Raw genomic sequence first — 53,416 nt, forward strand, 5'->3', positions numbered from 1 at the left:
AGCCAGAACGATCCAGGGGGGGACAGGACCGAGGGGCGGCTCCCGGGGAGACGCTGGAAGAGAGGGAGCAAAAGCCCGAAGGGACAGGCAGCCCTGCCCTCCCCCCTCCTCCTCCCTCTCCTGCCCCTCCTTCCCCTCCCCTCCACCCCCCCAGCACTGGGCCTCCCCGCCGCTGCGGTGCCCTGCAGCTCCGCGTCTGAGCGGCGGCGGCGCGCAGCCCGGCCCGGCCGGCCGAGTGGGTGGTGCAGGGCAGGGGTGGTATATCCTGTCTGACGGAGGGCGGGCCCGGCCAGTGCCTGGAGAGGGACGAGCCGGGGTGGAGGCGCCGGGAGCAGCTGCCGAGCCCTCGACGAGGACCCCTCACTCTATGGCCATAGGGCGCCGCTGAGAGTGGGAAGACGCGCTCCCCGCCGCCGCCGCCGGCTGCACCGACCCTGCTCGCCGCCACCTGCTGCAATCCCGGCCCCCCGCGCGCGCCTGCTCCCCGCCACCATGAACCACGCGCCGCTCAAGACCGCCCTGGCGTACGAATGCTTCCAGGACCAGGACAACTCCACCCTGGCGCTGCCGTCCGATCAGAAGATGAAGACGGGCACGTCGGGCCGGCAGCGCGTGCAGGAGCAAGTGATGATGACCGTCAAGCGCCAGAAGTCCAAGTCTTCCCAGTCATCCACCCTGAGCCACTCCAACCGAGGTACAGGTCCGCGGTCCGCCCGTGCGCCCCGGCCCAGCGCGCCCTGGCCGGGCGCGGGGCACCGGGCGCCGGGCACACGAGGGGGTGCTGGGGCGTCTGCGCCCCCCCCACGGGTATGTCCCAGCCGCTAAGCTCTAGGGCCACAGGGTGGACCCTTGAACTGGGCCGCAGAGCTCACTGCGGGGACACAGCCACGAGCATCTCCAGCCAAGGGCTGACGATCTCCCTTGAGTCGTTCCCAAAGCCCAGAGCCCTGGCCCTTGGACGGCGTTCTTGTCTCTGTCCTGCTCGGGGTACCTGTCCCTCAGTCTGTGTCCTTCCAAAGCCCCAGTGGTGGTCGAGGGTCATGTGCCACCTCCCCACGTCCATCCTTCCGTGCCTTTGGCCATCTCGTGAGCCTTCACCTGTGCCCCAGTGCCCTGGCCAGGCGCTGCCCAGTCCTGGTGGGGTTTGTGCGTGGGGCGGGGCAGTGGGCTCAGGAGAGGTGAGGGGGATCACATGAGTGGACACTCCCGGCCAATTTTGAAGGAGTCTGACACAAGGAAGCCGCATATCTGAGCCGAGTGCCATCCTGTGGCTAGGGTGACCCTGGACCACAGGGTTGGAGGGGGTCAGGGAAGGCCCTCTTTCCCCAAGAGGGAATGTAGAAACCCCTTCTCCCATTGGATTGTCCAGCTTCGGTGGAAAGGCTGTGCTTTGAAGAGCAAGGGGAATGAGTGTGGTGGGGTGGGAGACCTCAGCTGATTCCTCTTTGGCATAGTCCCACAGGTTCCAGGCCTGTCGCCCATACCAGCCTCTGGGAGTGACAAGGGCCTGGACTTGGGGAGGGTGGATGAAAGCTCAGGGCCTCTGGAGTTAGAGTCAGAGGGGGAGGTCCCTGGCAAGGGCATCAAGGTAGAATTTCTCCAACAAATACTTTAATACAAAGGACTCTGTAAAAATCAAACAATTCGAATTAGCAAATCTTCCATTTCCTTCTGTCCTTCCTTCCTCCCTTCCTTCCTTCCCTCCCTCCCTTCCTTCCTCTCTCCCTCCCTCCCTCCCTCGCTTTCTCTCTCTTTCCCTTTCTTCCTTCCTCCCTTCCTTCCCTCCCTCCTTCCTTTCCTTCCTTCCTTCCTTCCTTCCTTCCTTTCTTCCTTTCTTTCTTTCTTTCTTTCTTTCTTTCTTTCTTTCTTTCTTTCTTTCTTTCTTTCTTTCTTTCTTTTCCTTCCTTCCTTCCTTCCTTTCTCTCTCTCTCTTTCTTTCTTTCCTTCCTTCCTCTCTCTCTCTTCCTTTCTTTCCTGTTTACCAAAATACCTATTAGTCCAGCCTAAGCAAAACTTTGTTACTAAGTTAGGCCCCCTACAGACAGTGAAGGGCAGGAGGAGACCAAGAAGATGGACCCCGGGGGCAGCCCCCACCTGCTCACATACGCCCCCCTCTTATGCCCCCACCCCGGCCTCTGTCATCCCGCTGCCTCTGGTCCTGAGAATCATCTGGGTAAAACTGAGGGTGAGAAAATGGCTGGCGGAGGGCTTCCCCGCTCCATACTAAAAGCCACAGCTGCTGCGAGTGCCCTTTGGCCTTGCCTGGGCTCTGGCTCCTCTCCAGTGAGGTTTCTTTTCCCTTGCCTCACCTGCCTTTCCTTTAGTGCCCGCTTTGCTGCTAATAGGCATATACTTTTGAAAGTAGGCTTGGGAAAACACAATGCCCTCTGTACTAGCCATAGCCCCAGGAACGGCTCAGGGCCAGCCGCTCTCTTCCACCTGACACCCACCTGTCCCCTTCCTGCCCTCTCATGCCACCAGCCTCAGCTCCTGACTCACAGCACCAGAAAAATCTCGGTCTTGCTTTGGGCACCCAAACATCTCTTCCTCTCTCCACCAATGGGAATGTTGGGTGGAAGCCCATCTTGTGGAGTGCTTTTTATGGTCTGTCTTGGTGGGGAGCATCCATTCTGAGGTCCACCAGCGGTTTCAGTCAGGTATGGGTTGTCCCTGATGCCAAGCTGTCCAGAAACCGACCCTGTAGGTGTGTCTGCTCTACCCTCAGCCTCTGGGGAGGTTCCCAAAGGGGGCCAGTTTGCCCAGCGGCATCCTAGCTGGAAAAGGCGGTTGGGTCACCCTGAAGCTGGTGTTTCTGGTTTATCTGGCTTTGTTTTTGTCAGATTTCTCTGTCCTCCCCATTAGAAACAGCCAAGCATTCTCTAGTTGTTCCTTGGGAACTCAGTTCCCTCTTTCTCCCGTTGGTTTCCATCCTGCGTTTCCATCCTGGAAGGACAAGGAGGCAGCTAAGAAAGACCCTTGTCCCCTGTGACTCAATTGCTCCCTGAGTCTTCTCTAAGAGTGAAGAGTTTGTTTTTCTGGGGTCTTTAGTCTTCTTAGGGCTCCTGTCCAGAGCCTACCTATTTAGAAGTCCTCATTCTAAGGCCAGGTGCCTGGCAGCTGGGGCACTGCTCCTTGTACTCTATGGGGCACTGCCAGGAATTCATTACCCATGGTCTTGACAGTGGAACTTGCTTTTCTGCAGACTCCTGGCTGGTTTCTTTTCATCTCCTTTATTATTATTTTCTGTGCCAGTCCTGGGGCTTGAGCTCAGGGACTGAACACTGTCCCTGAGCTTTTTTGCTGAAGGCTAGCATTCTACCACTCAAGCTCTACTTCAAGCTTTTGTGTGTATGTGTATGGCCAATTGGAGATAAGAGTCATATGGACTTTCCTCCTCTGGCTGGCTTTGAATCGTGATGCTCAGCTCTCAGTCTCCTGATATGCTAGGATTATGGAAGTGAGCCACTGGTGCTGGGCTTAGGTTCTTTGAGGCATCAGTAAGGGGTGATTGAGTAACTGGGGGCTGAAGAAGGACTCCTTTAGAAGAAATGTGCCACCAAATGCCCCTCACTATTTGTTTTCTCCATAAAACACGGTAGACTAAACACCTCACCCTGGTTACTAAAGACCCCTCTGAAGGCTGCCCTGTACCTGCTACCCATTTGCAGGGTCTCTTTCCTGACTTTCCAGGGCATCCTGAGTGTGTCAGGGTGTCAGATGCTTTTTGTCCCAGATTGTGTAGGAAATAAGAGGAACCATGGGGGTGGGGGTAGCCAACATCAGCAAAGCATCTTCACTAGAGAAGCCTGATCTGCTGAGGTTGGGAGGGGGCGGCCAGGGGTTGATAATGAACGAGCTGCCTGGGAGGCTGCAGGGCTGGTGCACAGCTCATCCAGACAAGAAGGAAACGCATCCACCTTCCCCACTTGTAAACACACCTGGACTCTCTTCCTACAGCTTAGCTATGTTTCACTTGACCCAAACCCGAAGACACACCAGCCACACAGCTAGGCTACATGAAGAGTTTTTTGTTTGTTTGTTTAGCACTTCTTCCAGAGAAATTTAACCCTATTAGCCCTACCAGCACTGTTTGATTTGCTTTGTGAGGTTGGCTTAAACATTTTTTTTTTTTTTGCTGGCACCTGCTCTTGAACTCAGGACTTGGGTACTATCGCTTAGCTTTTTTGCTCAAGACTGACACTCTATCACTTGAGCTACAGCACCACTTCCAGCTTTTCAGTGGTTGATGGAAGATAAAAGTCTTTCAGATTTGTCTGCCTGAGCAGGTTTTGAATGGCAATGCTCAGATCTCAGCCTTCTGAGTAGCTAAGATGACAGGCGTGAGCCATTAGTACCCGGTTCATCTACAGTTTTAATTTTTTTATTTTTTGCCAATCTTGGGACTTGAACTCAGGGCTTGGGCACTGGTCAAAGCTAGCACTCTACCACTTGAGCCACAGCACCACTTCTGGCTTTTCTGTTCATGTGGTACTGAGGAATCAGACCCAAGGCTTCATGCATGCTAGGCAGGCGCTCTACCACTGAGCCACATTCCCAGCCCTATAGTTTTTCATTTCAGCCTCAGGTTGAAGTTCTCCTCCCCACTTCCTCCTTCGCACAAGTATCCTTCCCCCATGTAAAACGCAGAGCCTTCGTTTCCCTCTAGTCAGGGGTCTGGAGTATGGCTGGGGGAGGGGGGGAGGTCCACACTGGCCTCAGAGGGGTCCCTGGCTTGGCCTTTCATGGTCCCTGAGGCTTTTCAGGCTCCTAGAGGGCAGCCCTGTGCCAGCTTCATAATGAGCACTGTAAAGGAGCATGCCCTGGCAGCCCCATTCCCCCTTTGGTGGCTTTTGCTTTGTGTTTGGCCGTGTCTCCGTGTCTCCACATGCATCTCTGGCTGAGCAAGGTTTTACTCATTGGATTCCCCAAAAGGTTGCCCTTTCCTGACCACAGGCTGTGGACAGATTTCACTCTCAGGACCCTGCTGAGATGAGAGATAATAAAAAAAATATTTGTGCTTTAGCTTGTTCCAGTGGAAAAGCATACTCATTAAAGTTCAAATGAACTAATTCTTGTTTGTTTACCATGTAATCTTGGCTCGAAGCTGGGGTTTTAGCCAGAATATCTGTTGGCCTGTTACAACACATGCAAAAATGCCAAGGACTCGGGGTGTCTAGCTGCAAGGGCTGTTCGTTCTCCTGGATCTGGTACTTTGTGAAGCCCATTGGCAGAGTTTAAAAAAATACATAAATTCCTTCCTGCCACACCAAATAGTATGTGCCAACATGACAGTTGCTTCGGGTTTAAAAACCTAAGATGTAGCTGGGAGCTGGTGGCTTACTTCTGTAATCCTCGCTAGTCAGGAAGCTGAGATCTGAGGATCATGGTTCAAAGCCAGCCTGGGAAGAAAAATCTGTGAGATTTATCACAATAAACCACTCAGAAAAAGCCAGAGGTGGTACCATAGCCCAAGTGGTAGCATGCTAGCTTTAAGCAAAAAAAAGCTCAGGGATAGTGCCCAAGCCCTGAGTTCAAGCCCTGGAACCAGCACACACACACACACACACGCGCGCGCGCACGTGCACACACACACACACACACGAAATCCTGATATGTGCTTCTGTGATGTAATGTAGCTTCTAGAAGGTATATGAATTTTTGAACCCCCCCAAAATGAAAGGATATTTAGCCATCCTCACTTGTGCCAGCTTCATAGTGAGCACTGTAAAGGCATGTACCATACCCACACCCACACATGTACACACACACACATTCACACACACACACAGATATACAACATGTATGCACATGCATGCATGCACGTGTACACATTTACATAGTAATGCATGTTCACATGTACCTAGACACCTGTGGACATATACACCCATGTCTATATACTCTCACCTACATATACCTGTGCTCAATACACATGCACATGTACATCTGTGTACATGCACATGCATCCCACACGTGTACCACACTTTTGCCACACACATCTACACAGATATGCATGTGTGCACACGAACACACACTGCGCCACGTCACTTGTGCTGCGCCAGTGGCCCGGGCTGGCCTCTACTGCTGACGGCTCTGCGTTCTTGGGCGAGTCCTCACCTCTCTCTGGGTGTCTAGAGCTGTCAGAAGTTGGTTAGAGCATGCAAAAGGGCTTTGTGAGGGCAACACTATTTGGAAATAGGTTTTATAACTCCTTCTCTCATTGAACTTTACCCAAATCATCTGCCCGAATCTCCTGAAAAGAGATTTCTCCCCTCAAGGCATACCACTCAGCAAATCTCTCTTAAACATCTTCACATGCAGAAATAAACTTCTAATCCACTAGTCTCAAACGTGGCTACACTAGGATCACCTGGGAATGGCTTTTATTTTATCTTGTTTTGGGGTGGTCTTGGGGTTTGAACTTGGGGGTTTCACCCATGCTCAGCTGGCACTCTACTTCTTGAACCTCACCTCTAGACCTGTCTTTTTGATCATTTTAGAGATGGGGTCTATCTGACTTTTCTGCTTGGTCTAACTTGGAACCACAATCCTCCAGATCTCAGCATCCCTGGATAGCTAAGATACAGGTGTAAACCATCCACATTTGGCTCACCTAGGATTTTTTTATGCAAATGTCTAGGCTCAGTTCTCAGAGATTCTCAGTATGGAGAATGTCATGGGCAGTGGGACTTTAAAACTCCAGACAATTCTGCTGTGCAGTAAAGTACAGAACCCTGCTCCTAGTCTCCATCCCTATTCCATCTCCACTCCCAGCCCCAGCATGGGTACCACTACTATGCACACATCACTCCCTGCCTCCCCGTCACACACACAGGCAGCACAGACACACAGGATGCCTACAGTAGAAGTTGCCGGTGACAGGTTTTTACTCTCAGCCCATACCAGGTGCCTAGGTGCCATTTCTGCCTTCCTCCATGGTAGCTCACTGTGCTCTGTCCCTGTGCCAAGCCTGTCTCCACAGGAAGCTCCCAGGCTCGGCTCTCTCGAGGGCTTAGCCAGGCTCCAGTGGCTCATGCCTGTAATCCTAGCTGCTCAGGAGGATGAGAGCTGAGGATGGAGAGTCAAAGCTAGCCAAGGCAGGAAAGTCTGTGAGAGTCCAATTAATCACCAAATATCCAGACGTGGAGCTGTGATTCAAGTGGCAGAGAGCTAGCCTTGAGCAAAGAAAAACCCTCAGGGGAGGGAAGGGGTGATATTATCCAAAAGAAACTGTACTCATTACCTGACTTCTGTAACTGTGACCCTTTGTACATCACCTTTCTAATAACATTGTAAAAAATAAAATTTTAAACACGATATTGAAGGAACTGCAGGCTTGAATAGGGAGATCCGGGCTGTGCTTTCTGGAAGGAAGATTTGCAGATACACACCAGAGAGAGAGAGAGAGAGAGAGAGAGAGAGAGAGAGAGAGAGAGAAACAGACAGACAGACAGAGAGAAAGGGAGAGAGAGAGAGAGGTGTAGATACCATGCTTCAGGAGCACATGAGCCAGCCAGAAGTGTATCAGTCGAAGCCAGTGCTGACATGATTATACTGGAGGGTTTGGAGTGCTAGTAGCCAGGTCGAGTCATCTTTAGGAGCTGATTTGTGTGCAAGGTTTTGAATGCTGGGAGAGGGATTGGCTGAGAAGAAGAGAAAGAATGCTTGGGGTGCAGTGGGTGTGGCCTGTTTGAATGCTGTTGGGGGGGGGGAGAGGGTGAGTCAGACAGGCCGTGGTTTGCAAATTCCTGGCCACCTAACCGAGAAGCTGCTTCCATTTTTAAAGGTTTCATAGGTAAGAAAGGTTGAGTAGCCCCTATCACACAAGGCACAGAAGGTAAGTTGGACGCAGGCACAGTGAATGAATGATCTTCCTAGTGGTAGATTCCCTGACATGAATTCACGTGGACATAGATAAGATGAGACCAACTGTATGGACAGAGCAGCTCATAAAGCTTACAGTAATGTAGTAGTAACAAGGAAGAAGTAATAGGAGATCAGAGAGGTTTGCACTTGGGTCTTGGGGTTCACAGGTGACATAGCCTGAGCAGAAGCCCCCTGATGATACAGTCAGGCCGGCCAGCCTCACTGAGAAGCCACCCTCTTTTTGCCAGTGGGATATTAGAGAGAGCAAGAGGAATGCAGGAGCTTGACTGGAAGGATGGGGTGAAGTAAGGGCTAGGATTACCTTCTGCCCCTGACCTGGAAGGAAAATCCTCAAGGATGTGGCCGTGGGTGTCTGGAATTGCACAGCTCCTCTCCTGTCCTCGTTCTCACAGTGATCAGAGGCTTCTGTGGGTACAGGAAGGCCTGGTCCCACAGAATGCATGGACCTGGCCCATTTGGCATTCAATAGAGGTATTGAGCCTCTAGGCACCAGAGTACCTTCTGGTTGTTGAACTCAAGACTTAGAGCACATTGCTAGCCAGACACCGATGGCGCACTCCTGTAATCCTAGTACTCAGGAGGCTGAGATGTGAGGATCTCTATTCAAAGCCAGCCTGGGCAGCAAAGTCTGTGAGACTAACTCATTTCTAATCAGTAAAAATCCAGAAGTGGAGCCTTAGCACAAGTGGTAGAACTCCCACCTTGAGTCAAAAACTATGCAAGAGCACGAGGCCCTGAGTTGAAACTCCCATGTACCACTGCACAGGTGTACACATGCACATGTGTGCATGTGCATGCATGCATGCAGGTGTATACACACACACACACACACACACACATCAAAGGGTGAGGAGAGGGGAAAATGGCTTCTGTGCGGGAACAGTGATCTCACGGAGCTCACCTGCCTCCTATCCTTCTGGTTATCTGGCACACTGCTATGTGTGTCTCCAGATCTGAGATATCTCTGGACTCTCTATTTTGCCACCTTCTGCTCCAAGCGCAGACACTTTCTGCAAGAGAAGCAGTGCTAGCTGGTGAGATGGCAGCTTCGCTGTCACAGGAGTCAAGCAACCCCCTTTCATTGCAGGCAGGTCCTAGAGGACCTGGAAGGTTCCAACCAAGTGAGAGTTACAGCCCAACGCTGTCATCACCAGTCACTGCTGGGACATGGGGACTGGCATTGGGGATTCTATGGCTTCTAATGCACATGTGTCTGTACGTCCAGCCCTGCCCCTGTGGCAGCCCCTCCCTACCCATGGAGAAGAGAGTAAGAGGGCAGCTGGGCAGTGCAGGGCGTGGGGGGAGAGACGTGTCATGTTGATAGATTTCCTCTCACGAGGGGTGGAGGTTCAGTGGGATTCTCCGGGTGCCTCTCGAAGCAGGAGGCCTCCCTGGGGCTCTGTAGAACTCTTTTGTCTGTCACCACCCCAGATTTTCCATCTGGAAGCAGCTGGCTCACCCACACATGCCCTTTGGTGAGAATTGCCCGCTCACGAGAGGAGAGCCAAGCGGACTCTGGCCTGCCAAGCCTCAGAAGGGATGACGCGCGGGCTGGCCATTGGAGAAGCTGGCAAGACCTGGCTGTCGGCTCCCTGGAGTCCTGACTGTCGTGTATGCACCTGGCGATAGCCCCTTCCCTGGTGACGCAGCCCACGAAATGTTTCTAGTTGTCCATTTACAAAGCAGATTTTCTAGAGAAGGGTGTGTGGGTCTTGAGAGGAATCCCCAGGGGCTGGAAGCAAGTCAGAGGCTCAGTGGGCATAGCAGAGTCCCAGGACATGGCTTCTAAAAGACAGCCCCGGGCTCTGGCCTGGAGGTCAGACAGGCTCTCTGGGATGGGAAGGCCTCCAAGAGGACCCAAGGCCAACAACAAAGGAAGCAGTGTTAGCCTTAGAGTGCACCCTCCCTCCCTCAACTCTAGATCAGAAGTCGGGCTCTGCTGGGTGTCACTATAATCACACAACATTGGAATGATGGGACCGCATGGAGTTTTAAGGGTGCAGAGAAGCCAGCCCCTTCTTTTAAATAGAAGAGGAAGCTGAGGCCCAGAGAACATGCGACCTGCCCAAGTGCCGGACAAGGACTCATTTCAATACCTCTAAACACCAAGGGCAAGTTGTGACCACCATAGCCCAATAACCAGGTGGTCCTCCAAGATGGAGATTGGGAGCTGGGTCATCCAGCACTGGACAGAAGAGGTGGACCAAGCCAGGAGGCTGGCTTCATGCCAAAGCCAACCTTCTGCTGTTGCCACTACTCCAGCTCAGATCATCTAATCCCTGGGGAAAGGTTTGAAGTCTGGATGGGTGAAACACAAGGGGAGGGGCTAATGAAGCAGAGGGCAACAGCTGCCCAGCCCTCTTCCTAGACAGGATTTCAGATAGCGAAGTCTTCGCATGGCTTTAGACGAAAGACATGCACATAGCTCCTGCTGTTCCTTTCCACTGTGCCCACGGTGTGGACCACCCTTGCTGTAGACATCCAAGCTACAGAGCAATGGCTTGTCCTTCACCGAGTTCTCAGTATCACCAAGGGAAGGAGACACCAAGTGGCAAGTTCAGAGAGGGTAGGCTTGCAGGCTGGTGGCTTGTGCTCCTATTAGCTACTCAGGAGGTTGAGATCTGAGAATCACAGTTCAAAAAAGTCCACGAGAGTCTTGTCTCCAAATAACTAGCAAAAATCTGGAAGTGGAGGTGTGGCTCGAATGGTAGAACTGGTAGAATGCCATACTCGAGCATAAAAGCTAAGGGACAGAGCCGAGGGCCTGAGTTCAAGCCATAGAATTGGAGTGAGGAGAGAGGGTGGATGAGGGAATGTATGTAGAGGGGAGGCCATAAGGAAGTCTTTGAGAGGGCTGGTCAGAAAGGGCTTCCTGGAGGAGGTGGGGGTCTTCATCTTGGCTTGGGAAGATGCATGGGATTTGATGGTTGTGGCCAAGAAGGAAAAGCAGATTTGGCGAGAGGAATGGTGTGAGCAAAGTCATGAGCCTGTCCCTACTGGTCATGTGTCAAGGACTTGATACAGCTGGGAACAGATCAGCCTGGATGGAGTTGGGGCTGTGTCTTAGGGTCCCTGGCCATCCAGTGGAAGGGAGAGGAGGGGTACAAGCCCCACTGGGAACCCAGAATTCAGTTGTGCTTTCTTTAATTCAAAGCCACTTTGCTGCTAATAACCCTAATGACACTCTGTCCTCCTTCGGAGCCTGTCATTTGTGGGTCTCCAAGCACTGGGAAAACATTAATTAATCCTCAGCAAGCCTTTGAGGTTGATCACTCCCCCTTCACCAGCTGGAGGACCTTGGAGGTGAAGGAAGGGGTGGAGGAGTACCTGGTCACCTGGGGAGGCTGGGTGTAGTTTTGAGTCCAGAGTTCTGGCAGAATCCGACTCTAATCAGCCTGTGGTGCATTGAGACTCTAACATTGGAGCTGTGGACCCGGAATGTCGAGATCCGTCTTGCCTTCCCCGAGTGGGAAGCTGATCTTCATCGAACATGGAGTTGTAATTCCCTGGGCTGGAACTGCGATGCTACAAGGATCCCCAGGCCAACTCCTAACTTGTAGGTGCCAACTTAACCCAAGCAGCAGAGGGGGACCTATAGGCTTCCAGGAAGGGGTCAGCTGAAGGTCTCAGAACCATCCCTTGGCCATGGCTGTGGAGGATGTGGAGAAAGATGGAGATGGCCAGCAGATGGCCTGTCCTCCACCCTCATCTTCCAGGAGCTCTTGTTGGGCTTCTCCGTGGAGATGATGTGAGGTATACCCTCAGGAGGAGGGTAGCTGAAGACCATGCTTGATCTCTTTACCTTGCCTTCAGGTTCTATGTATGATGGCTTGGCTGACAATTACAACAACTATGGGACCACCAGCAGGAGCAGCTACTACTCCAAGTTCCAAGCAGGAAATGGTTCATGGGGATATCCGGTAAGTGACCATTTCCATTTACAAAAGACCTGGAATTTGGGTGGGTTTGGTCTGGGAGTCATGGTAGAGAACCATAATTGTAGGCAGGTAGTTAGGTAGGTAGATAGATAGATAGGTAGGTAGATAGATAGATAGATGATAGATAGGTAGGTAGATAGATAGATCAATAGATAGATAGATAGATAGATAGATAGATAGATCTTGCTTGGTTGAATCAGGATGAGCAGCTCTGATGTGATCTGTCTAGCTATTTTCTCATAGGAGGCTCTGTACACAGCCTTCCTTTCTTTTTTGGCTAATTGACTATTTCTGAATGTCTCAAGCAAGAGTGTTTTAGAAAAAGCATAAGAAAAGATCATTTTCTAAAGGTCTATTGGTTTGGTTTGCTCATGAGTTTGAAATTTGATTTCAAGTGGCCCAGTTCAGATGTTTTTAGGAAAATTCTGAAGGGCATTTCCTTCTCCGTGTGCTCTGGTATCCAGGAGGGACTGCAGGGGGGTCTCCCGTGGCCAGGAGATCGGGCTCCCTGCAGTGACTCTTGTGTTGGAATGGAGTACTAGTTTGGTTTGCAGGTCAAACATACTTAGGTTCACCTGAGTTGGGTTTTGCTACTCACTGATCATATAACTCTAGGCAAGTTACTTCAACCTCTGGGCCTCTAGCTCCTCCTAGGTAAATCAGATATAACAAAGCCTGTTTTAGCTTAATGTCAGGATTAAATGAACTAATGTGCATTTGAAAAAAACAGATTACAATAATTTTGGGGATTTTTACAAATGAATTTGGGTAGAGATTATTCTAAATCCTTTAATCCTGGCTCTGGCTCTGTCTTACTCTATGATCTCAGCTCTCTCCACCCATCTGTCCATTTACTGAGCAGATATTTACTGAGCTCAGCTCTGTACCAACCCCTGTGACAGGTGCTCTAGATACAATTATAGGAACCAATAGATTTTCTTCTTACTAAAAAAAAAAATCAGGGGTATTGGGCTATGTGGCACCCAGCGATTTTCCCAGATCCCAAGTTCTATTATTTTCATTTATTTTTTGCTAATTTCAACATAAACCTACATTGTTCCTAAGAGTTCTTTTCTGAGGCCCTCAGGATATTGTGTAAATGGACGCTGAAGCTCTGCTCTCTTGAGAATCCAGCCAGACTGAGCACAGCTATTGCTCCTGGTTGATGAGGCCTTTGGGGTCCTGGGTACAGGAAAGGGGCCAGTATGTAAATTTGGTGTTCTTTGGTCCTTGGCTTGAGTCTTTCTTTCCTCAGATCTTGTTGGGAGTAATTTTGGAGGAGTGTCTGTCTAGTGTGGTTGCAGGCTGGAGACTAAAGGGGAAAAAATAAACTAGGTTTGCACAAATTTACTTCCTCCTTCTCCCCCTAATTTTTTGTTTCAACTGACACACTCCATGCAGCACAGATACAGCTGATTAACTCCCAATAAGCTTCCAGGGCAAGCACGGATGTGAAAGGGCTTTGAAGTCAAGGGTGATAGGCCAGGAAGACTCAGAAAACATCTTAGTCATTTAAGGCAAAGGGATTTGGTAAAAGCTAAGGAAGGCAGGCCACTGGACTAGCAGTCTGAGTGACTAACTATGCTGACAATGCAGGAGTTAGGAGCGCTGAAAAGATTCTATCCTGGTCTACTACTTATTGCCTCTGTAACTTTAGATAAAACTTGTAACCATTCTGGGCATCTGTTCTTTGTTTTCGGGGTTTGTTTTTTTTTTGTCATCTATGAAATAGGAGTGATGATACTTGTGTGTTTATTCCACTCCTGGGGTGATATCAGTAACTGAATGTTACCAAATGGATTATATTACCATGGCATTTGGGAGGAGGTGTTTAAAAATCATAGACTTCACCTGGCTTGTGTTGAATGGGTTGCTTCTGTTTAATTAACTCCATCTCAGTTGTTTCTCTAGTCTTTAATACTCCCAAAGAGTCCCCACCCCTTCTGTGCCCATTTTCTGACAACCAGTGAAAATCCCTTTCCTTCCCAGCACCCTAAGGCCCAACCCTCCTCTCTCCTTTGCGGGCAGGACTGCAGACATGACTCATGACAGGGTAGCTGCTGAGGCACATTCCGTCTCCTCTCAGTTCAGGAGAGGCGATGGGAACAGGGAAGAGTTGAGCACACACGAGGATTTGGCAGTGGGAGGAGGTCTGAGGAGGGAGGAAGTAGATTAATTGAATATTGGAGCCAGACATATAATCAGCCAAACACTGGGCAAAAACCAAACAGAGTCCAGATGGAGGGAGAAGAAGAGCAGGAGAAATGGTAATAGAGATCTCAGGGGTAAGATAATCCAGTGCCTGTGGGATTTTCCCATGGATGGTTCAACTGCCATGGAATGTTGTACTTCCCACCCTCTGATGAAACCAATATGGCGGTGGAAGGCAGGGAGCGTGGGGAGGAGGGTGTGGTTCGTCGGCACAAGCGTCGTCAGCAGGTTTGCAGGAGCTTCTGAGAGCTGATGAAGGACTATTTCCTGAAGATACTTTATATTCACTCAGTCAGCCAACTGGTATTAAGCAATTTTTCTGGAGCATGGCAGTGAACAAGGCGCGCTGCAGATGTTGTGGAAAAGACTCTGACTTTGCCCTCCATGAACTTCTATTCAAACTGAGAGAAGCCCAGGTCAATAGACAATAGAGCACAGATGGTAACTGCTGTACTGGTAGTTTCTGTCCTACACCAACACTGTCCCTGCTCAAAATGTTTCTAGAACCTATAAAAATGTTAAGATAAAACTATCTTTAGTGTGTTTTAGGAGCTGTGTAAGAACCGGTCTTGTGTGTGTATGTGTGTGTGTGTGTGTGTGTGTGTGTGTGTGTGTGTGTGCCAGTCCTGGGGCTTGAACTCAGCTGTCCCTCAGGATTTTTGCTCAAGGCTAGGGCTCTGCCACTTGAGCCACAGCTCCACTTCCAGCTTTTTGGGGTGATTGATTTAAGATAAGAGTCTCACAAACTTTCCTGCCATGGTTGGCTTCCAACTACGCTCCTCAGATCTCAGCCTCCTGGGTAGCTAGGATTATAAGCATGAGCTACCAGTCGCACTTCTTTATTGCCATGTCCTGTATATATGACCTACTGTGAATACCTTACTGCTCAGATGTGGGCTTCAATTCCAAATATCAAATCATCCCCAAATAACCAAGCTTTGTCACCAGTAAGTATATCTTTTATTTAAACACAGAAAGGATCTGCAGGCAATTCTAAAATTACCTACAGAATCTAAATTTTTCAAACAACATTTTAAAAATAGTAGTGTTATCTTCTGTTTTTATCTTAATTCAATGTCAAGAGCCCTTTAATTAAAAAAAAAGCTTTTGTTAGCTTATATTATACGTTTAGAAAATCAAATATAAAGTCTTGTAATGAAATAAAGCTTGCAAGTTAGTTGGGCATATGAAAAGTACCCAGGGACTTAATGAAAAGATCGATCCGAAAAAGACCAGAGAATCCCATTCTCTGATGTCTACTGGCCTCTTCAGCCTCTTCGTCCTTCAGAGGAAGTCAGTGTTGCAGCCTCAGAGTCCTGCAGACCTCAGGGAGAGAAGGGAGCCAATGAGATGAGACAAAGGGTAAGAGAAGGCCCGCCCCCACGGCCTGACTGGACAGACTTATAGACGAATATATTAGAATCCTAGTGGGTTTACATTTTACACTTGAGGCAACTCTAGCCCAGAGAGTATAAGCCATTTCTAGAAGTACCTACCACTAGTTAATGGCCTAGCCACCTAAATCCTTGACTTACTAATTCCTAACCTGGTGTTACCCAGATAGATCTACTTATGTGATGGCATTTTATAGGTTTCCAAGTCCATGTTTTAACAGTACAACTGTGTTCTAAGAACTTGTAAGAAACCCAGAAGTTCAAATCCTTTCATTCCTTCCCTCTCTTTCCCTACCCACTCTGAAGCTCCAATCAAGCTCTAATGGGAAAAACATGGGAGATGACATGAGCTGGGATCTCGTGGCTATAGTACTTAATAGGGGGAGGGGTCCAAGACAAAATACAACAAAATAGAATATTTTGAATATAATTATGGTGGAAATTTATTTGTTGCTTATCTGAAATTAAAATACAACTATATATCCTATGTTTTTATTTGCTAAGTCTGGCCATCCAAGGTCATTGATATAATTAAAACCAATCTCCTATAAGCACTTCTCACCTAGGTTAGGGACCCAAGCAGAATTACTATATGCTGCAACCATTTTTAGGGAGAAATTAAAACCTTTTGGTCCCTCTTAGTTGTCTTTGTAATGGGTCACATGAATACCTTTTAGCCCTACTATTCCAAAGCTGAAAATTGGATTTTATCACTGGGACTGTCCCAGGTTTGGTTGAGGAAAGGAGGGTAAGTTTGATTTCCAGAGAGTGCATCTGGATTAGGATAGAAGTCCCCTTTTCTATGAACTCCAGTGCTAAAGCTTTTCCTACTTTCAAAGCAAGAAGCATATCTTGGGCACTGAGTTCTTCTGGGAGCCACATCAACAAAATGTTCTAAGCTTGTGGATTGGACTAGACTAGCTTCTCTAAGATCTTGTCCATAGAGAACAGAAGTCCTATGGGCATCATCAAACTGAAGATCTAGAACAAGACATACCATGGTAGCTGCCATATTGAATCACTCAGCCGTGCTTAGAGAAATCTAGCTTGGCGCTCCTGAGAGTGAGATTAATCGCCCAGAAATAGTAAGGGAGAGCCTTTGTCCTGGATTTTTCTCTCAACCCCTGGTCAAATTGATTTTGACATTATTTAACAATCCCATTATGACAATAAGCTAGAACCTCCTCACCTTGAAGAAACTGGGCCTGCCCACCCTAGACCCAAAGCAATCTCTATAAACATCTGCTATAGATGAGGACTGGTTGCATCATGCTTCAGCAGGGGACAGCAAGTCCAAGCACAGTACTCTCCAGGTTGGCAAAGTTAGCCTCAATGAGAGTTACTCTGTTGATGCACAGTCTACAAGGTTCTCATAAGGGAAGAAGAGCCTTGGGCCAAGCCCTCAAGAGGGTCTGTCATAGAGAAACATGGCAGGACCTTTGCCCACAGCTAATGGAGGCTGTGCCCAGAGACCGACTGATAGGGAAGTATGAGCCCTGGGTTGTGGCCAGGAATTTTAGATCTGAATCCCAACTTGGCTCTCCCCTTTAACTAATTATGTTCTTAATCTGGCTTTGCCATCTCTGGAATGGGACTCAAAGGGCAATTGAGATAACCTCAAAGTGTAATGCTTGTGCCATGTCACCTCAGCGTCAGAACCTGGAGTGGCATTTATTGCTCTACACAATGGTTTTCTCAATAATTGGACAAAGCAGTTAGGCCAGATCTTAGCCAAGACGCGTTTCTGATTCCCTGTGGCTGGATAGCTGGCTGAGAGTAGCTACAGGCCCTGAAGCCAGACCTTGATGGCCTCTCTCAGGTCAGAGGCAGTGTCAGCTGCTCTGGCCCAGATCCTTCTTTCAAGACTTCCAGGTGGATGAAGCCTTCCACACTTCCTCCCTGCTTTCATCTGAACATCTCCTGGCACCAGGAAACCAGCAGTTAATTAACCCTTGCAACAGGAAAGAGACATGGTAGGACTTCATTTACTTTAGCTTTATAGAGGATAAAACTGAGGCACAGCATGTAGCTCTACTGAGTAAGCAGCTTCAGTTGGAAGTCACAGTTTACCTCAACCCTGCCACCCACTTCTCAGCCCCGAGTGCCAGTCTCCATGTGTACAAGACGGGTCCTTCGGCACTATCTCCTGGCCTCTGTCTTTTCTTGAAAAGTCCAGGTGAGGATAGAAAGAGAGTAGACCACAGGCTCTCCCTCCCAAACAGACGTAATCCTCCTGCTCTCTGAGAGAGCGATTGATGTGTTTGCCAACGCAGTGTCCCAGGTGCCAGCTGGTGACTCACTCCCACCCAGCCCTGGGAGATAGGAGGGTCCCACAAGGGCCCCAGGCTTTCACCCAACAAGAAGAGGCAATGATCCTACTTGCCAGGGGACAGAGTGTGCCTCAGAGAGAGGATGGAGGCAAAGTAAGTGCGAGCTGATGGGCAGCTTCCAGGGGCACCCCTCCCTTCAGAAGTTACCAGCCGAGCGTGTGGCATGTTTTCACAGACAAATCGCTGCCATGGGAACCCTCCCTGCGAGGAAACAGGGGAGCAGAAGCACCACAGAGATCCAGGTCTAGGGATCCCATAGTCATGAACCCTCTTTTCTAAGCAGCTACGAGGCTAACCTTATCTCAGGGGAGAGTGGTTTGAAGATGTGGGAACAGATCCCACACGCAGCCACAAAAGCAAGGGGAAAAGGGTCTAGTGAATAAATACAAATGGTGTTCCCAAAAGTTGAGCTCCAGGAACGGGACAGGTTTCTGGAGGAGCGAAGCATTGCACAATGAAAGGGAAGAGAACACAGATGCCCTGGCTAGAAGGGTGGAGGACAGAAGAAGAGGCTCGGGCCTGAGCCTGTGTCCCGAGAGTTTTCTTCTGACTGTTCGCAAAGAACAGGAATCACTCCAGCTGCTTTACAAGATGCTGGCTCTAGAGGTTTCAAATCCTCTCTGATCTCGTGCATCTCAGTACTAAGGCCTGTCCATCTTTCTGTCCCAGTGAAAGAGCAGTAGAACCTCAGGTCGAGGTTCTGGAGGTGTTGTTCCTGGTAGGGGAAGAAGAGGAAAAGCCAGGGCAGTATGTAAGAACATCCAGGAAGAGATATCCCTGCCAAGGGACACAGAGAAGCAGCTGTGTAATGTATGGGAAACACAGGTGTGGCCAGCCCAGGACACAAGCCTTTCTCAGAAGGTCCTCAGGAAGGAATGTCACCCTTCTTTTGGAACAAGAGAAGCCAGTTTTAGCTTGGCCAATCAGCATCTCTTCACCCATTTTTCCCATGCCCTGTGTACAGAGCTTGGAGCCCTGGCCTGGCTAGAGAGCCGATGCTTACTCAGAGCTCAGTTCCTTCTATCCTAACCAGGCATTGAGAGGCAGATAATTCCCTGGCCACAGAAAATGGCCCAGTGTCTTCTTCTGAGAAAGAAGCTGCCAGAAGAGTCGGCCTTTTAATGGTCCGTATTCCTAACATTTTCTAAATACAGCCTCTGAAACTTCAGAGAGATTTGAAGAATTGGAATAATTGTAAACTTCTTTATCTTGAATTTAGTAGAGTACTATTTGGATCTGTGTGTGTGTGTGTGTGTGTGTGTGTGTGTGTGTGTGTGTGTGTGTGTGTGGTGGGAGGGGGTGTATGAACAAGTCTTTAAAATCCTTACACTATAGTTAAGAACAACGAACAGACGAAATGACAGCATAAGAGAGGATATAAATTAAACGCTAACTTTTTCAGTACACTGCTGACTTAAACTTCTGCAGGCCTCAGTGTCCTCGCCTGTAAATGAAGGTGGAGGCAGCTGATCCCCCAGCCCTCTTCCCTACCGGTTTGGAGACGAGTCCTCAGATTTTGGATTATAAGCAGCAACTAGGGGCTTGTGAGGTGCTGCCCGCTCTGCTTTCTTGGTGAGCTCTGAAGAGAGCAAGCCCCTGTGATGGGCCAATCCCCTGGATTAGGGTGCATTTTGGATCCACAGAGTGTTCATAGTCTCACTTCCCTCCAGTCTCTGAGATCAGTAGAAAGCAGGAAATTCTGCAGGGAAGCTGAACGTTGGCAATATGCAGGAGCTCACAGGTAGATCTGAGGCAAGTGAGTGAAGAGCCCAGTGGACTCTGGGGAGGGTGGTGGGTGGGTAACGAGGAGGAAGGAGCCAGGGAGGACAAGAGGAGAAACCTGTTAACTCATCTCCAGCCAGGAAACAGGGGGCCATGAGGAGAGGCCACGGAAAGGAGGCTCTGGGAAGATCTCCTGGTACCTCTTGGGCTGACTTAAGAATTTTCCTTTTGTCACAGGGCCCAGCAAGACAAATGTAGCACCATTTCCCAGGTGGGTGGAAGAGCCGTCCCCACCCTTTGCAAGGGTGAGGCTCAGCTTTCTCCCCCAGGGCCCTGGCAAGTCTCTGCGAGGCCTGCCTGCCTACCTGCCCGCCCCAGGAGCAAGAGCGCAAACTCAGCTGAAAAACAAAATCTAACCGGGCAGGTGGGGAAGAAGGGGTGCTTACAGACACAGGTGGGGAGAGAAGAGGCTATAGGGCTCCTCCCCTCTTGTCTCCACACTTGTGCACCAGGGCATGGCCTGGAAGGGGACAATGACAGGGCTGAGCTAGGCTGGGAAAGAGGCTGTGACTTCAGTAAGGCCTGACTCAAAGCTGCACAGGCAGACAGGTGAAGAAGCAGGATTGGATCGGGTCCCCTTCCTCTTTGGCTGGTTTTCCTGCCCACAGGGCCCCGTTGTGGGTGGTAGCACTTCTAAAACCACATGACTATCACAATTCCTTCAAAATCATCCTATCAACTATTAGTTACTTGTGTTTGAAGGAAATTGTATCAAATTCCAGTTCATTAACTTCTAAAGGCAACCTGCCTCTAACTCAAGTAATGCAAAACCGTGTCCTTTGCCACAAAGGAAGGCCGATAATGAAGATGAATGTCATTTAATTCTAGAGAAAACTTTGGCCTGTTTTACTCAGAAAGGGAGGCTGATGAGTGATAGAGAAATATATTGTCTCACGCCTTGGCTTTCACTTTGTGGTAATGAAAATGGAAAAGTCTGTGTGCTTCAATGTTGTTTCGTACTGTATCTTTGCCCTAATGTACCACACAGCTACCAATGGTGCATGGCTGGCACTCGAGGAGATGCTACGTCAGAAGCTCATTGCTCAGGGTGATTTTTCTATGCCTGGCCCAGCAGATCAGGTGGAAAGCTGAAAGCCAAGAAGAAAAGCATTGAAGAGGAGCCCCTGCCCCCTGCTGAGGCCACCTCTCCCATGTCTGCCTGAATGGGATGGTTAATAGAGCCTGTAAAAATAATGCTTCTGTCCAAGAAGCTATAGCTCTTGGTGCTGCTCAGGACTTCTCAATCCAGCTGTGGGACAGATTGCCCTTTAGGACCAACTTGGGGAAGCCCAAGAAAGCCCCAACTAATTCCATCTTCACCTATGGTTCTGATCAGCTTTCAGGAGGTCCCACAATGCCAGAGGCAGTATTCAGAGACAGCCAGAATCCCATCACTCTCTCCTGGTCACCCTTAGAGCACTATGTCCCCACCATCAGAATCCAAAGAAGCTCAGCAAGACTTGAATGTTTCCCAGACCTTACAGAGCTCAGTCTCTTCACCAACGTTCCCATGAATGCCTGTGTCCTCAGCCCAGTTTATGTGTGCCCAGCAGTAAGGGATGGATGAAGACACCGTCACTTCCCCACCTTTGTTCTGATGGTCCTGGCCAGGACAGACCCATTATTGTGATCACAAAGTCCCCTTGCACCAGTGTCCCGTAGGCCAGAAGGTCTCGCAGCTCTCATTTTTGGGCGGTAGAATTATATCACCCAGCTGACCATCTATAGTTTTACCTCTTGTCCTCTTCCTCCTCATTCTTTCTTTGTACAGTGTTGGGAATAGAACCTAGGACCTCACACGTGCTAGTCAAGTGCTCTCACACTGAGCTATATCCCCAATCCTTCATTCTTACAAGTCTGCAAGAATTTCACACAATCAGTTAAAACAGGACAGACAAGGGTCTGGTGTCCCTGGGAGAGAGTCTTCTAGGAGTCAGGCCAGCCACTGGCCAGAGGAGCTGGAAGAGTTCCTGCACAGAGCCACCTAGTATGAATGCTTTCTGCCATGTAGATTTCATTCATGTTCATTACCAGACTCTGGTGATAGGCTGTCTGGAAGACAGAGATGACAGAGACTAGACTTAGTTCAGGGTCTGCCACATCTCAGACAAGTGGTTTTGAATGAGCTTCAGGTTGTATGAGCTTATTATACTTGTAGAGAAATAACACTGTGGCTTTCTGCCCTGATGCCTCATTGATTAGGTGGGAGAGTGGGCGGTGCTATGAGACTCCACCAAGATGGTGTGTGAAGAAGCCCTCTTCACCCACAGCACCTTTGCTAAGGTGTTCTGAGGCATGCTCAGGGGACTTCTTAAGTCTTTTCCCACCTGAGAAAAGGAAGTGTATTTTTCCCATAAGAGCAAGTGGGAATGTATATGGCTCTTTGTATGTGTGTATAACACATGCATATGTATGTGTACATACACGCATCATGCAGCTTTGACCTCCACTTCTTGGACCGGGACACTCCTGGTGCAGTATACAGGGTGCTTCTGGGTACAATCCACCTTCCCCTCATATCCTAGAACAGGGCAGGATCGGATCGTGTGGCCCAAGGAGATTGTCCTGACCTCAGTGTGCTCTCCTGAGGAGCAGGCCCATTGTCTAAGACTCCAGGCGTTATTTCAAGTTGGAATGGCCCCCTTGCCTTCCCTCCTTGGCACAAACCATCGCAGATTCAAAACCCAGTTGAGACCATGGAATGTGCTGCAAAGCAACTGTGCTTCTGACCTGTCTGAGCTCATGAGAGAGAGATGGCGGAGGGCTGTGTGTTCTGCCTGTGAGAGTTGTGTATGATGAGATGAGTGCCTGCCAGGATTTCCCTTCTAGAAGGCCACAGATATCTGCATAGAAAACCTCAGATGTTCTAAGGAGTGGCCGGAGCTGAGGAAAACCCATTTCTCCAGTGCAAAGTGGGTGGGTCACAGAGAAGCCTTATAGAGAATCTGCTTTCTTTCTCGCACAGGTTAGTGATTGGGCAGGGAGCAGGGTACAGGGAGGCAGAGCTGGTGCTGGAGCTGGCTGTGACTCCTGAGCATCCGCTCTCAGCTGCATGCCGCCCGTTGGACACTAGGAACTGCCATGCCTGGCCTTCTGCATGCCTGCAGGGAGGACGTGGAGCCCGGTGCTCACAAGGCCGCCATGCCTCCTTTTTTCCAGATTCACAGCCTCCCTGGAGAGAGCCACAAGCATCTCCTTTAAGACTCACAGGCTGCAACCTCAACTTTTATAGGGTCATTTTGACATAGGCTTTCAGTTACCTTGAGACTTTGGAAGATCCAGTTATCCATAAACATTTGTTCATCCAACTGACAGATGTGTGCTTCAAGTTTTCACCCTTCAAAGGTCATAGGGACACTTTCTATTATTAACCAGGTCTCTAGAAAATCTAAACTCATCAGGCACCAAAACCTTTTATTTTCTGCATTTAAAAATGTCGGGTGACAAAGCATGCCCCACCCCAGGGCTGGACGGTCTCCGTTTGCCTCATGCATCCATACTTTCGGTAGACAGAGTTGGGTGTCAATCAGTCACTGCCCTTCAATGCACAGGTGCTCACCAGTGGCTTCTGGGGTTGTCCCTGAGGGGGACACTGAGGGTTCTAGGGAACTAGTGACCAAATTCTCCCTGCCTTGAAGGATTTCACAGGAAGACCCACCCACCCCAGCCTCCTCCCAGGGTAGGCTGGGTCGTTCTTTTCTCAGGATTGCTGAGCAGTGAGGCTGTTCTACAGCAATGTGCCAGGAGAAGAAGACACCCTGGCCCAGGGTGGGTCCCCTACTTTGTGAGAATGAGCCGTGCCCAGAGGGATCCGAGACTGACGCTTTTCTCCTGAAGTGCCATCTTTGGTGACTCAGGCCCAGTGGTTCCCAGGCTGACTGAGATTGCCAAGTAAGCAGCACCCTGGCCCTTTGGGACAGCCCTCCATGCCTTGGGTTCTGTGTGCTCCTTCCGGACACCTCACTGCCCAGGACTGCTTGCTTCCGCCCAGTCTTCCAGTCCTGGCTAAAATGAAACAAGCAAGATGGAAGAGGGCCACTTAGTGCCTGTTGCCCAAGGCCCTCTATGGACCAAGTCGGGCAGTGGTGGGGATTACAGGAAAATGCCACTGGGAGCCTGTCCTTTAGGGGCTTCTGACCAACCTTCTTTCTCAGGGGAGCCCTCTTAAGGCCCCAAGAGACACAAGGATCCCATGGTTTTCATGAGAAAGGTATAGGGAGATAGCCTGGCTGAAAATGGCCCTATTGGGCACTGAATGGGGTGTGTGACTCCCAGGGCAGAGCAGGGCGTGTCTCTCAGGAGAGCCGGTTTGGCCAGCCCCACCTTGCTGGCAGAAGCGCAGTTTCAAAATGGGCTAATAGCTAGGGACACTGATACCCTTTTCATCTTGGCCTGCCCAGTACATAGCCAGTTCCCAAGGAGCCAGGCAGCTTCGCTCTGGTTAACCTGAGCCGAAAGAGAGCTCTCTAGGCTTGGCCAACCAGCAGCTATTAGCCAGGTTGGGATAGAGGAGGCATCTTGGACCATCATAGGCTGAGCCCAAGCTGCGGTTCACCCTGTCCAGAGTCCTCCGGCCTTCCCAACAGCTCAGTTCATCTATAGTGGCTTCCTATGGCCCAGAGGCCATAAGAACACTTGTGCCATCAGCACTCGGAAATCTCTATCCCCAGTACAAATTCTCATGACCAGGCAGAGCTCCCATTTCTCTGAGCACTTGCTGAGAGTGCAACCCAGTGCTAGGTACCATACAAGGCATCTCTTCCCGGAGGAGCTTGGAGGGATGGCAGAACTGTACATTGGTAACTAGAAAACTAACATGACCACAGGTGAGTGCATGTGCAGGTGAAGGATTCCAGCTCTGGGCTCTTGGAGGTTCTTGGGGAGAATTGCAGCAGAGGCCTCAGGGAGATGATGGATTTAAGCAGAGGTCAAAGATGAACACAGGCTTTGAAAGTAGGTGATGGAAGTGTTGGAATATGGCTGGTATTGGGACAATGTAGGAGCCTGTGTTGGGAGGAGAACAGAGGTCTGGATGGATGTGCTGGGGCAGGTTGTCATGCTTGCCTGGTAGGATGAGAGACACTAAGCTCTCCAGCAAGAACAGAGCTTGTGGAAGCTTTGCCTGAGTAAGGTGGAAGTAATAGTCTTATAAGGCTGGGACCAGAGCCCGGGGGGGGCTGGATGAGTTTGGGGGGGTGAGGGGGGGGCTGGTGCTAGCTGCTGAAGTTACTTCATAGGTAAACTGAGGAAAGCTAGAACCACAGTCTGGGCAGTGACAGTGGAAAGGGAAAAGGCAGAAAGGATGCTTGGATAGAAAGACAAGTGACACTATCTCTTCCTAAATGGCTAGTTACTGTCTCATGCAGTTTTCTACTTTAGAGGCCGCTTCAGACGACCTAACTCTCTAGACAGTGACTGTATTCAGGCCTCCAGGGCCTTGGAGCTATGGATGCTATTGTTTTGTTTTTGGTCCAGTCTTACTCCAGGGCTCAGTTTCCTTGTCTATTCAGAGGGTTGGGCCTCAGAGAGCTTCTGACTTAACAAGGTAACAGGAAGAAAGAGGACAATCAAGTGTGGGTTGAAATACCACACTTCTCCAAGAAGGAAGGGGAGAAGGGAAGCAAGGCAGGTGAATCACAAGGACCACAAGGTCTTGACTTGGGATGTAGAGTAGGGGCTGGCTAAGGGAGGCTTCCAGCCAGAGCAGCCTTCCCTGGTCTGCTTGGCACTGTGGTCCCCAGGATTGGTCATCCAAGAGGGAAAGCATACTTTAATGTGTGCACCTGAGCTCCAACTTGGCCATCCAGCCCAGTCTGCTGTCTGGTTAAAGGCTCTGCTCTGCTTCCAGAAATTCAGTGTTGAGTCTGAAATGTTCTAATCCATGAACCATCACACCTGCCATTGGAGTTTCTCAAGGAAACATGGGATACCCAGACAAGGAATGTGGTGTGTGTATGGGGGGGTCCTTTGTATTCAAAAAAAGAGGAGGGCTCAAAGAAGAGGAAGCTGCCAACAGATTCCTGAGAGAGGGGGTGGCTAGAGACCAGCGTTGGCAACAAAGCCTTAGGCACATGTGCCCGCGCATTCTCTTCTGACTGCAGCTGTTCACGCAGGACTGGGAGACAGTGTTTGGAAATGGGGGTGGGGGCACCCTTGCTAGTCACAGTAGTCTAGAGGCCAAGGCCACTCATGGTCACACGCAATGAAGAAGAGCCCTTCTTTCTTGCCAGTGTCACCATCCCAGCACACAGCCTGCCTGCCTTCTGCAAGCACTATCTGATCAGATCAGGTTCCTCTATTTTTTCCAAAAGGTATCTTCTGTGCCTAGCACAGGGCATAAATAAAAGGTGGGCTTCCTTCCTGGGCTCTGCTGGTTTCCTGGATCTATCCCCCCCCACACACACTTCTTTAGATACGGCATGGGTCATGTAAAACCCTCAGCCAGCTCCTAAAGGTAGCCAACCTGTCCACAGTCTGACATCAAAGAGATGAACACATCCCTATTGAACAAACACACATGTGGTATACTGTCCTAAATACTTTACAAACCTTAATCCACTAACTTCTCCCAATGAACTTATACATTTGGGGACAATTATAATACCAGTTATACAGATGGAAAAAAAACTGAGGCACATTGGGCTTAAGTCACTTATCCAATGCCATACTGAAAAGGCAATTGGCATCACCAAAATGCCTGGCTCTGGGTCCATGCTGATTGCTGGGTATTCTTCTACTCTGTAAGTTCAAGCCCAGTGAGCTTCAGGACTGTGTCTGGGTTCCTAAGCTACAGGTAACATTTCTACCTTATAGGTAGCAGCCACAGCCACCTGTTCATTGGGGGCTCCTACCAGCCTGTCTCAGCTGAGTCTCCAAGAGGATCCAGAACCCCTCCTAGCACTAGAGAGGACAGGATCTGACCCAAATTGTGCTTCTTGCCTTTTAAAGTGACAATGGCAGGCCGTGTTGACTGAAGAGAATCATCCTGCCGTCAATCAAACTCAGCAGCATAGCCCACCAATACCAAAATTGAAGAGGCTGGGGGTGGGGTTTCCAGGAATGGGTGATGACACCGGGGTGTGGCTGATGTGGGGGGGGCTGGCAAATGCAGTCTCACGGGGGCATCTGTGCAGATAAGCCAGCACCCATTCCCTGGGGCAGCCCACCTCGCCGGGGCTTGCCAAGGCTGTTTGCTGTGCTTTTCCCCCAGCATAGGGAACAGAGCCCAGAATCCCTGTCAGGCTTAATCAGAAGGATCGCCTCTTCTCTGGGTTTGGGCCAAGAGAGCATCTGCACTTCCCATGAGGTGCCTGAGATGACGTCCAGGTGTGTCACTTACTGAGAACAAGGGTGCTCCTTGTCTTCCTTCTACGGCTTAGCCTGGTTTTGGAGAGTGCCCAGCTTTCCTTCCCAAAATGCCACCTGCCACCTTCCTTCCCAAGATGAGAATATTGAATGTGGCCACTGGCCGTAGTCATGGAGACCCCATTGCACATTTTGCTATAACCTGTCCAAGTACCTACCCATGACATGTCCAAACGCCCAGACAGCTGTCCAACTCCTTTGTCTCTGCCAAGTCCTTGTCCACTCGTGCTCTCCCGATCCCCTTGGACCAGCTCTTTTTGGAGAAGGTTGGTTTGACCTGGTCTGGGGAAGAAAGCTGCACTCACTGGAATGCACAGCAGGGAGTCTGTGGTTTCTGGACTTTGGATGCCACTTCAAACTGGTAGTTTCACACCCATCCGTTCTGAGAACACAAACCACGGGTGGCTCCTGTTCTCAATGACTCCCGGCAGAGTTGAAAAGGGACCCAGACAAAGACCAGCCAGTCTCTACTTCTGTGCGGCTAGATCCAGTGTAGAGGAGACTTGCACAAATCCCACTCTTACTCTCTTGCTTGTCCTGTGCTGACATGTTTTCCATCCTTTTCAGTGTCTAGAGAGAACCCTATGATAATTTGGACTGCATCTAGTCTATATTATTGTGACCATGTTGAGCTATGTACAACGGAGCCATGTAAGAGGCTATAAAAATTGTCTTCTATTGAAGAACATTGTACTCCTCTAAAATTAATGGTTTTTCATTCTATTTCTCTTCTCTGTATTAATCACATCTTCCTAAGCTCCTTTGAATGTGTTAGATATTGTTCCAGCTTAAGCTTCTGTCTGTCTCTCACTGTCTCTCTGTCTCTGTCTCTGTCTGCATCTGTTTGTCTCTGTCTCTCTGTCTCTATCTTTTTGTCTGTCTCCCTCTCTCCCCAGAGTGATAGGCTCTGGGCTGGACTTGGCCCTGGCTCATCCCAGCCAAAGTGAGTCCCAAGTCTGCACCTGTATGAAGACATTTTTATCAGGCTCCATGTTGATCCTCTAGTCTAAGAACAAGTCCCAGCAGGCCAGACCCACCAGCTTGTAAGTTCCCAGGAAAGTCATCCTCGACAACTCTGTCCCAGAGCTAATTCCCACCAAGTTCCAGCTTTGCTCTCCCAAGGGAGGCTCTGTACTAGACACACGCAGAGCTTTACGGGCACCTCATCATTCCCAATGTATTCCTATTGGATTGAGCCTATGCCCAAATTTGTATACTGGTCAGCCCAACAGCAAAAGCCCAGAGGTCTCCTTGTACCTTGATCTGCAGCTCAAGGGCCACTTCTATGTGCCAGGGGGGCTCCTAGCTGGCAGTTCCTCATATCAGAGGCTTAGAGGCAATAATATCATCCATCTGTGGCCTATGAAGGCTTTCCCCTAGGAGGGCCTTCTTGTCCTGGCTTAGAGAAGGCAAAACAAAGAGTATTAAAAAAAAAAAAGTAGAAAATAGTCAGGTAGAAATTTCTTTTTTCTTTTTCTTTTTTTCCTCTTCTCTCTGTCTCTCTGTCTCTGTCTCTCTGTTTCTCTGTCTCTCTTTGTGTGTGTATGTGTGTGTGCCAGCAGTACAACTTGAACTCAAGGCCTGGGTGCTGGCCCTTAGATGGCCCAAGGTGACAAGGCAAGATCTTAAGACACAAGGTCAAGTCCTAGTTCTGCCCTGGCCTCACTGAATGACTCTGAGAAAGCGTCTCTCCTTTCTGGCCTGCCCCTCCTCTTCCGGACTGTGCCTGTGTGCCCAGATCAGTGGTGTCAAACATACCTGGCCGTGTCCTGGAGATCCACACATAGTTTCACAATACTATGGTCTGCATTGTACTCTGTGGTTTCTGCTTGCCGATAGCTTCTTCTAGTCTACATTTTTTTTTAACAATGATAACCACAACCTGCCCATAAAGTGGTTTCATAATCCATAATGGCTCACGACCTGCAGTTGGAGAAGAAGTGCCACGGATGATAGCTCTGTAAGTATCCTGGGATGCTCAGGATGCTGTGGCGGGGCTGTTCTTACAGCCAGCTGGGTCCGGGATCCCCGGTCACAGACTTGACTGAGATGTTCTTTCCTTCCCCATCTAGATCTACAACGGAACCCTCAAAAGGGAGCCTGACAACAGGCGCTTCAGCTCCTACAGCCAGACGGAGAACTGGAGCCGGCAATATCCCCGGGGAAGCTGCGCTACCACCGGTGCGGGCAGCGACATCTGCTTCATGCAGAAAATCAAGGCCAGCCGCAGCGAGCCTGACCTCTACTGCGACCCGAGGGGCACCTTGCGTAAGGGCACACTGGGCAGTAAGGGCCACAAAACCACCCAGAACCGCTATAGCTTTTACAGTACCTGCAGTGGTCAGAAGGCTGTCAAGAAGTGCCCTGTGCGCCCGCCCTCTTGTACCTCCAAGCAGGACCCGGTGTATGGGCCACCCATCTCCTGCAACAAGGACCTGTCCTTCGGCCACTCGAGGGCCAGCTCTAAGTGAGTGTCACTGGGCCATGCTGGAGTTGGGAGGGACTAGGCAGGGTGGGGGTGGGGGCAGGCAATCCAGTAGCCTGGCTACTTTGCCAAGAGCCCCGGGAAGATTAGAGAAGTAAAGCCTCTGACTTCCTAGCTTTATTGGCCCCCTGATCATGGGCAGGGGAGCCTCAGGGCATTTTCAGCATGAATGGGAAACAGAGCCCACACATTTGAGTATTGTGGTTTTAAAGGTCACAAGTTCGGTGTGAGGCCAATGGTCATGACAATGTGTCACTGTGTCCAGTAACACCTTCATCACCTGGGAATGTGTCAGAAATGCTTGTTCTTAAGCCCCACCCAGACCATCTGACTCAGTAACACCTGGGGCTGGAGCCGGGGAGGGGGGACAGCAGTGTGTGCTCCCACAAGCCCTCGAGGGGATTTTGATTCACCCTCCATTCTAAGAAGCTCTGATCTTAGGGAAGTGGCATTTGGAAAGAGCAAAGGAATGTGCCCTGAGACCAGAAGGGGTAATAGGTGATGGGAAAGGAAAATCCAAAGGACAAACAGGACAGATGGACAGACATGAGAACGGAGGGTCATGGTCTTGTGCTAAGAAATGAACATACCTCTTTCCTTTCCTTTCTTTTTTTTCTTTTCTTTCCCCCATCACCGCCTCCCCTCTCTGTGTGCCAATACTGGGGCTTGAATTCAGGCCTGAGTGCTATAACTGAACTTTTCTGCTCAAAGCTAGCACTCTATTACTTGAGCCACAATTCCAGATAAGAGTCTCACAGACTTTTCTGCTGGGAATGGCTTTGAACTGTGATCCCCAGATCTCAGCCTCTTACGTAGCTGGGCTTACAGGCGTGAGCTGCCTTTTGACCCAGGCTGCTGGGTCCCTGCTGGGGTGAATGAAGGAGACCCAGTGTGGTGTCTTGTGCAGACTCAGACCCAAGGTGGCTTGGATCCCTGTCAGGATCCGTGTCAGGAGTGACACTGCATCTGCCCTTCAGCACTCGCGCTCTGTACTTCCAACCAACTGTACTTCCCAACCTAATGGTCACTATTCATTTCTTTGACAAATATTTACTGTGTGTAATGGCCTGGAACAGGACAGCCCAGCCTTCTGGGGAGTGGGGGTGGGGGGGCAACATGATGAACAACTTTCCTCCTTGCCTTAGGAGCTTTGCATTCTTCATCTCTAACAACCACCATCCCTTCCCGGCAGTCACTAGTATTCCTGAGGAGGAAACAAGGCACGGAGGTGTTAGCTAGCTTGCCCAAGGCCACACAGCTGACTCTATCACCCTTTCACACACCTCTACTCCGCAGTTCTGAAGATAAGCAGTATCTCCAATGAAAAGTGAACCTCTCCTACTTGAAGTCTGTAATGTCTATGGAGGACAATTGTGAACAGATCTAAGGAATTCCCCACCCCACCCCCACCCCCTTTCTCTCACTTCGGCTAAGACCTTAAATGAAGGGTCCGGAAGAGATGGAGAGGTGATGAGTGACAGACATTCAGAAGTGACGTCTAACTGGTGGAGGGAGGGTGACGTCTCTCCAAACCAGACTTGGGTGCTGCCATCCTATTGCCAGAAAGCTCTGCTCCTGGGATGATTTTTTTCTAGAAGTGAAGTAGGTTACCCACCAGAAACTGTGACAGTTGAGTGCCGTTACCCACCAGAAACTGTGACAGTTGAGTGCCAACTATAGCAACATACCCGTCTAGTATGAATGAGGAGAAGACTGTCTCTACAAGGGCTAAAGGGCCTCTGTGGGGTCTGGCTGGGCATCACTGCAATCTGCCTTTGCCCTTGAGGACACCTTCAGGGGGGAAAGCTGCTGGTGACTACACCCCTAGAAGGCTTCACAGAATGGAGCTCCAACAGGCCTGGGGTGGGCATTCAGGCCTGCCTGATACCTAAAGCCTCACTATAGAATACCCTTGACAGGGACTGGGGAAGCCGCAAGAGGTCACACTGGAGCTAGACCACTCAGTTAAAACAGGAAATGTCAGCTGAGTGGTGGTGGCTCATGCCTGTCATCTTAGCTACTCAGGAGACTGAGATCTAAGAATTCCTGCAGCCTGGACAACGAAGGCTGTGAGATTCTTATCTCCAATTAACCAGAAAAAAAAAAAGCCATAGCCCAAAAAATAAAAAACTAACTAATGTCTCATTAATCCTGTGATGTCTGTCAGTCTAAGCAGTTTGAACTTGAATTTGAAGTATGGAAAATGCTCGTGGTTTCTGAGCTGGAGAACACACAGAGGACAGGGTTTTAGGACCATTTCCCTAGTTATAACATGTTGGATGGAGGAGCTTGGAGAAGAGTCAGCCGTGAGGGTTTCTTGCCACCATCCCCAGGAAAGTGATCCTGACCCAGTGATCAGTGATCAGTGATCCTGATCCTGTGGTGTGCACAGGACAGGAAGTAAGTGTGTACGAAGGGCAGCTGAACTTAGGGACAGATGGATTGATGGATGGATGAATGGAATGGAATGGATAGGCTCACAACCATTCTCTTCCATTTTCCCAATAGCAGGCATGAACGTGAGAGACGGCAGGATAGGCAGAGCACTTCCTCTTAGAAATAGGGAAGAGCTATGGCTCAGTGCAGAGCTACTTCACCTGCTTGGAGCTTTTAACCTAGAGTGAGAGCATGGTCACAGCCAGTGTTTCCTTGAGTGGAAAGTGCAGCGGGGAGCCTATGCATTATCTGGGGGAGCTGCTCACAGGGCATTCTCCAGGTGGGCCTGGCTACCTCGTTCTGGTACTCTGTAGGGCAGATGAGGCTGTAGTAGGTTGGGTGTACAGGGAAGAACTCTGAGCATGCTCACCAGGGTTCCCAGCTCCCTCCGTAACACCCCAGTGCTGTCCCCATCCCTTTCAGGATTTGCAGTGAGGACATCGAGTGCAGTGGGCTGACCATCCCCAAGGCCGTGCAGTACCTTACCTCCCAGGATGAGAAGTACCAGGCCATTGGAGCCTATTACATCCAGCATACCTGCTTCCAGGATGAATCTGCCAAACAGCAGGTAACTGACTGCTTGCCTTCCTCCCCGGTAGACCTGAACCAGGCCTGGGTGCATCTACCTGGCTCTTGAACTTAAAGATGGGTGGGGGCATTTGCAGCTGGCTCCTTCTCCCCCTGAGAAGCTGCCAGGGGTGAGGATTATGCCTGGAATTTTCCAAGGTCAGAATTGCATCTTCACTCCCATTGGCAGAGCCAATGGGAGTGAACATTGGGCAGGTACAAGTCACCGTGAAAGGAAGATAGAAGCCACACATTGAGTGTCGAGGTTTTAAAGGTCACAAGTTCTAACCAGAGAAGGTTAGAGAAGCCAGCTGCTGTGAAAACATGTCACTGTGTCCAGCAACACCTGGGAATGTGTTGCTTGGCCCCATCTGGTCACAGAGGACACATCACTCAGTGACCACCATGAGTTCAGATATTCCTTTTGCTCAAATTCCATGAAAGAATATGATGATTCCCAAATCTCAACTCCTTCCCTCTCATACCTCTCTCCCTCTTTTCTCTCACTAACCCCTACCCCCCACCTTATGATAGAAAACAGGGTCTAGTGATGCCCACACACATGGCTAGATGGGCACATCCCAGGCTAGCTCAGCAGTCCACCCCAAGGATGCTGTGCCAGAAATGGGTGTGCTACAAACCATGTGTAGTTTGCATTTAAGTCTCTACCATGCATCTCCCTTATGATTGTGCTCAACCTTGTGATTGTGAAGTATATTCATGTGTGTTTCTCATCTCCACCACACTCAAGGTGAGGAAAATGGAACTCAGGACAGAGGAGCAATTTGTGAAGCTCCTAGCGACAATGGGAGGGGCTAGGGTCTGAATTCAGGTCTCTTGCCTTCCTGTCTAAATTGGTTAACACTACCTCTTGCTGCTTATTTGCTTTGGATTCTGCATTGAAGGAGAATTTTCTTTTGGGGGATCTGAGAAAAATATACTTTGAGCAGAAAGTAACTGGCTCAGCCTTCCCAACCCCAACCAAGCAATATGGCGGCTCTTCCGGCAGGTATATCAGCTGGGAGGCATCTGCAAGCTGGTGGATCTCCTCCGCAGCCCCAACCAGAATGTGCAGCAGGCTGCCGCCGGGGCCCTGCGCAACCTGGTGTTCAGGAGTACCACCAATAAGCTGGAGACCCGGAGGCAGAACGGGATCCGTGAGGCCGTCAACCTCCTAAGGAGAACCGGGAGTACTGAGATCCAGAAACAACTAACCGGTAGGGCATCCAGCATGGACAGTCTGGGAGAGGGTGGTGTCACACCGCAGGCTCTGGCCTCCAGTCAGGGTATGGATCATGCTTGGGGCCAAGACCCAGGCACAGCCATGCAACTTGTCCCAGAGGAGTACCCTAAAAGTCCCATGACACCGACCTTGGCCACATCTGGTATCCTGGCGGTGTGACCTTGAGTGACGTGCATACCCACAGAATGACTTTTTTCTTTTTTGGCAGTACTGGAGTTTGAACTGGGCTCTAACTAGGCAGGTACTGTCCCTCTTGAGCCCTTTCTGCTTTTAGTTTTCAGGTAGGGTCTGAATTGGCCTGAGACCTAGATCCTCCAATATCTATGTCTTTCATGACGTTAGTATGGTGGCAAACACCCATCACCATGCCCAGCTTATCGGCGGAGATGGGGAATCTAATTTTTTATCTGGCCTGGCTTGGAACTGCCATCTTCCCAATCTCTGCCTCTTGAGTTGCTGAAGTTACAGGCATGAGCCACCATCCCAGCAAAGCTCATTGTCTTTTTAGGTTAGAGAGCAAGGGGAGGAAAGCGGGTATGTAGGCAGGATCCTCCCACAACAGGGCCTGGGATTTGGAGGTGAGGGAGAGCAAGTCTGGCAAGGCAGGGTTAACAGGTGGTAAGAACTTACACATGAAGCACCAGGCAGAGGGCACCATGAAGACCTCCAATTGGACTGCAAAGGTAAATCCGTGTAGAGGAACAACTGAAAGAAATTCTAGGGTGATTTTCAGATGGAAAAGAGAAAACATTAGAATATTCTGAATAGTATTCACTTAGACTTAAAACCACAGATCAATCAACTATCCTTTGGTCACCTTCAGTATACATAGTGTGCTGCTACTTGGGCTTAAACTCAGGCCTTATGCTCTTGCTTGACTGTTTCACTCAAAGCTTATGCTCTACCACTTGAGCCATACCTCCACCTCCAGCTCTCTGCTCTTCCATTGGAGATAAGAGTGTCTCTGATTTCTCTTCCTGGGATGGCTCTGAATTGTGATCCTCAGATCTCAGCCTCTTGAGTAGCTAAGCTTACCAGGGTGAGCCACCAGCACCCAGCTCCTATGTAGAACTTTTACCTAGATAGACCAGCAACTCTGAGATGTTCCTGACCCTCAAAGGGCCTGTAGTCCATTGGAGGTACAAAGGGTAGGCTCGTAAGTCAGACTTAGGTTTGGTAGAACAAGCCTATCTGGAAGGAGCCATTTGCTAGAGCCTCGGCTGGGAGTGGCACCCAGGCCCCCAGGTTTTCTGGGGCTGCATATGGTGAAGTGAACACTTTTCCTTGTAGGGCTGCTCTGGAACCTGTCTTCTACTGATGAGCTGAAGGAAGAGCTGGTGTCCGATGCCCTGCCTGTTCTGACCGACCGGGTCATCATTCCCTTCTCTGGCTGGTGTGATGGCAACAGCAACATGTCCCGCGAAATGGTGGATCCTGAGGTCTTCTTCAATGCCACAGGCTGCCTGAGGTGAGAGCAGAGGGCACACGGGCCTTTCCACCGCAGCCTGAGCGCGGCTCCGGGCAGCCCTCTCTCCGCCACCATTCAGCCAGGACAAAGAATTTAACATCCTGTTGGCTCTGGTCCCCATGGGTCGGCTCCAAGACAAAGTCCAGGCATTGGCAGCATCCATGAATGGAGCGAAGACTTCCTTTGGTGGGAGATAAAGTGGGTGTGGTTAGGAATCTAAGAGTAAAAATACCCAGATCTGAATATCCAGACTGATTCAACTATATCCCTTCCTCTAGCCCCGGGGGCCCGGGGGGAGGAGGGGAGTATTTCTTGTACTATCTTGAAGAATGTTCTTTTAGACAAAAACCTACTGATTGGCTCTTCATGAGTCACCTCCCAACTGTGGTACTAAAACCCTGTGCCATGTTCACTGGCAAGAAGATGGCCCGCTTTGCCCAAAGTTGCCTGAGTTCCACACCAGGGTGTGGCAAGCCCCTGTGGGGCTGGTGGGGAGGGGATTTGGCTGTGTTTGTTCTTGGAGCCGAGGTTTACAAGCTGCAGGGTGGATACTGTGTGGAGTGAGAAATGGGAGAGCAAGATTCCCCCTAGGGTCTCCCTTTGCTATAATGGGGTTTGTGTTCCCCAACTCCTGAGAACCTTCCAGAGTGGGGCCTAGTTGGCATGTGCTTCTGTCTCAACTTGTGCTTTCCCCAGCCAGCCTCCAGGACCCTCCAGGGAGCAGAGAGGCAGGGGAGATGAAAAGCCAGGGTAATTAAGGATCCTATGGAACTACAGGATTGCTAAGGGCAACACTAGACACACACAGACAGCATGTATGCATGTGTGCCAGCCCCCCCCACACACACACCACGTACAGCAGAAAGGCCAGATTGCTTCACAGCCATGAGGAATGTAGGTGCATCTGGTCCCCAGCAAAGCCTGTCTGAGCTCCATTCCATTCTTCCTAACCTCCTCCTCCCCTGCACACAGCAAGTAGGCACTTCCAGCCTCTGTCCCTACAAGTGGCCACTAGAGGGCTGGAGGTTAGACTGCCAGTTGCAATGGAGCCATTGAGAATCAAAAAGGTCACCAAGTTTGAGGATTTAAGTAAGCAGAAAGAAAAAGGGGAATAGCTAAGTTCACAAGAGACCGCATTAACCAGCACTAAGCAGAACTGATTAAGTCATTTTTCCTTCCTCCCCCCTTCCCTCCTTCCCTTCCTCCTTCCCTTCTTTCCCTCTTCCCCCTTCTCTTCTTCCCTCCTTCCTTCTTCCCTCTCTCCTTCATTTCCTTCCTTTTATCATTCTTTCCTCTTCCTACCACAACTTCCAATATTAGCCCATCCTGACTGTCTGCTCTTCTCTGCTCCTCCTCACCCCCATGAATTTCCCACAACACTCCCTCCCCTTTCTCCTGTGCTCTCTCTCCATCGTGTCCACATCCTCACGCCCTCCTGGTTCTTTCCTGCAGGAACCTGAGCTCTGCTGATGCAGGCCGCCAGACCATGCGGAACTACTCAGGGCTCATCGACTCCCTCGTGGCCTATGTCCAGAACTGTGTGGCAGCCAGCCGCTGTGATGACAAGGTAAGGGTACAGCCCCTTGGTGGCACCTCCTCTCGTAGCCCTAGCCCAGTCCCCTGTGTCCAGAGCTGTGAAGCCCAGGGTCATGACTGGAATCATGAGGTCAGATGCTTGGACTCCTGGTCCTGACATTTCTCTCTCCCAGTCCCCATGAGTCAAGGCTGCCCTTTCTCAGTGTCTTTGAGGCCTGGCTCAGTGACAGGACAGGAACACAGAGTTTGGGCCACTGGAGGCGACATCGAGAGGCAGGATGGCAGAGCTCTGGGACTGCAGTTAGCAGTGGTACTGAACTCTGCCTTGCAGCCTTCAAGAGCCTTCAATGTTTCCCCCAGGAGTATTTGTGTCCTTTCCATGATGATATCTTTCTGCCACTGCTTCAAAAAAAAGACACCCACAGGCCACTTTCCTGACCTCTCTGGACATTTAAGCCCCTGAGACAGAAAAGACAAATCACAAAGAGATGATGGACCCAAAGGCTGAGCTGTTTCCTCTACAGGAGAACAGTGAGAGTCTCAGGAGATAGTGTGGGCTGCTGGTCGCCAGGGGACAGGAGAACAGTGTGACTGCACCTGGGTTCTGAGAGAGTTTATCTCCTTTCCCTAAAGTGACAATAGGGCCTCAGAGGACAGCTTGTCACTTGTCTGTCCAGCCCCATTCCCTCCGAGCTAGGTGTTTTTCTGCTCTGTATACAATGTCCTCTACCCCTCAGTAGCCCCAAGTCTAACTGCTCCCCCATGTCCCACAGCCCTGGCCGACAGACTCCCTCAGACCCTCGTTGTTATAGTGTATTGTTCAGAGAAAATGATAAGAAAGAAATTCGTACTTGCTCAGTAGATGTGTTTGCTGATTGACTGGAGATCAGAGTCTCTCAAAGTTATCTGCCTGGGCTGACATCAACCTGCAGTCCTCAGATCTCAGCCTTCTGAATAGCTAGGATTTCAGGTGTGAGCCACCAGCGCCCAGCCGAGATGCAACTTTTTTTAAAAGAAAATCATTTCAGTCCCTGGTTGGTTGAACCCAAGGAAACAGAGGGCCAGCTGTATCTTCTTCCCAGGAGTACGGTGAAGTCACATTTGTACCCAAGGCCCAGAAAGGCCAGGTGAGTCATTCAGGTTTAAACCGCCAGGAAGTGAGAGAGGCAGGCTTCAAGTCTTTCCACATTGAGGATGTGCAGGTGTCTGTGCACGTCTCTCCCAAGGCTGCTCTGCTTGGTCAGGGTGGGTGATGGGCCCGGGAGCCTCACAGGGCTAAGCAGTGGCTCAGGTGCTTTCTATTTGCCCCCAGTCTGTGGAGAACTGCATGTGTATCCTGCACAACCTCTCTTACCGCCTGGATGCCGAGGTCCCCACCCGCTACCGCCAGCTTGAGTACACCGCCCGCAATGCCTACACCGAGAAGTCCTCCACTGGCTGCTTTAGCAACAGGGGCGACAAGATGATGGTAAGCACTGTCCGTTGGCCCCACCAAGCACCCACCGGGTCCACTGTCCTACTTACCCTTTCCTCTGGGCTCCGAAAGCAGCCCTGGGGGACAGGCCTCTGCCAAAGTAGCCTGTGGGGCCTGCCACACCCTGTCCATCTTGCCTGCAGAGGAGATCTGAGTCCCTGGGGCTGTAGGAACCCAAACCATCCTAGGGCAGCTCTAGGTACCTATCTAGAGCAAAAAGCTCTAGGTAGGATAGACTACAGCCTCAGTCTGTCCTACTATAGCATAAATAAAGTGTGTCCCATATTCTTTCTCCCTGACCATGGGCTGTGAGGAGTGCAGAACTCAGATTCCTCTTCCTCCTTGGTTCCTAGCCTCTCTCAAGCCTCCTGAGAGGTGCCGTGGAAGGAGGGAAAGCCAGGCTTCCTCCACCAAGCATGGTTATAGAAGCCAGGCAGGTCCCTAGGCCAGCTTGTAGACTCCAAGCCAGATCAAGCTCACCACAGCTGGATGCACAACCTGATACTGGGGGCTGGGCAGGACGCGTGGGTGGTGTCCCCTTCCCAGGGTCCCCCTTGACATGCTCCCTGTCCTCAGAACAACAACTATGACTGCCCCCTTCCTGAGGAAGAGACCAACCCCAAGGGCAGCAGCTGGCTCTACCACTCAGATGCCATCCGCACCTACCTGAACCTCATGGGCAAAAGCAAGAAAGATGCCACCCTGGAAGCCTGCGCGGGTGCCCTGCAGAACCTGACGGCCAGCAAGGGACTGGTGAGGAGGCCCCTCTCCACTGCCCCTCTGCAACCCACCCTCCAGGGTCTGCTTCGTACTTTTTTTTTCACCAGCCTGTCCTGTCTCTGGCCGAGTCTATCAGACACAAACAGGCTTCCAGCCTCAGGCTTTAGACACGAGCGTGTGAGGGCCCTGCCCTCTGGGAATGCCTGCCCGCTGTCCTGTGGTGCTGGCTTCCTGCACTCTGCCTGCAGTGGGAGATAGGAAGGCGCGGTGTGTTTGGCAGCAGTCCCCATCAGTCTGAACTGAGAAATGTGAGAAGAGAGTCTGGTGAGTCGCACCAGAGGAAGATGAGACAGAATCAGTGTTAAGTTTGGGGACCAAACACAATGCGGCTGTTCCCTACCATTCTCAGGTCAAAGGGGACATGGACAACAGCAGAAGAAGGTAAAGGAAACTGGGGTCTCTGAACACCCCCAAACCAGCCCAGACAGGTTACGACAGCATACCTTTGTTGTTCTGAGCCCCTCCAGAGGCTCCAATTATGTCGCCAGATCCTCCATGATCCATCTTTGTTCTTGGGCAAGCTGTGAACACACAGGGAGTGAATTCTACAGAGGTAGGGGTAGTTGGAAGAAGATGGGCAGACCCTTTGTTCATAGTCCAATGCCCTTGACCCTGTGTACAGATTCTGCTGAGGAAGGTAGAGTAGGGGGAAGAAGTGGACACTGTTAGTCTAGAGGCCGATTCTGCACCACACAAACACCTGCTCTTCCTCCTCAAGGGCAGAGGGAAGGGTCAGGAAGGGGACAGATGAGCAGGTGAATTCTATAGTCACTCAAGTATGAGCTGCTTGGGGTTCTGCCCATGCTTCCAACATGAAAGAGAAAACAAATTCACAATTTCTTTGTGTTTTTCTTTTTTTTTCTGACTTACCTGCCTCTCTGCCTGCCACAGTGCCCAGGAAGCTAGCTCACAGGGTAACTTGTCCCTGGGCCTTCTCTTGCAGATGTCCAGTGGCATGAGCCAGCTGATTGGACTGAAGGAAAAAGGCCTGCCACAAATTGCCCGCCTTCTGCAATCTGGCAACTCTGATGTGGTGCGATCTGGGGCCTCCCTCCTGAGCAACATGTCCCGCCATCCTGTGCTGCACAGAGCGATGGGTAAGGATGCCTGCCCTCCTCATCAGAGAGGAGGCTTTCCAGTTACAGAGCCTGCTACAAGATCACCCAGGGAAATGCTTTCCCCAGTATCCTCAGGGGATGCTGGCCCAGGAGAGATGGGGAGATGGGAGGGGAGTGTGTGTGTACAGAGGTCCATTTCATCTGGAGCTTGCAAGGAGTCCTGACAGACTGCCTGGTTTGGGGCAGCCCAGAACTCCGGCCTCAGTAGGAACCCCCTCAGCCTCTTCTTCCTTAGCTGCCCTGACTCCCCACTCCTTCCTCTCCAGGGAACCAGGTGTTCCCAGAGGTGACCAGGCTCCTCACCACCCACACCGGCAACACCAGCAACTCGGAAGACATTTTGTCCTCCGCCTGCTACACCGTGAGGAACTTGATGGCCTCCCAGCCCCAGATGGCTAAGCAGTACTTCTCCAGCAACATGCTCAACAATGTTGTCAACCTGTGCCGCAGCAGGTGGGCAGGGAAGGGGCTCCCTCCAGCCTTGCTCACGCCAGAACCCTGAGTGGGCTGGGTGGGAGGAATCGTCCAGGGCAGAGAGTGCTGAGGGGCTGTGCTGTGCAGCCTCCCGGCCCCAGGGCTGCAAAGCAGGGATGGAGGCAGTACACTTTGCAGCTGGTAGACATGCCCTGGATACTCAGGGGGCCAACTGGAGACCTAGGGTAGCTTCCCCAACTCTGGGGGTAGTTCTCCGCTGCTCCATTGCAGCTCTTTCATGTCTCAGGACACGAACTGGGAGGTTGGCGTGGTGGGCCTGGCCCTCGGGATACTCCTAGGTGCCCAGCAGTGTGGGGTGGTGCCCACTGCACAATGCTGGGGCTCCTCATGGGCCCCGTGGCCTCTGTGTCACTCAGGCCGGAAGGGCTGGGTGGGATGGAGGGAGGAGGACGGCTCTTCTCACTCACTTCTCTCCTGTGCAGTGCCTCACCCAAGGCGGCAGAGGCTGCGCGGCTCCTCCTGTCAGATATGTGGTCCAGCAAGGAGCTGCAGGGTGTTCTCAGACAGGTAAGAGCCCACACCAGGAGCTCTCTCTCGACTTGATCTCTATGGAAGTCCCAGGACTAAGAGAGGGGACTGGTGTGTCTCAGGCAGGTGATCTCTGTAACCTTGGGTCTCACCTTTGGGCCACTCTCACCCAGCTCAAGGAGGCTGTTTCCTTGTACTCTTCACTGTTTTACCCAGTCTTTTGGGTCTCTCTGGGCAGTCACCACTTGACAAGAGGGAGGAAAGATGGGTGGACCCTTAGAGCAAGAACAGCTCATCACCAGCAACCACCAGCTTAGAAACACCGGCCTGTCTACTCTGCTGAGACCTCTTGTTGGGATTTAAAACAAAGACAGGGATCAGCAGAGGGAAGAATAACCTGTGCTCTCTCATCTGATTTTAGTGGTGTTTTGTGTGAAGAGTAACAAGTCTTAGCTTAAATTCTCAGGCCTTGGATCAGATTCCTGCAACTGCAAATAGGAAACTCAAATGTGCTCGTGAAAATCCAAACATATCTTCCTAGCTTATGGATATCAACGGTCCTATGGTTGGGTGCACAATCAGGCCCGTGGTAGCTTCTACACACACATAGGTAGTGGTCAGGGCACACCAGGGTCCAGAGGCAGCCGCAGCAGCCTGAGTCTGACCCTACAGCGACCCCCACTGTCTTGTTGTAGGATGTGATTTCTGTTTCGTGTTTCTCCCCTTGCAGCAAGGCTTTGACAGGAATATGCTAGGAAGCCTGGCCGGAGCCAACAACTTTAGGAACTTTACCTCCCGGTTCTAAGAAAAGATGGTTAAAGCAAGTTTGGCTTGCAGGTAAGAATCATCAAGACACTCTAGCACAGGGGTGTCTTGGGCTACTCAACGCAGTGGCCCTGGTCTCATTAGGGACATGGAAGCGTCCTTTGGCCTGGCAGACAACCTGGCTCTGACCCACACAAGGATTGGGAGGACAACTGTGTAGAGCCCTGGCAGAGGGGGCTGGGCTGTCCCACCACAGGGCATTAGTGATAAAGAATGTCGTCCAGGGCAGAGGCCTGGGTGCTGGTGGCTTACTCCTATAATCCTAGCTACTCAGAAGGCTGACATTTGAGGATCTCATTTCGAAGTCAGCCTGGGCAGGAAAGCCCATGAGACACTTATCTCCAATTTAAAAAAAAAAAAATAGGGGCTGGGAAGGTGGCTCAGTGATAGAGCACTTGCCTTACATGCATGAGGCCCTGTGTTCGATTCCTCAGCACCACATAAGCAAAAAGAAAAAGCCGGAAGTGGCGCTGTGGCTCCAGTGGCAGAGCGCTAGCCTTGAGCTGAAGAGCTGAGGGACAGCGCCCAGGCCCAGAGTTCAGGCCCCACGACCAGACCGCCCACCCCCCAAAAAAAACTAGAAGTGGAGCTGTGGTTCAATGCTAGCATAAAGGCTCTTGGACAGCACCTAGGCCCTGAGTTCAAGCCCCAGTATCAGCGAGAAAAAAAAAGAAAAATACAAAAGCAACAACAAAAAGAAAATGGGCAGAGGATCTGGGCAATACTGCTAGGTACAACTATGTTGTCCGCTACACAATTGAGGTAGTACCATTTACGTGGATTACTCTGTTTATGTAATATGTGTCATTCTGGATTTGGTCACTCACAATGTACTTTTTTATACTTTTTTTTGTTGTTGTTAAGTCATAGAGCCTATGACTGGGCCTGGGCGCTGTCCCTCAGCTCTTCAGCTCAAGGCTAGTGCTCTGAGCCACAGCACCATTTCCGGCTTCTTCTGCTTATGTGGTGCTGAGGAATCAAACCCAGGGCCTTATGCATGTAAGGCAAGCATGATCTACCACTAAGCCACCTTCCCAGCCCCCTTTTTCATACTCTTTATGGTCCATTTTCCAGGCTCTGTAGGTGCCTAGTGTGGACGAGCTTGAACCAATACTATGCCAAAGGTTTGCAAGCCTTGGCATTCATTAGAATCACCTGAGATGCCTGCTAAAAATGCTCACCCTGCTCCCAGCCAGGCATTCTGACTCAGCAGCGCAGCAGTGGAGTTCAGGGAAATACATCTGAAGCAAGCATCAGTGTTTCTGAGGAGAAAAACAGAAGTCAATAAACATACAGAGGCTCGCTGGAGGCAGCTCTGGTGTTCTAGAGTCCTCTGCAAGTTGTTAGGGATGAGAACGGGGCCTCCCACTACTAGGAGACCCTGGGGAGAGAGTGGGCTGTCACTGGTCCAGAAGAAGCTACTAAAACTGCAGCTACCGCTCCTGGAAGATGAGCTTGAGCAACTTGGGAGCCGGAAGGAGAGATTCGATTCAGCAGTTTTGTTTTGTTTTGCTTTGGTACAGGTACTGGGGCTTGAACTCAGGGCCTTGAGCTCTCACTTGGCTTTTTTTGCTTAAGGCTTGAGCTCTACCACTTGAGCCACACCTCCCTTTCCAGGTTAATTGGAGATAGGAGCCTCTGTGCTTTTTCTGTCCAGGCTGACTGTGAACTATGATCCTCAGATCTCAGCCTCCTAAGTTGCTAGGATTCCAGGCATGAGCCATTGGAGTCCAGCCTAGTTTCAGCACACTCTTAATTAGTGTGGCTGATGCTTTGTGCATAGTGGTGGTAGAGGTCTGGGACAGGGGTGTTAAGACAAAGCTGGCCACCTTTTTAACCCATCCTGAGTAACCATCAATCATGTTAAGGATGACCCTGACTCCAGTCTCAGGCCAGAGCATGTCTTAGCACAGGTATGAGTAAGATAGGAGTGGTAATACACATAGAAAACATCTCACTACAGCTTAACAGTTGTTTTTTTCTTCCCTTTTCCCCCCAGAAAGATAGAACCCAGCTGAGAAGACTCGGGCCTTGATGATGGGTTATTCTCTCCAGCCTGTGCAGTATTTGAAAAAGTTCAAATGCAACCAAGAGCGAACCTGAAAACTGTTGATGATGGAAATATTTTTAGATTCTTTTTTTTCCTTGGGGGAACTGGCAAAAGAGGGGGGTTGGGGAGGTTGGGAGGGGACTTTCTTGAGTTAAAGGGGCTTAATCTGATGTCAATACTTCCTTCTCTAAGATACTATATATATATATGTGTATAATGTAAGTGTGCAAGTGCACTTGTGTGTGTGCATGTGTGTGCGTGAGTCTAACAGCATAAACCATGAACTATAAAAGCTGGGTGTGCTGTTCCATTGTAGCTCATGGGGCAGAGCAAAGGACTTTACACGTCTCTCCCTTAAGACAAGGGCCACAGGTATTTTCTAATTAGCTGGAAATACATTGTGTCGGGGCTGGCTGTGCCATCCCCCATCTACGGGGGGGGGGGGAGGGAGAGGGGGAGGAGTGCAGGGAAGATAGCCATGGCAGGGGCTAATGTCCCCCCTTTGAGGTCCCTTAGCAGTCAGGGAGGTTGGCTGGGGTGTTATGGCTCAGTGTATCTTGTGGGAACATCTCTTGCATCTGACAATGCTGCCCTTCCCACAGTGCTACGAGGTCTGGGTTGGGCAGGGTGTGGACTGTGGAGACAGCAGGGGAGTCTCTGTGCTCAGCTATGTGAGGGCAGAGAGATGGGCTGACTTTCTCTTGAGCTGTGCCATGCACAGCAGAGTCAACCTGCAGAGCCCTTCCTTCAGGGAACCTGCAAACATCCGGCTGCAGGAAACGAAGGTAAAAACGGTGCTTGAAGTCCAAGCGCTGTCCATGGAGCTGAACAGTGGAGTGAAGAACAGGCTGAGGCTGGAAATCTTCCTACTGCCGTTTCCAGTGAACCTGGGGAGGGACGTTGGAAGTTACCCAGCTGCTTCCTGCCAAGTCTGCAGTCAGGAAAGGAAGGGTCTGGGGTCCCTCCCCAGTTAAGGCACCAATTAGCCCAGATCTCAGCCAGGAGCTACCCAGATTCCTTCTCCTGAACTTCAGCCATCCTTTCCCCATTCTGCTTTTGCAAAATCTGTAAGAGCTGGAATAACAGATCCATCAGGGCCATCCTCCAAGACCCCAGACTGTGCATCTCAAATGAGCAGCAGCAGCAGGCTTCTGGGAACCCAGTAAGAAGGCCTCTCAGTGCTAACAGCCCTTCAGATGTGGTGGACAGAGCAGCTCTGGGCTTCTTTATTCAGCCTGGCGTGGGTGGTGTTAGGTAGATATTGACTGCCTGGCCATGCCCTTCTCTAGAGAGACACAGGATGCCTTCCTCCCCTCTGCACGACACCCAGCTCACCCTACTTTACCTGCCAGCTGTAGAATTAAAGCTTCTGGACTCGGGAGGGCGTATTGAGAGATGCAGCCATCATGGAAGACGCTGTCCTCTGAGAGGTGCCCCAATCCCCCTCACCAGATATGTGCTGGTACTGTGGGTCGTAACAGCTGCCCCAGATTTAGCTCGTCGTGGAAGGTCTACTCCTGGCTTGCCTCACCCTCTCGTGGGCCTACATGGGAGCCTGTCCCATCAAGATGTCTTGGGCATAGGACATCACCAGGATCTGTAGCAATCCATTTCTTAAGATATGCTTGCAGAGTTGCACTCACTGCCAGCCAGTGCTATAAGCACTTAAGATACACCAAGAAAGCAGCCCACACTCTGTCTTCACATAGCTTACCTTCTCCTGCGAGGAAGGACATTCAGACCTTAGGATGGACATTCAGACCTTAGTCTAAGAGAAGGTACAGAATAGTCAAAGCAAGAAAGTAACAAACCAACACGAATGGAACTGTTATAAGCCCAGGGCACTGCCTCCCCACCCCGCCCCAAGCATAGTCCTCACTTCCCACACCCCCTCTGTCCTCCACACAGGATGAAGAGCTGGTCTGGGGAAAGGGGTACCCTTTGTTTTGAGAGTGAGGCAGCTGCTCAAATGAGGCCAGCATGGACAGTTAGGTCAGGCCTGATTGTAGGAGCCATTCTCGTGCCTTCTCATGCTGGCCAGCTGGGCTGGTCACCCAGGCTTTTGACCCTTGGGAATGATGCCAGGATTTCCTGTGCCTAAGACAAATCAGCCAGTGGCCACCAGCACTCTCTCCAATGGGGCCAGTCGGCCACCCAAGGCTACCCTTCTCCTAGGAACCCAGGAGGCACAGATGCCTTTCTCTGGTTACCTCAGTGCCCTGCGAGGATGGCTGTGGCTGGGGGCTACCTAGGGAGCTTCTCTCCAGCCCACCACCACCCTTGCTTCATGTTTGTATAAGAACCTGTGCTGGCCAGGCCCAGTTTCCCTGTATGATATACCATGTCATGTACTTGCTAGTGTGTGTGTGTGTGTGTGTGTGTGTGTGTGTGTGTGTGTGTGTGATGGAAATAGAGAAAATCAATAAATTGCTAGCAATTCTTTGAAATCTTTCAAGCCGTGGATTATTGTTTTCAAGCAGAGATTATTATTCTTGCCAAGATCCCCTCCCACGAACCCTATGCTCAGGCAAGAATGGAGAAAGTCGCATGAGAACAGAGGACATGAACTCGTCATAGCTACTTTCCCTTCCTCCTTAGCCACGTGAGCCTCACCACACCTCTGAGATGCTGGCATTGCTGTCCTGTTCTAACAAATAAGTGTAGCATAGGGTGGAGGCAAATACGCCAAATGCCACCCAGCTTGTAAATGGAAAAGCCACCCAACACGCCTTGCAGGTCACGGAGCTTCAAAGGTGATGCCCAAGGACCTGGACTCTGCCCACCAGGCTCTGTCTGTGGCAGAGGCAGAAGGCTCAAAAATGCCAAGCATGTGGAGGACTGCGGCCTTAAGAGACCCATGCGGGGGTGACACGTGCATGGAGAGCCTCCCGGGACACGCGGCAAATTCCAGGGGTGGCGTGGGAGCAACTGCTGTGCCATGTGTGGGGGCCAGGGCCCCTGGGTGGAGAAGCAGCTGTGCTTAAGGAAGCACTGGGGAGAGTGTTGTCCAGACTGGAGGCTGGAGACTGGAGGCCTCTACCAGCCCATGCCCTGGTCTCCTGCGACATTGTGACATTTAGCAAAGGCCAGAGAAGCCAGGGAAGAAGACCTGCACCACAGCTCAGGAGGGCTAGCTGTGCCTCAGACCTATAGATACACCAGGGCTGAGACTTCTGGAAATTGGTGTGTGTGTGTGTGTGTGTGTGTGTGTGTGTGTGTGTGTCAGTCCCGGGGCTTGAACTCAGGGCTTGAGCACTTGTCTCTGTGCTTTTTTTTTTGCTCATAGCTGGCACTCTACTACTTGAGCCATAGTCCCACTTCCAGCTTTTTGCTCATTAATTGCAGACTTTCTTGTTCCAGCTGGCTTCAAACCACAAAGCTCAGATCTTAGTCTTCTTCCTGAATAGCCAGGATTACGGGCATGACCCACCAGTGCCCAGCCCTGAAAGGAAATGTTTTGAGACTTGAAAACTATGTTTAAGTTGCAAAATGTGAGCTCAAATTACAAATTCAAAATCAACACAAGCTTTCATCAAAGTACAGCTCACAAGCATATAGCCAGTGACTCACACCTGTAATCATAGCTATTTAGGTGATTAAGACCTTCCAGGTCACAGTTTGAAGAAAGGCTAAACAGAAAAGTTTGAGAGTCTAGTGTCTACTTCCAACTAACCACCAAAAAACTGGGCTGGAGGTGCCGATCAGGTAGTAGAGCACCAATGTAAACAAACCCAGAGAGGATAAGGACCCTGAGTTTACACCCTGTTAACAGCAAATATAAATATGTATATATATTTATATATATATATATATATATGGAGAGAGAGGGAAAAAGACACATGTGCATATGGAGCTGAGAAAGAGACACAGAGAAAGAGAGAGAGAGGCCAAGAAATACACGATTTAAAATGTGTGCAGTTCTGACTCATTTCAGCTTGAACAGTACCCAGAGCAAGAAGCAGGATATGACCACCACCCAAGCCCTTCTCAAGACCCCACAAGGACATTCTGAACCCACCATTCTGAACATATTTTTATAGTTCTGCCCATTTTGACTTCACATAAAGGGAGCCAATAGCAAGCCATTTCTCTGGAGGGGACTGGTTCTTTTTTTTTTTTTTGTCAGTCATGGGCCTGAACTCTGGGCCTGAGCGCTGTCCCTTTGACTCCAGGCTAATGCTCTACCACTTGAGCCACAGAGTCACTTCCAACCTTTTCTGAGCAGTTTATTGGAGATAAGAGTCTCATGGACTTCGAACCATGATCCTCAGATCTCAGCCTCCTGAGAAGCTCAGATTATAGGCATGAGCCACTGGTGCCCAGCTGAGACTCTTATCTCCAACTAACAAGCAAAAAACTTGAAGGGGAACTCAGCTAAAGTGGTAGAGAACCAACCCTCAGTGAAAAAGCCAACTGTTAGTGCAAAGCCTGAGTTTAAGCTCCAGTATCAGTGCACATGTGTGTGTGCACACACACACATACACACACAGAGAAGAAAATAGATCTTAGGTGGAATATATGTTCCTTTAATGTGTAGGAATGTCAAAGGGCTACAAAGACCTGGCTCCTGGCCAGGAGGGTGGCAAGTCCCTCTAAGATGGGCCAGTAGACACGGGAGGGGATGGGTCCAGGAGATCCAGGCTGTGGCAAGGAAAAGGCCTCATAAACCTTGAGGCAGGGTCTCCCAACACCCATGAGTCTGAGCCCCCATGGGATCTGAGCCTGGAAGTCATTTCTTCCCATTCTCTTTGCAACTTCACTGACCTAGAACTCAACCCCCACATTGAGCCTAGGTATCAGATATTAGAACTCAGTTGATCAGATACTAGAGCTGTGGTTGGAGAAGAGTGGCCAGTTGTTCAGAATAGCAAGGGCCTTAGGTCCTGAGTGCCCACAATAACTCCTTTCAAGCTCAAAGCTTAGGATGTTTGTATCCTGCTGTGACCTGTACTCCCCTTTAACCAGGCAGCACAGGGAATTCCAATTTACAGATGAGAAAACTAAGACACAAAGAGAGAAAGCATCTTGACTAATGCCTCACAGTAAGTTCATAGCAGAACCAAGCCTGGGTGCAGAGCCCCTGTGTCCCTGCCAAAGAGCTAGAATAGACAGCAATGACAGCTGCAGAGCAGACACTTTGCATGCCCAGGTATCTAGTGAATCCGCTGCCTTTCACATCAGAGGATGTGTGGTATGAAATATGGTTATTGTGGGGACATGCCGACAAAAAAAAAAGGTTCTGATTCACAGAATATTGGCCCTGCACAGGGTTTTCTTACCCACTTTGCTACCCCGTAATGGCAGGCGCTGAGTGGGTGAAGGGTATTTAACTGGAGTTTTTCCGGATAGACGTAATGAGGTAAGCGTAAAGGAGTTAAGGTCTATGGAAGGAATGACGATAGCTAGACCATGACACTGACTAGGAAAGTGAGAACGGGAGGAGGCTGAAGATTAAAATGAAGATTGTAGAAAGTACGGACAATAGGAATGAGCTGTCCGAAGGTAACGGTCACACAGAGCGCTGCGTGAAATGATGGCTTGGAGTTGTTGGCATGGACACAACAAAGTTGGCCAACCACAGGAATGAATGGCTAAGGGAAGATAAAGGACCGATCTCCAGAAGAAGAGATCAAGGAATGGAGACCCTAGACTTGAGCAGGATGTTAGAACCACCAAGACTGTCACAGACAGAACTAGTGATACTGAAATACTGCGACCTGGGGCTGGGAAGGTGGCTCAGTGGTAGCATGCTTGCCTTGCATGCCTGAGGCCCTGGGTTTGATTCCTCAGCACCACATAAGCAGAAGCCGGAAATGGCGCTGTGGCTCAAGTGGCAAAGCGCTAGCCTTGAGCTGAAGAGCTGAGGGACAGTGCCCAGGCCCAGAGTTCAGGCCCCACGACCGGATCCTCTCCCCGAAAAAAAAGTCTTATGAAATACTGTGACCACTGGATTAGGTCCATTGTCTCTATCGTCTTAAAGAATGAGTCCATAAACACCAAGGGAAGAAATGAGCTAGCAAACATTTATTGGGAAGAGAGGAAGATAAGCAGAAGTCCCACTAGACAGGAGGAGTCCCAAGGGAGGGGATACATTGGGCAGGGACAGGGGTTCATAAGGTGTCTCTAGGAAAAAGCTATGTGACTCTCCAGATCACCGGACAGCCTGTGGCCAATATCAGTCCCCAGACCCAACCAGAGGCTCCACGCGGCCTGCAAGAGCTCTCCGTGTATTGTTAGCCGCTCTAACTGGATGTCTGTCCTGGCACACACCCCTGGGGTCCAACCAGATTGTGTTCTGTGCAAGGATTCCCGGGGGCAATAGGCCCTGGGGTCCAATCACATTGTATTCTGTGCAAGTATTCCCGGGGGCAATAGGCCCTGTCGTGATGCCATGAGACCCACATTCATGACGGCTCAAGGCCCTGCGATGAGATGTCTAGGGGCCACCCATGGGCAGGGTTGCAGAACCTCTATGAGAAGAAGTCTTTGCCCTGATTGCCCAACCAGGCTCTTCGCTCTCACTAGTATTGAGAAAAGGACAGCGGACTGGAGCTGAGGCCCTCATCGAGATGAGGGAAGTGTCTGGAGGGTTTATCAGTGACCACTGAAGGGACAGCAGGGCCGTAGTGTGACCGTGTGTGACATTTGTTTGGCTAAACCAGGGTAAGTCTCCATGACAGTACCAGACTTCCTTCCCGCCTGTACTCAGCTTTACAAGTAGCCTGTCCACGCACAAACAGCAGCTCCTCCATCTCTAATATGCAGATGGCCCACGAGCAAACTGAGCATCGATGCTGTCTCCTTTTCCTGAGCTCACCAGGTCCCCTAGAAGCACCACAAACCCCAGGCCTTGGCCCTATCTGGTCCTCACTCCCTGGCCTGACAGAGGAACCAACAGCATAGCATCCTGAAGTTCCCCACACCCTCCTCTGCTCAGCCTTCACCACCACACTGTGCCCCTACCGGCGGGAAGCCAGGGCTGAAGAAGCTGTGAGTCAGGCTGTCAGAACAAGCTTTGCCAGTTCCACCTTCTATCTAACCAGAATGTCAGCAAAAGCCAGGACAGCGTTTGGTTAGGAATCCCCGTCACCACACAATCTCCAGGCAGGCAAGCCACATGGAGCTGCTCACCTAAGCCACCAAGCACGCCGCTTGTCGGTCCTCCTGTCCTCCCTCAGGGACCTTCCTTTCCAGTGGCCTCCAGCTCACAGGAAGTTTCTTTCCCTCCAGGATTAGGCAGCAGTGCTTGAGCATACAGAGTATTTGAGACTTGAAATAAAAGCAGAGCCCCAGCTGGATGTAGAGGCTCAAGCCTACAACCCTAGCTATGTGGGAGGTAGAAATCAAGGGATCATAGTTCATGGTCAGCTTGGGGATAAAGGTTCTAGAGACTCCATCTCACACCTGGAGCACACACCTGTGGTCCCAGCTACAGGAGAAGCACAATGGCTTAGCACCGTGGTGCACACCTGTCATTCCCAGCAAAATGGGAAAACACAAATGTAAGAATCATAGTCCAAACTGGCCAAGGAATAATGCAAGACCTTATCTTGAAAATACCCAAGGCAGAAGGGGGCTGGGGTGTGGCTCAAGTGGGAGATCACCTGCCTTGCAAGTGTAAGGCCCTGAGTTTAATCACCAGTATTGCCTTTAAAAAATTAATAAGGAAGCCCCCAGTGCACAAAGAACTAGAGATCGGTAAGGACAACCTGCCTCATAATCCTGACTAAGGCAACCTGTCTTCCCAGCCCAGCCTTGCCAGCACCAGACTAGCTTCTCACTTGGAAAATGGCACAGAAGTCTCAGCAACCAAAGGATGTCACATAAGAATCACAGGGATTGTGGGAGGGGGGACAGGTGGGAATTGGAGTAGTATATTCCAACCTCAGTTATTTCCATGGAGTGTTCATAGGAGACCATGGGGTTTCATTATAGGAAACGTTGGTCTAAATAAAGTTAGCCAGTTTTCTCTACCCATAATTCTCAGAAACTTCCATTCTCAGGAGGCAGAGAAAGGAAGAGAAAATGATGGCAAGAAAAGGCCCACAGCTCTCCTGAACTTATGTCACTGCAAAACACTGCCTAGCAAAACACGCATGTGCAGCAAGCCATCTGAGTGACAGGACTTGGATGGAAGACTCTGGAGTCCAGGGCTGAGTATCTTCTGGAACGTGGCAACAGTAAAGCAGATGTTCACTGCCAGGAAAAGCCTATTTTCTACCGACCTTGTGAAGTGGATGAGGCCTTGCAGGGGAAATTCTGACACTCTGTAGAAGTAGGGTGCAGGTGTAGGCTGGAGCAGGCTCTCTCCTTGTTTATAGAACTTGAAATGTTCTTTCCTCTGTCTCTGGACAGGCTGGTACCAGCTGACACCAGTTCCTAGTCTCTCTTTTGAAGGATTGGAAGGTCATGAGGACAAGGAGAATGCAGCACAGTCGTCCAGTGGATTCCTGGAGATCCTGTTACAAGGCGGATTCTGAGTTCCGTGTGTCTGCATGCTTCGTGCTCCCAGGCAACACTGCCCTGCTTCCGCTCCGAGTGGCAAGGTTAAAGCTGATCTGGGAAGGCTTCCCAGATGGGAAGACCTACGAGAGAAGAGCCATGCCAGGTGCTGGTGGCTCACATTTGTAATCCTAGCTATTCAGGAAGCTGAGATCTGAGGATCGAGGTTCAAAGCCAGCCCAGGCAGGAATGTCCATGAGACTCTTACCTCCAATTCACTACCAGAAAACCGGAAGTGGTGCTGTGGCTCAAATGGTAGAGCACTAGCCTTGAGTTAAAGAGCTCAGGAAAAATGCCCAGGCCCAGAGTTCAAGCCCCACGACTGACAAAAAGAAAAGAAAAGAGAGGAGCCACTTGGAAGGAAAAGAGAAAAAAGAAGAGCTAGACTGCAGAATGATAGAAAGTGGGCAGGGTATGAGTGAGATGGATTTGCAGGGACGGGGAAATAACGAAGCCTGAGCATTGGGGAGCCTAGATGTCTTCTAAGAGACACTAGGGACTGAACTCAGGGCCTCACACTTGCGCCTCCAGCCCCTTGAAGCCTTGGTTATTTTCAAGGGAGTCTTGTTTTGTGCTCAGGCTGCTGGGATCTGTGCTGCTCCTACTTGTGCTTTTCTATGTTGCTGGGCATGACAATCACACACAGCACTGTACCCAACTGTTGTGTTTTTTATCCCTGTAGCTGGCATGTGCCCACTCTACTCTGCCAAGTCAGAGATTGGTTGAGATGGGGTCTAATGAATTTATTTTTGCTTAATCTGGCCTCAAACAAGATCCCCCAACCTCTGCCTCCCAAGTAGCAAGAATTATAAACTTGAGCCATCATCCCCAGAGGGAGTCCTGGATTTTAAAGTTAGGAATTGGAAGATGTATGGGAAAGGACCTGAAGATAGGCACTGAAGCCTGACACCTGGCAAACCTCATTGGAGTAGACAGTGGACCGCTCAGAACAGCCAGGATACTACAGCCAGAAAGAGCTCTAATCCCTCAGGAGAGAGTATGGTACCAAGCATGGTGATAAATTCCTGTGATCCTAGCACTTGGGAGGTAAGCAAAGGATTTCAA

At 50.4% G+C, this 53,416-nt stretch overlaps 1 protein-coding gene across 1 annotated transcript; it reads left to right on the plus strand.

Annotated features, from left to right (window-relative positions):
- Positions 1-237: 237 nt before the first annotated feature.
- On the plus strand, positions 238-44,076 carry Pkp1 (plakophilin 1). The gene is made up of 14 exons (XM_013017399.1): positions 238-694; positions 11,698-11,804; positions 28,977-29,371; positions 32,249-32,393; positions 33,402-33,609; positions 34,926-35,103; positions 36,556-36,670; positions 37,952-38,107; positions 38,690-38,866; positions 39,837-39,990; positions 40,278-40,464; positions 40,929-41,013; positions 41,705-41,811; positions 43,799-44,076. The coding sequence occupies exons 1-13, from the start codon at positions 493-495 to the stop codon at positions 41,777-41,779; spliced, it is 2,184 nt and encodes a 727-aa protein (XP_012872853.1). The 5' UTR covers positions 238-492; the 3' UTR covers positions 41,780-41,811; positions 43,799-44,076.
- The last annotated feature ends 9,340 nt before the right edge of the window (positions 44,077-53,416 follow it).

The sequence above is a fragment of the Dipodomys ordii genome, unplaced genomic scaffold (assembly GCF_000151885.1).
Source record: "Dipodomys ordii isolate 6190 unplaced genomic scaffold, Dord_2.0 Scaffold35, whole genome shotgun sequence".
Lineage (NCBI taxonomy): Eukaryota > Metazoa > Chordata > Mammalia > Rodentia > Heteromyidae > Dipodomys > Dipodomys ordii.

What these genes read in the sequence shown, in the direction of transcription:
- Pkp1 (XM_013017399.1), top strand. Translation starts at nt 493, where the DNA reads ATGAACCACGCGCCGCTCAAGACCGCCCTGGCGTACGAATGCTTCCAG. An exon ending in AATGCCACAGGCTGCCTGAG is followed by an intron (nt 35,104 to 36,555) that starts GTGAGAGCAGAG and finishes TCTTTCCTGCAG; the next exon opens with GAACCTGAGCTCTGCTGATG. An exon ending in TGCAGGGTGTTCTCAGACAG is followed by an intron (nt 41,014 to 41,704) that starts GTAAGAGCCCAC and finishes CTCCCCTTGCAG; the next exon opens with CAAGGCTTTGACAGGAATAT.